This window comes from Artemia franciscana, chromosome 15 (assembly GCF_032884065.1).
Source record: "Artemia franciscana chromosome 15, ASM3288406v1, whole genome shotgun sequence".
NCBI lineage: Eukaryota > Metazoa > Arthropoda > Branchiopoda > Anostraca > Artemiidae > Artemia > Artemia franciscana.
The window spans coordinates 28,381,164-28,441,398 of NC_088877.1; the positions used below are offsets into that span (position 1 = coordinate 28,381,164).

At 35.6% G+C, this 60,235-nt stretch overlaps 2 protein-coding genes across 2 annotated transcripts; both read right to left on the reverse strand.

The window, feature by feature from the left end:
• Nucleotides 1-1,169: 1,169 nt before the first annotated feature.
• Nucleotides 1,170-36,600, reverse strand: LOC136036286 (BTB/POZ domain-containing protein Tiwaz-like). The gene is made up of 4 exons (XM_065718433.1): nt 36,545-36,600; nt 27,920-28,094; nt 7,598-7,803; nt 1,170-2,417 (listed from the first exon to the last, which is right to left on the reverse strand). Exons 2-4 carry the CDS (start codon nt 28,090-28,092, stop codon nt 1,978-1,980), a joined length of 819 nt encoding a protein of 272 aa, XP_065574505.1. The 5' UTR covers nt 28,093-28,094; nt 36,545-36,600; the 3' UTR covers nt 1,170-1,977.
• A 10,319-nt stretch (nt 36,601-46,919) lies between these two features.
• Nucleotides 46,920-59,282, reverse strand: LOC136036304 (uncharacterized). The gene is made up of 4 exons (XM_065718454.1): nt 59,032-59,282; nt 57,491-57,661; nt 53,450-53,608; nt 46,920-47,355 (listed from the first exon to the last, which is right to left on the reverse strand). The coding sequence occupies exons 1-4, from the start codon at nt 59,248-59,250 to the stop codon at nt 47,152-47,154; spliced, it is 753 nt and encodes a 250-aa protein (XP_065574526.1). The 5' UTR covers nt 59,251-59,282; the 3' UTR covers nt 46,920-47,151.
• Nucleotides 59,283-60,235: the final 953 nt, after the last annotated feature.

Genomic DNA, 60,235 nt, shown 5'->3' on the forward strand with positions numbered 1-60,235 from the left:
TTTCAAACTTGAATTTCAAATTAAACAACAGGGGTTATTTACTTACTAATACTTTTATCTTTCCATACTAGCTGGTGTCTGATGTGACAACGGTGCCTCACTGTGGCGATATCTTAATCAAAGATCTGCCAGGGGCAATCTGAACATCGCAGCGGCATCTAAATATACCACTCGAGCTTTTTTTCTGTTATTGGCATCTCCTGATGCCAAAAAGAGATCTAAAATCACATATCACAATGGTCATGTTCCTTGTTTCACCCCTTGTAACTCTAACAACACCATCAACTACTTGCAATGCTATCGCTCACAAACAGATGTTTAGTCTCATCAAGGACGAAGGTATGGGTACTCTAGTCAGACCAATGAATGCTATTCATACTTCTAAGATATTCTCTTCAAGACTCTTCATGCGTTTTCTAACCCATTTAGTTAACGCATAATATTCATAACATTAGGAAGGGTTGGACGCAGCCATTGTAAAATTAGAGGATGGATTTCACTTGGTCAAAGTTTACAATGGCTGGAACCATTATAAAGTTAGAAGACTGCATTATTTCGCACATTTTTTATGAAATACAGCATTTTCGAACAAACAATACTCCAAGATCAATGTTTCCACTTCCTCATTGTAGTCCAGGAAGTGTTTGAAAAAAAGGGCTTAACCCGAAAAAAATTGGAAGAGAAATAATTCTTTGACTACCGGACTAAAAAAATACGCTGATTCCATATATGCTAAGTTTGCTCATCTAGCAGTTTCCCAAATATGCTTTTTTAAGGTTGAGGTTGATTTTGAGGGGAGAGGGGAATTCGTGTTTGCATATATAGGCGTATAAATGTCTAAAATAAGGTAAGAGATCGCGGCAATTATGAAATCACCTTTATTTGAACGTAAAATTATAACTTTCAACTAAATATTCAATCAGTTTCATAACCCTTTCATGACAACCGGGACCTCATAGCCCCAGAATGTAAAAATCCTTCGCACGCTCCCAATTGTGCAAATATATGGATTTGATAGACATACGTAAAAAGTTCATCCAATTAGAGCGTACGGGGAAGTGGGATCTTCACCCTCAGGCAATTGAATATATATATATTTATATATATATATATATATATATATATATATATATATATATATATATGTGTGTGTGTGTATATTTTCTCCCAAATTAAGTGATTTCAGAAAAATACCCAACTCCTTGAAAACTTATTACCTGATCATGATAATATTTCTTGATCTTTTTTTCTGTTTTAGCAATGAATGAGGAGCAGGCTGATGCACTAACTGCTTCACTGTTGCAAGGTGAAGGCTCACGCAACTATGGGTTTCTCTTCAAGATCATCGTATGAAGTGCCAATAGTCAATGCTTAGTTCATCTCTCTCTAGAGTGTAAATGCTATAGTCATAATAAATTGGCCTACTAAGTGAGAAATAAAAGAAGTTCGTAAAATTATTAATCAAGAGCAAAATTTGGCTTTTTACTTTTAATTAACATATTCTTGCTAAAATGACGTCAAAACTTAAAAAAAAACTCTAGCCTACACAGTCATGAATGATTTTTAAGTGAATTGACACAGACTAGTGTTTTAATTTGAACTGTTTCAAAATGAAGTTTGCTCAGTTTATTTTAAGTTTGAGCTTGTCGATGACTAAGTTACACGAACAAATATTTAAGCAAGGTGCGGAAACGAGCCAATTCAGCAAATGAATTTCAAGTCACCTTGTAGAAAATACAATTTTATAGACGAGCGTTCGGTTCACTGATGTCTCAGATCAGAGCGAAAAAAAATTATTTCTTCGGCTGAGACTTTTATTTTAGATAAATAAGACCTTGTTTATGCACTGGTAAGAATGTACTATTTATAGCCTTGAAAGCCGTCATTTTTTTTTTGGAAATTTTCCTCGAAGACTGTGTCTATGGGAAAATATTTCGAAATTGACTTTTTTTCTAAGTTAAGGTTTCCTGTTAGACTTTAATCGCTCATTTTCACAAACAAATATTCAACACAATTTCCGTTCTCAGAATATTCTGGTCTTCCAGTCATACGGAAGCCATCGCTAAGAATACGCCCAATGATACTAATATGATCTAAACAATCAAGAGGCTGTTTCACAAGTAATTTGTGGCCATGGTTTTCTGAGTGATATGAAACTTCTGGGAAAATTTTTCCAAACACAGCCTGTTCCACAGTTACACTGACAGTATTATTTGATTGAAGAAAATGTATAATCAAATATTCAAATCCTGGTGTAGGTTGTTGATGAATCTGGTCAAAGATGCTGAATCGACTGAGTAGTTTCGCCTTTTTCAAATCATCATAAGCGCAGTCAACAGCATTAGTGTCGCTTCTCCATTTGGTTCTTTTATGCGACTGTGTTGAGCTTCGAACACATTCTAATTCTGCTACCATTGCTAAAACAAAAACAAAAATCTTTATATGTTTGTATTTCATTGAATTCATAAAATTGTTAGATCCAGATCTTTTACTGGTGCTTAAGTCGGTTTCAATATTTGCATTCGATGCCCACCAGACCTAAATTTTAAAAAAGGTCAGCCTAAACTATGCCAGATAGCATACACTTGGAGTGGGCAATCTCAATCAAATAGTTTGAGAAATCTAGAGAAACAAAGGAAAAAAGAGAGAGGGAGAAGGGAATAAACGAAAAAGATTTTGCTCCATAAAGAGATTACATCGATCTTTGAGACAAGGAGCTTTGAAATATGTTTCTTTCAATCACTGTTAGCTAAAGACTGACATTCGTATGAACGTAGCCTATAAAGTGTTGAGCACAGGGTAAACAACGGTATAATTCATTTTAAATATTATCTGAAACAGAAGGGGCATATCGTATTGATGACCTTGGCCATCAATTGTTGTTTTTTTACATCTTTAAGGTCATTTGATACCTTTGTGATCCTCAGTGTTGGCTGACCGCCTCAAAGACAGATGGCCCATTAGCAAATTTTCCCCACACCACATGGATATCCTCAAATTTGATAAAAATTGGCAGGGAATCTTGAATTTGTCAACAATTATAAAAGCTAACGAGAGCCTAGCTTAGAATAAAGAACAAGAGCTAAGAGCTCATATGGCACTTGCGACGAGGCGAGAAGAGCTAAGAGCCAAGAGATCACATGGTATGAGCTCTAACAAAATTCTATGAATCAATAGATTGACTTAAAAAGGAGAATAAGAGGCTTAATGCCGGTCAGGATTTAAAATAAGAGCCCTGAGTCACTATGTCCTTCTAAATATCAAAATTCATTAAGATCCGATCACCCACTCGTAAGTTATAAATACCTAATTTTTTTCTAATTTTTCCTCTCCCTTTAGCCCCCCAGATGGTCGAATCTGGGAAACCGACTTTATCAAGTCAAATTGTGCAGCTCCCTGACACGCCTACCAATTTTCATCGTCCTAGCACGTCCAAAAGCATCAAACTCGCCAAATCACTGAACCCCTCCCCCCCAACTCCCCCAAAGAGAACGAATCCAGTATGATTCTGTCAATCACGTATCAAGGACATTTTTTATTCTATCCACCAAGCTTCATCCCAATTCCTCCACTCCAAGTGTTTTTCCAAGATTTCCCCCTCCAACTCCCCCCAATGTCAAAAGATCTGGTCGGGATTTGAAATAAGAGCTCTGAGACATGAATTCCTTCTAAAAATCAAATTTCATTAAGATCCGATCATCTATTCGTAAGATAAAAATACCCCAATTTTCACGTTTTCCAAGAATTCCGGTTTCCCCCTCCAAATCCCCCCAATGTCACAGGATCTGGTCGGAATTTATAATTAGAACTTTAAAGCACAAGATCCTTCTAAATATCAAATTTCGTTAAGATCTGGTCACCCTTTCGTAAGTTACAAATACTTCAATTTTCAAAATTACCCCCCCCCCAATTCCACCAAAGAGAGCGAATCCAGTACGATTCTGTCAATCACATATCAACGACATATGTTTATTCTATCGACCAAGCTGCATCCTAATTCCTCCACTCCAAGTATTTTTCCAAGATTTCCCCCTCCAACTCCCCAAAATGTCAAAAGATCTGGTCGGGATTTGAAATAAGAGCTCTGAGACATGAATTCCTTCTAAAAATCAAATTTCATTAAGATCCGATCATCTATTCGTAAGATTAAAATACCCCAATTTTCAGGTTTTCCAAGAATTCCGGTTTCCCCTTCCAACTCCCCCCAATGTCACAGGATCTGGTTGAAATTTAAAATTAGAACTTTAAAGCACAAGATCCTTCTAAATATCAAATTTCATAAAGATCTGGTCACCCTTTCGTAAGTTAAAAATACCTCAATTTTCAAAATTACCCCCCACCTAATTCCACCAAAGAGAGCAGATCCGGTCCGGTTATGTCAGCAACGTATCTTAGACAGGTTTCTATTCTTCCCATCCAGTTTCATCCTGATCTCACCGCTTTAAGTATTTTCTAAGGTTTCCGGTCCCCCCAACTGCCCCCTCCAATTATGCTTGATCCGGTTGAGATTTAAAATAAGAGATCTGAGTTACGCGGTCCTTCTAAATATGAAGTTTCATGAAGATCCCATCACTCCTTCGTAAGTTAAAAATACGTCATTTTTTCTTATTTTTCAGAATTACCCCCCCCCCCCCCCCCAATAGAGCGGATTTGTTCGAATTATGTAAATCACGTATGTAAGACTTTTGCTTATTTTTACCACCAAGTTTCATCCTGATCTCTCCAAACTAAGCGTTTTCTATGATTTTAGGTTCCCCCACCCCAAACTTCCCCCAATGTCACCAGATCCGGTCAGGATTTAAGATGATAGCTTTGAGACACAATATCCTTCTAAATATCAAATTTCATTGAGATCCGATCACCCGTTCGTAAGTTAAAAATACCTCATTTTTCTAATGTTTCAGAATCAACCCCTCCCCCAACTACCCCAAAGAGAGCGGATCCATTCCGGTTATGTCAATCATGTATCTAGGACTCGTGATTATTTTTCCCACCAAGTTTCATCCCGATCCCTCCACTCTAAGTGTTTTCCAATTTTCAGGTTTCCCCCTCCCAAGTCCCCCCCCCAATGTCACCATATCCGGTCGGGATTTAAAATAAGAGCTCTAAGATACGATATCCTTCTAAACATCAAATTTCATTGAGATCCGATCACCCGTTCGTAAGTTAAAAATACCTCATTTTTTCAAATTTTTCAGATTTACCCTCCCCCCCCATCTACCCCAAAGAGAGCGGATCCGTTCCGATTATGTCAATCATCTATCTGGGACTTGTGCTTATTTTTCCCATCAAGTTTCATCCCGATCCCTCCACTCTAAGTGTTTTCCAAGATTTTAGGTTCCCCCCTCCAACTCCCCCCAATGTCATCAGATCCGGTCAGGATTTAAAATAAGAGCTCTGAGACACAATATCATATCAAACATCAAATTTCTGTTCGTTTTAAATTTTAATGTTGCTTCTTACTTTCAGTTGAAATTTTTTTATTTTATTTTATTTGATTTCTGATGGTTTTTTAAGAAATACCAGGAAATCTGGCTACAACTCTACGGACAAATCCGCACAGATTTATTCTCTTAGACAATTCAAACCCGGTGAAAATTTACCCTGGAGTGAGTCGGCAATGAGAAAGTAATACATAAGAAGAATTTTGGACAGAAATTCTGGCATGCTCCCCTAGTGTAAAATTTCTCCTGAAAAATTTACCCCCTGTAAAATATCCTCCCCATGGAAAATCATCCCCGTGGAAAATCCACCAGCAGACCCCCCCCCCCCGAAAAATGTAGGTATACTTTCCAGCAAAAATGATATGCGTAAATTGGGCAAATTTATCAATTTAGACTTTACCCCACGGGCAGTGGGTGTCATGATATCTCCAAAGATATAGTTGTTTCGGTCTTTCAAGTATGCTGAACAAAATGGCTATCTCAAAATTTCGATCGGACCATTTTGAGAAAAAACAGGCGCAGGAGGCGGTTTAGTTGCCCTCCAATCTTTGGTCATTTAAAAAGGACCCTAGAGCTTTTAATTTCCGTTAAAATGAGCCTTCTCGCGATATTCTAGGACCACTGTGTCGATACAATCACCTCTAAAAAAAACAACAAAAAAATAAAATAAACACGCATCCGTGAACTTTATTCTGGCAAAAAATATAAAATTCCACATTATTTTAGATAGGAGTTAGAAACCACTACAGTAGTGTTCTCTGATACGCTGAATCTGATGCTGCAATTTTCATTAAGATTCTATGACTTTTAGGGTTTTTTTCTTCCTTTATTCGAAAATCAGGCAAATTTTCTCAGGCTCGTAAACTTTGATGGGTAAGACTAAAGTTAATTAAACTCACATATTTAGAATCAGCATAAGAATTCGATGCTTTTTATATATCTACTGGTACCAAAACCCTGTATTTTAGAGTTGTGCTTACTATAGAGCAGTATCGCTCCTGTTAAGAGCGGGAACTAAGCTGGCAGAGGTAGCTTGAATGTGACTGGTATGAAGAGAATTTATTTTTTTTGCAATTTTTTATTTCATTTTTTAAGTATCAATTTTTTAATTATTGTTTAGCAATGCGTGCAGGGACATCTTCATTCGCCATTTCGATCGTATCATTATATTTGTCGGTATAACCGTCACAAAATTTTCCCACCACCACAGTGAACTCCCAAAGTAATTTTGGTAAAAACTATTAGGGGATCTTCAATGTGTAAACAGTTCGAAAACCCATAGAGAGGCTAAATTAAAACAAATAAACTATACAATCTCTTATTGATTGTTAAGCAAAACTTGTGTATTCAAAGTATATACAGCATAATATGCATTTTGCGTCGGCAAATATTTCAATTAAGGCAGCGAGTACAACAGAGAACTTCCAAAGCTGTCAAATTATTCAACTACCAATTCAACTGTTGAAAGTAAAAGCTCTAAGAAACAAAAAAACAAACGGAAATTAAAAGCTCTAGGGCCCTTTTTAAATGACCAAAAATTGGAGGGCAACTAAACCCCTTCCCGCGCCCGTTTTTTCTCAAAATGGTCCGATCGAAATTTTGAGATGGCCATTTTGTCCAATTCAACTCGTTAAATTATTCAACTGTCAAATTATTCAATTATACAAATTATTCGACTTCTTTTGATGTGATCATTAATCTTTTCCAAGCTAGAATAAGCAAGAATATTTTTACGAACTACCCTTTCCTGATGTTTAAAAAGAAAATTCTGCTCCGTTCGATCAAAAAAAAAAGACTTCACACTTTTTAATGATGTTAGTGTCACTAAATCTCAATATATATACCGGCACAAAACAAGAAAAGTTAAATGGTATTTGTAGGATTTCCGGGAAACAGAATATCGGTTTTTAGTTTTCTGTCGTTTACTCAGATCTCTCATCAAAACCATACAAGTTATGGCAAGAACAACCAGACAATTCTGAATAGTTTGGCCAAACAAGCTAAAACAGTTTGTAATGGAAGAGATAAGGTAACTTTTTTAGGTACCGAATCCCGTTAGAAGTTTTCTTCTTCTTCCTTCTTTTTGCAGCACAGACACCGAAATTATACTCTTACATGTGAAGACAGATGTAACTGGGGAATGAAATACTTACGCTGAATATCATAATACTTCGCTTCTTCAATTAACAAATCAATATCTTTTGTATCCAGAGGTAGAAATAGTTTTCTATTTCTCAAGTAGTTGAGAATGTGCCGAAAAGCCTTTCCATCTCTGTCAATAAAATAATGTTGCTTTAGGCTATCTAGCACTATGGGTATGGTACCATTAAACATTTTGGCAAGTTTCGACTCTGGGAACCTAAAATGAAGTTAAAATAAAGTAATAATGAAAAAACAAACAAAAATACATTTGTGCCTACAAACTCATGCACGAAGTTTAAAAAAATCAAATGCTGAGCTCAAAACACCCGGGCTTTAGTGTTGTTTTAATTAAACAGAAACATATGCATAAACTTCCCGTTTCAACGCCTTTTGCTTCCTGATTCAAAGAGAAGAAAAGCTGCTTTCCCAAAAATTTCCATATTTTGTGCAGATTATCCAAATATTTCAAATTCCTTTCTAATCGAACAACTTGAGCAAAATCAACAGTGGACAGGTTTTCCAGCAAAAAAGTTTCCAACGCTTTTCTCTCTGAAGAAATTATAAGTCGTTTCTGTTTTTTGTCCTTAATAATATGGATTAAGGTTTTTAACTGTAGTGTATGGGCAAATTGCGCTTTTTTCCGGGTGTTTAAATGTAATTTATATCTTAAAGACTTGGGAATAAGGTTTTCATTTCTACGGGATTCTACAAATTTTTGTTGATTGATAATATTAGCATGTTTTTTACCTAGACTAATAAAATAAAAGATATCATAGGTCAACTGCTCCTCATAGGCTAGACGAAAATAGCGACGAAGACCACACTGCCTTTCCATAACAAACAAATACAAAGTAGAAACAATAGGGAAAATCTTTTCAAGACAGTGGAAATCAATTCTGTGAATATTTCGGCCCTATGTCCAAGGGCCGTCTTCAGCACAATACGAGAACAAAAGAGAAAATATGTATATATAAATAAACTTACATTAAATTGTGAGAACTAAAACTAAACAATGTAATTTAAAAACTTTTTTAAAAACAGCCCTAGCATCCTAACTTCAACGAAGTTCAACCACGACTGACAAAAAGAATGAAGTGAGAATATAAACTCATTCAAATTAAAGAGAACAAAGTGATTAAATACAATTTCTCAGAGCCAACCTTGCTTTTTTAGCAGCCTGTCTCAAAGGCCTTTTCGTAGCTGGTTCAGTACTATTATAAATCGGTTTAGTAAAATATTTTGTTAGATCGTTTTTAATTAAATTTGAGTATAAAGAATTTAGTGAGTATTCCCCTAAGTCCCCGTTCAAAGAAATATTATTATTTATTTTGAGATTAATTTCGATTGATTCTCGAACTACCTGTTTTATCCCCAAATCATTACTGATGAGTGAAGATTTTTCAAAAAGTATCGTGTCGGACGGATTATCAAATATATGCCAACCTAAAGCAGAATCAAAGCAGTTGTTGGAACTATTTGAAATTAATTCCTTGTCTATGTCTTTTTTATGCTGTTGTAACCGTTTTTCTAGATTCTGATGGGTCCTGCCGACATAGTAATTTCCACAATCACAGGGTATTTGATAGACCCCTCTTTGGTGAGTAACTGGGGTCTTATCTTCACCAGAATTAAAAAAATTAATGATTTTAAAATTATTAGTAAAAACTACGTACAGATTATTTTTTGTGCAAATATTTTTAATTTTGTTGTGATCTTTGGGATATACGGAAGATAGACACTATTTGAGGGCTTATCAGTAGCCTCACATTGTGAAGTATCTTCTTCGATTTTACAAGAATGTATTTTTATTGTACGGTTAATTATTTTATTGACAAAAGGAATGGGGTATCCATTACCAAAAAGAATATCTCTAATAAAGTTTATTTCTGCATTTATTTACGAATCGGAGCAAATATTTAGGGCACGATCAATGAGGGAAGTTACAACTGCTCTTTTAACTTGTGGAGGGTTATTTGAATTAAAGTGAAGTTATCTGTTGTTTTGTGTTGGCTTTTGATAGATAGTAAAATCCAGTTTATCAGCATTACGAATAATTAACACATCTAAAAACGGTAGTTTATTTTCAATTTCAACTTCTAGGGTGAACTGCAAATTTCGGTCATAAGTGTTGAGATGATCTAAGAAGCCCCGAAGTTCAGCTTCCCCATAATTCTAAAGTGAAATTACGTCATCCATATAACGACCCCAATAGACGTGTTTTAAAAAATAAGAATTTAATGCCCAATTTTCAAGGTTCTCGACATAAATATTTGCCAGTAGCCCGGATAAAGGTGCCCCCATGGGTAACCCATTTTTTTTGCTGATAAAAAGAATCGCGAAATTGAAAATACATGGAAAACTTATTACAAATTTTAACCAGAGTCATTAAAACTTCACAATCAATTCCCGTCGCTGAAGCCTCGATTAAGCGGTAATTTTCTTCTATTTTGTTTTTTAATAATTCCTCAGAAATAGTCACATCTATATTTGTATACATGGAAACAATGTCAAAACTACTAACTATTGTGTTTTCTGAAATACTTGTGTTGCTAAGTTTTTCAACCAAATCTACCGAATTACGAATACAGGAATTTTGAGAATACAATAAAGGTTTGAAAGCTGTGCAAAGCCATTTCCCAGTATTGGCAGCGAGGGCTTTAGTACACGCTACGATAGGTCTTAAGGGAATACCCTGTTTATGTATTTTTGGTAAACCGTAGAGTTTAGGACAGAAACTACCACGGGGAAAAAATTTATTGTATAATTGTGGGGTGACTTTACCATTTTGTTTTAGCTTCTTTAATTCATTTATAACATTATTAGCAAACTGATCAGTAGGATCATGAGTTATTGTTTTATATGTAATTGTGTCATTTAAATGCAAAATAATTTTGTTGTCATAGTCTGTCGTATTCAAGACAACAAATGAATCAGTGCTTCCACTTTTTTTTTTCAGAAAATCAGTAACGACTCCAAAAAAGTCGGGAGATTATCGGGAGGTTTTTTTTTTAAGTCGGGGAAAAATTAGGAGGTTTTAAACAGCTGTTTTGTCTCACAAACCAGTTGTATTGGTGGTAAAAATGTCAGTAATAGAGAGACAGAACAAAGTAGAATCGAAAATATGTTTTAGAGTCTTAAGTCCGGTCTTCACCTCCCGGAACTTCCGGAATCTGGGCATCTCGAATCTGGGCTTCTTCTTGCATCTCGAATATGAACCGGTCCAAAAGTATATCAAAATCATCCGGAATTAGGGGCTTTTGAACTTCCAGATTTCCGGAATTTTGAAGTTCAAAAAAAATCTCGGAAAATCTGGGAACCCAGATTCCGGAAGGTGAAGACTTGTTATTACTCCAAAATCAACTATCAACAAGGAACAATGTTTCTTTCATACAAAACTTATGCAAACTAAATGGTTTTATTGAAAGTCATCTAAAACTACTTGTTCACATAATTAGAACTAGAATTACGAATACGAGTAACAGAACTCAGGCAGAATTTTCACTGTATCACACTGCAGCTAAAACTACTTGATCACATAACTTGAACTAGAATTATGAATCCGAATCACAGTCAGAATTTTCACTAGATCACACTGCAGCTAATCCTGATCGTCAACGGTATTGTTTGCTCTTTCTGGGGCCAGACGAGCTCGCGCTAAAGAAGCCGATTTCAAGATAGCGGCACTAGCTTCAGTAGCGGTTGCGGAAGCAACTACGCCTTTCAGTAACTGCCTCATGCTCCCATCTACGACCAGAGACTGAGGTGTCACCTTAAACCTACTCATGCCAAGTTTAGTCTGAAGCGTTAAACTAATCGTAACTGTCGACAGGCAGTTACGTTTGTCTGTTTTGACGTCCTTCAAAGTACTAAACAGTCTCTCCGCTATTACGTTCGAAAACGGCATATAAGTCTTATATACATGACAAAAGTACAAACGTGTCCACTGCAATGCGCTCTGACTATAAATCTCACTATCAACACTCCTGACTTGCAGGGTTCTCTCAAAATATAACATAACAAGACCAAAGGTTTCGATGAGATCCCATAAATGTTATATTTGATCCAGACAATTGCGTCTTGTAGATCCGGTCTTCGTCAGACTCCTTGAATATCTGTACTATTTAATATTTGACCAATGACTGGTCTTCCGAGAAAACAAAGTTCAGGTTTGGATTCAGCATATGGTTTTTACCCTATCTTCGATCAAAGCTTCCTGCCTTGCTTCTACCAAATATCCGTTTTCGGCCAGATTCCCGGTGAACTACTTGTCCAGCAAAAACTAAACCTCAAAATAAATTAGGTACATCCCCCTTATCTTATATCGAAACTCTAATCAACTTCAGATAAACTTTAAACTTAAAAAAAAAAAAAATCAGGTTTTGGCCGATTCCGGGCGAACTATTTGCCTGGCGAGCCCTATTTGCTCTCCTTACCACTATATCGAACCTCTTATTAACTTTATCGGCATATAGTTAATTAGACATATTAGACGATATTAGACATATCGGCACTTTGAAAACAGATTTGTCCCTTTGAAAACAGATTTGGTATGGCTGGCTTTGGCCTACATCATAAAATCCATCCTCCTATCCTCCTATATTGTGAAGCAGAGCAAAATAACACTAGACAGTAGCGCCAAGACCTGGAAAAAGTGAGACACACTCGAACAGCAGCCATACTAGCACCACTAGCGATAGTGAACGTCCCTACTGAAACTCAATCGGTCTTGCACCAGCGCTGGCTCCAATAACTTCATATTTTGAACAAAGCAAAAAAAGATACGACCTCCCCAGTTTCCTCGACGTGTGCAGACCGCATACTACCTTTACTAGAAATTTCTAAGCCCGCATGTTTGTCTCGCTTTAAATGTCGCAAGCGTAGTGGGCGGCGCTATGAGTATGGCCCGTTTGCAAAGCAAGGAAAGCATAGTTCTTGACCCTACTCCCTAGTGTTATTTTGCTCTGTTGTGACTTGTGAAGCCGATTTCGCCGACACTCGAAATCGTTATTTTGATATAGGCTAGGCTAGTAGTCTGGCGAATACCGGATATCTATAAGACCCGTAAGAATAGTGTATTCGAATTTGTACTATAGAATCCTTGAACTGGCAACGGGTTAAGAATTGGTTTCAAGTTAAAACATGTTATTTTGGTAAAGAAACAGATCATAGAAGCAGAAAAGCCGCCTACTCCCTAGGACAGGTCAGTAGCCTACTTCTTGGGTTGCCCACGTGCAGGGATGTATAATTGTCCAGTTCCAGTAAACTTGGTACTTACCCTAAAAAAAATCCTGTCACGTAAGGTAAGCCACGTCCTTATTGTACACAAATTATCCAGTAGAAATGAACTATCTGAGTTGACTGATCAGATCAGATGAAGTTATGAACTGAGAATCAAATCAAATCAACCCATTTTCGAACACAACAATGGTCTCTCACGGGACAAGCTGCCGACTAGGTCATTAATTAGGGTTCGCAGTTGACTTCCGCGAATCAAACGCGGCCGGCGGCTTTGAAATCCCCCTTTTACGGGCAACAAAGACATATTTTGCATTCTGCCAGACAATTACGAAAGATCAGAAACTTCAAGTTGGACAGAGCTCAATTCAACATAAATCGGGAGATTATCGGGAGGAAATTTCAGTCGGGAGATCTCCCGATAAATCGGGAGGAGTGGAAGCACTGAAATGAATTGCTTGTGTCTGCTTTAGTTATTATAATAGAAGGATCTTTTCGGAGATTAGATAGTATTTATGTCGTGTAAATTTTTCGGCTGTTATAAAGGGTATTTATAAGACCAGATCTAATTTCATCAGGGTTAGAAATAGAAGGATAGTATTTATGCAAAGCGGACTCTAGAGAGGAAACTATATCTGCCACAGGAACCTGTTTCGGTAGAAAAGAGAATTTTGGACCTTTTTCCAATGTTTCGATTTCCTGGGGTTCCAATGTTTTAGAAGAGAGGTTAACAATAGCAGGCCCAGGAGTGAATCTTGGAGAATAAATACGGTTTCTCATGGAAGATTCATTTTGCAAGCCTTTCAATTTTTTATAGAGGCGTTCATTCGACAAGCGAAAATCGTGGCTAAACAAATTCCTTTCTAATCTAACAACTTGAGCAAAATCAACAGTGGACAGGTTTTCCAGCAAAAAAGTTTCCAACACTTTTCTCTCTGAAGAAATTATAAGTCGTTTCTGTTTTTTGAGCTTAATAATATGGATTAAGGTTTTTAACTGTAGTGTATGGGCAAATTGCGCTTCTTTCCTGGTAGTTAAGTGTAATTTGTATTTTAAAGCCTTGGGAACAAGATTTTCATTTCTTCAGTATTCTAAGAATTTTTGTTGATTAATAATATTAGCATGTTTTTTACCTAGACTAATAAAATAAAAGATATCATAGGTCCACTGCTCCCCATAGGCTAGACGAAAATAGCGACGAAGACCACACTGCCTTTCCAAAACAAATACAAAGTAGAAACAATAGGGAAAATCTTTTCAAGACAGTGAAAATCAATTCTGTGAATATTTCGGCCCTATGTCCAAGGGCCGTCTTCAGCACAATACGAGAACAAGAGAGAAAATATGTATATATAAATAAACTTACATTAAATTGTGAGAATTAAAACTAAATAATGTTATTTAAAAACATTTTTAAAAACAGCCCTAGCATCCTTACTTCAACGAAGTTCAACCACGACTGACAAAAAGAATGAAGTGAGAATATAAACTCATTCAAACTAAAGAGAACAAAGTATCCAGGAGTGAATCTTGGAGAATAAATACGGTTTCTCATCGAAGATTCATTTCGCAAGCCTTTCAATTTTTTATAGAGGCCTTCATTGGACAAGCGAAAATCGTGGCTAAACAAATTCCTTGAGCATAATCTAACAACTTGAGGAAAATCAACAGTGGGCAGGTTTTCCAGCAAAAAAGACAAAAAGAATGAAGTGAGAATATAAACTCATTCAAACTAAAGAGAACAAAGTGTCCAGGAGTGAATCTTGGAGAATAAATACGGTTTCTCATCGAAGATTCATTTCGCAAGCCTTTCAATTTTTTATAGAGGCCTTCATTGGACAAGCGAAAATCGTGGCTAAACAAATTCCTTGAGCATAATCTAACAACTTGAGGAAAATCAACAGTGGGCAGGTTTTCCAGCAAAAAAGACAAAAAGAATGAAGTGAGAATATAAACTCATTCAAACTAAAGAGAACAAAGTGTCCAGGAGTGAATCTTGGAGAATAAATACGGTTTCTCATCGAAGATTCATTTCGCAAGCCTTTCAATTTTTTATAGAGGCCTTCATTGGACAAGCGAAAATCGTGGCTAAACAAATTCCTTGAGCATAATCTAACAACTTGAGGAAAATCAACAGTGGGCAGGTTTTCCAGCAAAAAAGACAAAAAGAATGAAGTGAGAATATAAACTCATTCAAACTAAAGAGAACAAAGTGTCCAGGAGTGAATCTTGGAGAATAAATACGGTTTCTCATCGAAGATTCATTTCGCAAGCCTTTCAATTTTTTATAGAGGCCTTCATTGGACAAGCGAAAATCGTGGCTAAACAAATTCCTTGAGCATAATCTAACAACTTGAGGAAAATCAACAGTGGGCAGGTTTTCCAGCAAAAAAGACAAAAAGAATGAAGTGAGAATATAAACTCATTCAAACTAAAGAGAACAAAGTGTCCAGGAGTGAATCTTGGAGAATAAATACGGTTTCTCACCGAAGATTCATTTCGCAAGCCTTTCAATTTTTTATAGAGGCCTTCATTGGACAAGCGAAAATCGTGGCTAAATAAATTCCTTGAGCATAATCTAACAACTTGAGGAAAATCAACAGTGGGCAGGTTTTCCAGCAAAAAAGACAAAAAGAATGAAGTGAGAATATAAACTCATTCAAACTAAAGAGAACAAAGTGTCCAGGAGTGAATCTTGGAGAATAAATACGGTTTCTCATCGAAGATTCATTTCGCAAGCCTTTCAATTTTTTATAGAGGCCTTCATCGGACAAGCAAAAATCGTGGCTAAACAAATTCCTTGAGCATAATCTAACAACTTGAGGAAAATCAACAGTGGGCAGGTTTTCCAGCAAAAAAGACAAAAAGAATGAAGTGAGAATATAAACTCATTCAAACTAAAGAGAACAAAGTGTCCAGGAGTGAATCTTGGAGAATAAATACGGTTTCTCATCGAAGATTCATTTCGCAAGCCTTTCAATTTTTTATAGAGGCCTTCATTGGACAAGCGAAAATCGTGGCTAAACAAATTCCTTGAGCATAATCTAACAACTTGAGGAAAATCAACAGTGGGCAGGTTTTCCAGCAAAAAAGACAAAAAGAATGAAGTGAGAATATAAACTCATTCAAACTAAAGAGAACAAAGTGATTAAATGCAATTTCTCGGAGCCAACCTTGCTTTTTTAGCAGCCTGACTCAAAGGCCTTTTCGTAGCTGGTTCGGTACTATTATAAATCGGTTTAGTAAAATATTTTGTTAGATCGTTATATATCAATATAATATAGATAGATATATATATGTTTTTAACTACGTAAAACTTGAGAATATACAACATTCTTCGCTGTCCCATTGTTTGTGCATATAAATAGATTGTCAGGTTTAACGACTCTTGAACATGCAACATATAACTGTCCATGGGAAAAACAATCCGTATTCAGATCTATACCGCATTTTTCTAATGACTTCCCTTGAGCTTTGTTGATGGTGATTGCTAATCGAATATTCCCTGTGTCCCCGTCGTAATTTATATATCCCCCCTGTGTCCCCCCGGCGTCCCTGTTGTAGTTGTTTCCTTGTGTCCCGGTCGTCATTTATATTCGAGGAATAAGAACAGCCTCACCCTCAAAAGGCCCTGTCAAGATTGACAAGATTGTTACGCCTATTTTTAGTTGTAGCACGTGTGGTGGAAACCCTGGGAGATCGAGGGAATTTAAAAATTCAGATGGATAATTAACCGCTTCATTTGGTTCCAGAACTGTGTCAAGTGTTTCGAATTTCCTCGCAAATCTCACAATGATTGCTCCAGAGCCTCGAGCGACTTTTTGTGTGCCACTGTGCACTCGTCCAAAATAATAAGCTTGCATTGCGGCAATACTTTACCCATCCCAGATTGATTTTCGATTTGGGCACCAAACGACGTCATTTGGACACATGAGTTATATTTTCTTATGTTTAATAAAAAAACGCTTAGATTCTGACGTAGTTCCAGTAAGCAAAGTCTTCAATGGCTCTGGTGGTGCAGCCAGTTGAGGAAGTTTAACTTTTTCTGAGGCGCAACACATTCCAATTGTTTCACCATTAAATTTCAAGGCCTTGCAATAGGGACAAATTTTAGACATAGTCCCGATTTGAACACATCTACTCAAGCTATAATCATCGACTGGGCTGTACCTGAATGCCATGCGATAATTTTCACGTTGCTCTTGCGCTTTCTTTTGGCATTATCTCTTTAAGCCGCAAGCCTGTTTTCACGTTGTTCTTGTGATTCCTCAGCATGGTTTTTCGGCAATTTCTTTTTGAGCCGCAAGCCTATTTTCACGTTGCTCTTGTGATTCCTCGGCACGATTTTTTTGGTAATTTCTCTTTGAGCCGCAAGCCTGTTTTCACTTTGCTCTTGCGATTCCTCGGCACGATTTTTTTGGTAATTTCTCTTTGAGCCGCAAGCCTGTTTTCACGTTGTTCTTGTGCTTTTAATTAACTCTTTGAGCAGCTTCCTCGGCTGTTTCTTCTGTCATTGTAGGATTTATACTAAAATTTCTCTTTGAATCGCCCCCTTATATACTTATAACGACGTCATATACAAAGCCTTATATACTTGTAATGACGTGATATGCGTACTAACAAAGAAACATACAACTTATTTTTATATATATACTAGCTGTTGGGGTGGCGCTTCGCGCCACCCCAACACCTAGTTGCTGGGGCGCTTTGCGCCCCCCCCCCAAGCCCCCCCGCGCACGTAAGTCGTTACGCGCCATATTAGTTACGCGCCATTGTAGCTGTGTCCCACCTGTGAATAGAGATAGATATAAATATATATTTTTAACTACGTAAAACATGCGAATGTACAACATTCTGTGCATATAAATAGCATTTATATTCCCTGTATCCCGGTCGTCATTTGTGTCCTGGTGTCCCAGTTTGTATTTTCTCTTTGAGTGTCCCGGTCGTCATTTATATTCCCTCTGTCCCAGTGTCCCGGTCGTCATTTGTATCCCGTCGTCCCGGTCTGTAATTTCTATTCAAACAATCCCTGTGTCTCGGTCGTCAATTATATATCCCGCCTGTGCCCCCGGCGTCCCCGTTGTAGTTGTGTCCCTGCCTCCCGGTCGTCATTTATATTCCCGGTCGTGATTTGTGTCCGGGTGTCCCAGTCTGTAATTTTTCTTTGAGGTTCCTGGTCGTCATTTATATTCCCTCTGTGTCGGTCGTCATTTGTGTCCCGGTCTGTAATTTATCTTTGAGTGTTTTTTCTTTTTAGTTTTTTTTAGTTTTTTACATTTTTTCAGTTTTTTTTCTTCTTTATTTTTCAGCGTCACTATGAAGTACATATCGCCGAACCTTTGTTTTTTAACTTAAATCTGGTAGGCATTGATGACCTTATCCAAGTCAAAATCCCAAACCCAATCATCATCGCTATCATTTTCAGTTTTGATATGTTTTGACTCTCGCTTTACAGGTGGATTTTCATCTAACTGCGCGGTTTTGCGTTCTTTAGCCGCAAGCCTGTTTTCTTGCTGTTCTTGTGATTCCTCGGCACGCTTTCTTTTCTTACTTTCTCTATCAGCTGCAAGCCTGTTTTCTTGCTGTTCTTGTGATTCCTCGGCACGATTTCTTTTCTTACTTTCTCTATCAGCAGCAAGTTTTTTGGCATAGACTCTTTGAACAGCTTCCTCGGCTGTTGCCATTGTAGGTTCTTCAGTCATTTTACAATTAAACATTTTTCCGTGAACGCATGTCTTAAATACCATTAATGACGTCACCGAAATAGCAAAAATGACGACAACTAACTTCATGACGTCAGTCGACACAGAAACATGACGTCACCTGACAGACAGACACACAGACAGACAACTTATTTTTATATATATACTAGCTGTTGGGGTGGCGCTTCGCGCCACCCCAACACCTAGTTGGTGGGGGCGCTTCGCGCCCCCCCAAGCCCCCCCGCGCGCGTAAGTCGTTACGCGCCATATTAGTTACGCGCCATTGTAGTTGTGTCCCTATGTCCCACCTGTGAATATAGACAGATATATATATATATATATATATATATATATACTACTACTACTACTAATAACTCACTGCAGCACCAAACCGCCTGAGGCCAACACAGCTACGCACGCTCCTCCTCCAACCTAATCTATTTAAAGCCTCCCTCTTTACACCCTCCCAGGAAGTTCCCATTTCCTTTAAATCCTTATTTATGACATCCTCCCAACCCAGACAAGGACGACCTGCTTTCCGTGTAGCCCCAGACGGTTGGCCAAAAAGGACAATCTTCGGTAATCTGTCATCCTTCATCCGTAGAACGTGGCCTAGCCATCTCAACCTTTCTTTCATTATAGCCCCAGAAAGCGGGATTGAACCACACTTTTCGTACAACCTACTGTTTGAAATACGGTCAGTCAGCCGGGTACCCAGAACAATCCGTAGGCAATTTCTCTGGAAAACATCTAGTAAATTTTCATCTGCTTTTCGGAGTGTCCATGCTTCAGAGCCATATTTGACCACTGTCATCACTGTAGCTTCCAATATTCTAATCTTGGTTTGTAGGCTTATCTTTCTATTCTTCCAAACTTTTTTTAACTGTGAAAAAACACCCTGAGCTTTAGCTATTCTACTTTTAACATCTTCACTGCTCCCACCATCTTTACTAATAATACTACCAAGGTAACTGAAGCTCCACACCTGATCAATCTTTTCGTTACCTAAGGTCACCTGTTCATCTTCACTTATTCCTAACCTTAGTGACTTAGTCTTCTTAACATTAATTTTCAAGCCTATTTTAGCACCCTGAACTCGTAAAACCTCTAAAAATTCATTCATTTTGCTCACACTTTCATCTAATATGCTTAAATCATCAGCATAATCTAAGTCCAGGAGCGTTCTTCCTCCCCATTTGATTCCATGGTCTCCAATTGCCTTTCCTGTGCTCCTTAAGACGAAGTCCATCAAAATGATCCATATAAAGGGGGATAGAACACAACCCTGCTTAACTCCTGATTTAATACAAAACCAGTTGCTAACTGGTATATATATATATATATATATATATATATATATATATATATATATATATATATATATATATATATATATATATATATATATATATATATATATATATATATATTATATATATTATATTATATATATATTATATTATATATTATATATATATTAGCAATCACCATTCCCTGAGTCACCATCGTCATTTATATATCCCCCTGTGCACCCCGGCGTCCCCTTTGTAGTTTTGTCCCTGTGTCCCGGTCGTCATTTATATTCCCTGTGTCCCGGTCGTCATTTGTGTCCCGGTGTCCCAGTCTGTGATTTCTCTTTGAATGTCCTGGGCGTCATTTATATTCCTTGTGTCCCGGTGTCCCGGTCGTCATTTATATCCCCCTGTGCCCCCCGGCGTCCCCGTTGTAGTTGTGTCATTTATATTCCCTGTGTCCCGGTCGTCATCCCGGTATACATTCGTTTTTGAATTGGTATATGATGAAATAAATTTTTAATTTTGTCCCTTTTTTTCCTTTTAGTTTTTTTTTATTGGTTTTGACCTTTTTTTTAGGTTTTTTAGTTTTTATCTTTTTTCTTTTTAGTTTTTTTTTGAAGTTTTTATCTTTTTAGTTTTTTTATTTTTATTTATATTTTTTTAGTTTTCTTTTTCTCCTTTATTTTTCAGTTTTTTTCCTTTTTTTAGTTTTTTTTTTCTTTTTTAGTTCTTTTAGTTTTTACCTTTTTTTAGTTTTTTAGATGAAAATTTTTTTTAGTTTTTTCCTTTTTTTCTTTTTAGTTCTTTATTGGTTTTTACCTTTTTTTTAGCTTTTTTAGTTTTTTTTCGTTTTTTCTCTTCTATTTTTCAGTTTTTCCCTTTTTTTTAGTTTTTTTTTAGTTTTTAGTTTTTTTAGTTTTTTACCTTTTTTTAGTTTTTTTTAGTTTTTTAGCTTTTTTATTTTTTTTATTAGGTTTTAGTTTTTTTTTTGTAGTTTTTTTGAAGTTTTCATCTTTTTAGTTTTTTTATTTTTATTTATATTTTTTTAGTTTTCTTTTTCTCCTTTATTTTTCAGTTTTTTCCTTTTTTTAGTTTTTTTTCTTTTTTAGTTCTTTTAGTTTTTACCTTTTTTAGTTTTTTTAGTTTTTTAGATGAAAATTTTTTTTAGTTTTTTTCCTTTTTTTCTTTTTAGTTTTTTATTGGTTTTTACCTTTTTTTTTAGCTTTTTTAGTTTTTTTCGTTTTTTCTCTTCTATTTTTCAGTTTTTTCCTTTTTTTAGTTTTTTTTTAGTTTTTAGTTTTTTTTAGTTTTTTACCTTTTTTTAGTTTTTTTAGTTTTTTAGCTTTTTTATTTTTTTTTTTAGTTTTTAGTTTTTTTTGTAGTTTTTGCCTTTTTTTAGTTTTTTCAGTTTTTTTTTAGTTTTTAGTTTTTTACCTTTTTTAGCCACGTCACCTGATCCACAGATCCACAGACAACTTATTTTTATATATATAGATAGTTAACGCCATCTCACCAGACATGCTAGACTTCAGTGCCCCATGGGAAAAACCCCTTTGTCACTGAGGAGTGAACAAACGTGGGAGTTACGTAGTGACGGTGCACATATGGGTGTTATGTAATGGATGCACAAATATGAGACGTCACGTAATGGCAGCGCACAAGTCAGGTGGTACAGAATGACAGAATACACGTGAGATGTGACGCAATCTTATACGTGGGTGTTATGGAAGGATTGGGAACACACGTGGGTGTTACGTACTGGCAGCACTCCTGTGATGTTACATAATGACGATCAACACGTGGGATATTACATAATACTTTAACAGATTTCATTTTCTTCAGGATTTCATTTTCTTTCAAGGCGTTTTTCTCAGGGAGCCTTTCAAGGCGAGAAAGACATTTACCATGCTGACCTTGATTGCTAGGAGTCAACATAAGAAACGGTAATTAGGATTTTTTTTCATTAAGTTTGAACGATCAATTCTTGTGTAAACGAATATTTTTGCATAAAAATGCCCAAAAATGTAATATGTGTGAGCTATGAAATTGCAAGTTTCCGCTGTTCAAATGAAAAACAACGGTCATTTTTTAATTTATTAAACATATTTTTAAGGAAAAGACTTGAGAAACCCTTAGGTGTGATAATGTGTGCCAGAAGGGTATCGTCGAGGCGGGGGGGGGGGCTAGTACATTGTGCCATGCTGGCCTCAATTGCCAGGAGTCAACACAAGAAACGCTAATGGAAATGTTTTCATCAGGTTTAAAAGATCGATTCTAGGTAACCGGATATTTTGCATGAAAATACCCCAAAAAATGCCACATGTCTGAAAAAGACTCTATTAGTAAAAAAAAAATGCGCTAAGAGCAACCCACAATGTTATCAATAATTCTAGTATGCGAGACAGGGATCCCTCGATGCGTTGAATAGGCTATCATGTAGAATGTATTAACCGAATCCAAATACTAGAAAGGATTTCATGGTCCAAAAGTCCAAGGCACAGTTCCATTGGACAGAGATTGCCCTTTCAAATCCTAATGCGGACATAAAATATGGAATATAAAGGTTTCCTGAGAAAAACACATTGGAAGAAAATGAAATCATGAAAAAAAAACGCTTTAAAAAAATCCCGAGGAAAATGACATCTCTTAAAGTATTATGTACCATCCAAGGTGTACATCGTCACTAGGTAGCACCCATGTGTGCGCTGTCATTACGTAGGACACACGTGTGCCACCCCTCATTACGTAACACCCCACGTGCGCGCTGCCATTACGTGACGACTCAAGTGTGCGCCGCCATTACGTAACACTCACGTGTGCATAGTCATTACGTAGCACTCATTTGTACCCCCCTCAGTTACAAGCGGGGATTTCCCCACGGAGCCTTGAAGTATAGAATGTCATACGAGATTGCGTCATTCCCAACAAATCTACTAAGTCACGTAAGATTAAATCACCCCCAATAAACCTAGCAAGGCACATGTAGAAATCCTGAAGTAAATAAACCCCTGAAGGTTTTCCCACACCCCCATAGGTTTTTAAGCGTAAAAACCAAGGAAAACCTGATTTAGCGGGAAATTGTAAAAGAAAAGTGAAAAACTGAGATTTAGCTAATTGTAGTAATCAAATTTTACCGTTTGCAAAGGTTTATAATTAAACTCTCGCTCACTAAACCTTAACAAACTAAAAATCATTAGAACTTGAATTGTAGCTGAACTAGCCCTGAATCTAAAGTTTCATTATAAATAGGCCTGGAACTAGCTAATTTCCAAAATTAGAGTTAGATAAATACATTTATTAGTAAATTCTCATTTTGAAGGTCCATTAATGAACTATATCCGCCTGTTTTAGAAAAAGAAGTCTAATATTTTGTCCACAAGAGGGTGCCGTGTAACCTCAAAGTAAGCTTTGAACTATAGAGGTGAAAATACTCTATACAATATATTCTGCATGTTAAATTGTTTGTTCATTTGTAACATACAGACAACATTAAAAGGTATAGATAGGGTAAGGCTGGTAAATAGGAATTCATTTTGAGGGGGGGGGGGGGGTAAAGCCTAAAAATAGCGAACTTGAGGATTTTTTTTTTTAATGAGAAAAAAGAAATCTTGGATTGCATATGCATTCTTTCAAATTGCTTATGAGAGTAAATGTAACTCAAATTTTGGAATTTTGATGTCCAAGCGCATCATAATAGTTCTGGAACAACATACACACCTCCAAGCCAGATATATAAAAACATTCCATTCTTGCAGTCGACAAAATTTGACAACGGAGGCACGATTTTCGAAGTAGCTGTCTAAGCCAGCTATATAAGCAGCAACTACATTCTTTTCAATTTTATTACATATACTATATTTTGCTGTCCATGCAGAGGGTTATTAGTTTTCCTGTATATGTACACAGAAGCCAAAAACAGCTAAATAAAAATCAGCCTATGTTTTAATGTGTTCAACCGTTAATTATTCGAAATTGGAGTGAAATTCTTGACCACTAATACAATTTAAAAGCAAGGTGAATGCTCTCAAGTGTGTCTTCCCTAGAGAAGAAACTCGGGAATACCTCGTTTTATTATGTCCCGAGGCGAATGTCGCATTTTATCGTCAACTGCCCTGAGGATACAACTAAGGGATAAAAGGAATTCCTCCAGGACGATCATTATCTTGGATGCAATCTCGACCGAGGATTCCCAAGGCAATGCCCGGGTCCTTAATTACTGTTGAAGTAACCCATTTTTAAATGAGCTATCTTTCGAAGCGACAGCACGTTCTAGTAGTTTAAGGAAATTGCCTTTGGCCGTAAGAACTTTTCTTGCTGATGCTTCAACAAGGATTTTCTATCCTATCTCATAAATAGTATCTAGTATTTTAGCATTTTTCCGTAAGAAACAACCTGCTTCTTAATATACATATAATGCATATATATATATATATATATATATATATATATATATATATATATATATATATATATATATATATATATATATATATATATATATGTATATATATATATATATATATATATATATATATACATATATATACATATATATATATATATATATATATATATATATATATATATATATATATATATATATATATATATATATATATAAGCACTAACTAAGAACTACATATAATGCATGTAACTGCATACAATGTATATATATATATATATATATATATATATATATATATATATATATATATATATATATATAAATATATATATATATATATATATCTATATCTATATATATATCTAGCAAAAATTGCTAGAACACCAGGACAAATTTAATTGCTCCAACAATATACAGATACAAACATTTATATTAAACCTTCGCTGATTTAACAGTAAAATGCTTGTATTTTATTGTTAAACGTGAGCGGCTAGCATTCCCCACTAGCTACATTTTCTGTCTTGGATTCAGGCATTTTATTGTTTTTTTATCCATTGGGGAGAGGGAGACTATCTATAGTCAAAATTTATATTCTTTGAAAAAACATACTCTTCTTCTATCTTAAAGTTATCATCTGTTGAAAACCACAGAAGAAAAAAGTAAAAAACTGAGAATGTTTATTTAAATCACATGTAAACATAACTTATATTCTCGGGCTCTTAACAACAGAGAAATGTATAAACTGAATGTCAAAACCAGTATATCTATGAAACGCCAAGCTTTTATTGTACCTAAATTCTGAAATTCCATTGAGAATTATAAAGAGCTTGATCTAGACTAGAAAAGTAATGTTGAGTTCCAATGGTGTGATTTTTGATACAGTTTCTAAAGTATTCACAGTGCGCCAGCACCCCGATAAAAAAATAGTTAAACTGGGAGGCTACTTTGTCAAAATGACAAAGTAGATCATAACAAATGACAAAGTAGATCATCTGATCATAACAAATTAATACCAAGACACATTCATCACCAAAAATGGAATTATGTTCCTATTACGATATCAAGGAGGAAGAAATGAAGATTAATCTGCTTAATTTATAATTTTGGCAGACCAAAACATGACTGAATCAGTTGTTTAAGTGATTATACAGTATTTGGGAAAAATGTGGACATTTTAGACAAAAATGCTTCCTACAACCAAACAAATTTTTTGTTTCTTTATTCCCTCTGTTTTCTCTTAAATAAAGCAGGTCGTTCCTGAATGGCATTAAATTAAAAAAAAAACAAGTTTTTTTAGCTGAAAGTAAGGAGCGACATTTAAAGCTTAAAACGAACAGAAATTACTTCGTATATGAAAGGGGCTGCTTCCTCTTCAACGCCCCGCTCTTTACGTTAAAGTTTGACTCTTTCTCTCAACTCTGCTTTTTAAAACAGTAACAGCTTTTTAAAACAGCAGGGCGTTGACGAGGAAGCAGTCCCTTTCATATACAAAGCAATTTCTGTTCGTTTTAAGTTTTAATGTCGCTCCTTACTTTCAGCTAAAAAAACTTGTTTTTTTTTATTTAATTTTCTGAACGTTTTTGAATCAATGCATGTTTTGATTTTGGCTCTCCGCAGATGAATAGTTAACACGAAATTTACAAGTTAATTTTTTTGGCTAAATGGCTTTCTCATAGTTTTGATTGAATGGTTTTGAGAAAAAAAGGAACGGGGGAGGAAGCCAAGTTGCCCTGTGATTTTTTGGTTACTTAAAAAGGCAACTAGAACCTTTAATTTGTTTCGAATATTTTTATTAGTAAAAGATAAACGTAACTTATAAATTAGCTTACGCAACGAACTTTTGTAATCTCATGTTTTTATTACATATATGACGGGTTCACCCCCTCGTCAGTACCTCGCTCTTTACACTAAAGATTAAATTGTGTCCCAATTCATTAAGAATGACCCCTGAATCACAAAAACCGTAGAATAAATAGTTGAAATCACTAAAAATACGTTAGCGTAAAGAGCGAGGTATTAGGAGGAGGTGAGCCTTTCATATGCGTAATAATTACTGCGTTTTTAGTTTTAATGCAGCTCCTTACTTCCAGTTGAAAAAACTTTTCATATTTATTTTTTCATTGTTTTTTTTTTAAATAATGCTTGAAAATCCTGCGCTCCCTTCATAGAAATTTTCTTCTCCCATGACAAATTCCTCAATGGAAAGTTCCTCCAACATATCCCCCTCTTTTCAACCCCTCCCCAGCCAAAAAATCCCCCTGAAAACGTCTGTACACTTTCCAATAACCATTACTATATGTAAGCACTGGTCAAAATTTGTAACTTGTAGCCCCTCCACGGGGACTGTGGGGGAGTAAGTCGTCTCAAAGACATAGTTATATGGTTTTTCGACTACACTGAATAAAATGGCTATCTCAGAATTTTGATCCGTTGACTTTGGAAAAATAATTAGCGTGGGAGGGGGCGTAAGTGCCCTCCAATTTTTTTGGTTACTTAAAAGGGCACTAGAACTTTTCATTTCCGTTAGAATGAGCCCTCTTGCAACATTATAGGACCACTGGGTCGAAACGATCACCCCTGGGAAAAAAAAACAAAAAAACAAACAAACAATTAAACACGCATCCGTGATCTGCCTTCTGGCAAAAAATTTAAAATTCCGCATTTTTGTAGATAGCAGCTTGAAACTTCTACAATCTAAAATCTATGATACGCTGAATCTGATGGTGCGATTTTCGTTAAGATTCTATGACTTTTAGGGAGTGTTTCCCCCTATTTTCTAAAATAAGGCGAATTTTCTCAGGCTCGTAATATTTGATGGGTATGACTAAACTTGATGAATCTTATATATTTAAAATCAGCATTAAAAGGCAATTGTTTTGATGTAGCTATTGGTATCAAAATTCCATTTTTTAGAGTTTTGGTTACTATTGAGCCAGGTCGCTCCTTCCTACGAACTGTTTGACGGGAGGGATGTAATAATGAAAAATTCAATGGAAATGGAAACCTCTTGGCAAGGTTTAAAGAGGGATGCTTTGAATAAAACGAGATGGAAGGGGAGTGCGCGCAGCTGTGTTGGCTCGGGCTTCTTGGTGCCAAAATGAATTGTTAGTATTAGTAGATCTAACCTCTGAATCAATCATCAGTTCTAATCTAGAGCATAAATGATAAAATACATTCGCAGTGCGAGATATGCATTTGGGATGATTACTGAAAAATGAATACAACATTCCTTTGATACAGCTAACCGTATTAATATGTTTATACCCTTTATATTGGCCTTATCCTTTGAAGATCTCTCCAGAAAACAAATAAATATAAATGACTATTGCCTAATTTAATACCCTCAGACGAATGTTAATGAATGATCGGGCCTACTCTATTTGTTTTCCGTTTCCAATATTACAATATCTAATTAAGAAATGCAAGGGTTTCTTTTTTCGATATTTTGTGTTATAGTTATTTCCATGAAAGCAAATTGATGAAAAAACTTATCTGCTTTTTAATTTTTTGATGGTTAATTACTCAACCTTTTTTTTCATTCCTTATCTTTTTTGTAATATCTTTTTGTTGACTAAACACCTAAAGCGATATTCTTTAATGTAATATAGAATAAATCTGATTGAAAACAAGCTTTATTTCCTTCCTTTGATTCGTTTCCTAGAAAACTTAAAAAAAAACTTCTAAGCAGCTTACTTAGTTAGTGTTTCCAAGGACGAGGTGTAAATTGTTCCTCCTACATCAATATGAACTGGAGCACTTGATTTTGTTGCCACAGCAATACACGGGATTCCGAGGGTTTTCGGTTGAACTGCTGCTGCATACCCCACAGGCGAAGATGGTCTCGGCGGGAAGGAACTTGTTGACATATCTTTGAAAATAAACCGAAAAAGGAAGAAATAACACTTTTCAAGAATAACTGTAAAAAAAAAAAAAAATGGACATTCAAAGAAGCTTTTAAAGATAGAAGAATATCAGAATAAAAACTATTTTTTGCAAAAATGTTGTCTAAACCCTGGCAAATTGACATGCACGCAGACAAATTATTTTGCCGTTTTTAAAACAAAAGGGCGAATTTAATACTTCTTAGTGATCTAGGAAGTGGGAAAGGTTATATTTGCTACACACCGTTTTCCAGGATTAGACTACAAAGCTTCATTATTTCAGTAGTATCTTTCAGCTCAAATGTTACCTGACATAATTGTTTGGCAGCCTTACCCTTTTTTTATTATCATCAGCGGTCTGCTGCTCAAAACGGTAAGGGATGAAAAATGAAAAACGATTTCATTATATGAATCGTGAAACTGGGATGGCAAGTTCTTAGGAAATTTGAGAGGCCTCCAGTAATTTTCCTGTAAAATTGTGAATCATTGTTAAGTAAAACGTAACTATTCCGATACCAAAAGTGAATTGTCACATACAAGTCTAACTTGGTAGGAAGCAAGAGTAAGAGTCGCACTTTTGACTTCGGTAGTTCGGTCAAAAACAAAGGTGTCAGTTTTGTTCGTCGCTTCAACTAAACAAACATGAGAAAGTTAAAATTAAGGTGTTTCTCACTCAAAATTACGATCAGGCGCAGTTTATCCTTAGCAATTATTTATACAGTATAATTTTTTATATATATTTATCAACCGGCAGTTTGGTGTCTGCACGCTACTTATTCTCCCGACTCTGTTTAAACCGGTTACAACTAACTAATAATACACTGAATCAATCCTGAACAATCCGAGTGGTTACTCCCCTGGTCTAATTTATGCATTCTCAGGCGCTCCGATTACAGCTGCATCTAGTCTTTTGAGCAGAATTTTTGACTTCAGAACACAAATATGTAAATTATTTGAAGGGACTGCAGCCAGTAAGTATATATTAAAGAAATAAATTTATGATTGTTGAATAGAATATTTTTGCTCTATTTTTTGATACCCCACAACACAAGTGTAGCAAGCTAAAATGCAAACCCAAAACAGGTTTTATAATTATTTTGGAATTATAAACAAAATAATTGTCAGCTTTAAGGTTTGATTAGATCAAAATATTAACCAGATTTTATTCTATCTTTTAAAACAAAAACCGCGGAAATCATTAATTCAGGAATGTCAAGCAAACTCCAAATGTTTAATATGCGAGGTATAGGAAGATTCCTTGAGAGCCCGCCCTGCATTAAGGATTGCCAGCCAAGGTCATTTCTAAACGTCGGTTATTCGAATGATGCGAGCCTACATCCGTTTCGGATATTATAATATTTTCAATTATCATGTTTTTTAAAACAGTACTTCGCCAGCAAATCTTCAAGATTCTGGCAGGGAAATAAGTTTCTGTTTACTCCTTGTTCAGAGGGCCAGGAAAATTGTATAGCAAATATTTTTTGTTAAACGAGCATTAATTTTATATATATGTATATAAGTATTTTCTCAAAAACGGAACTATATTTTTGTTTCTGAAAATTCGCTTATTAACATTTTACTGTGTGAAAAAAAGATCTAAATAGGTCACAACTTTGGGAAGATTGGTTCTCCCCTCCCAGCACCCCTAATATGATTTTGTTAAATCGTCTGCTAACTGAAATTAGAGACCCAACAGCCAGAATGTTACCCTCAAAGTTGACAGTTGGACAAGGGTGAGTGAATATTAATTCGGTCATTACTGTTCTTAAACATCCCGACCTGGGCTAATTTTGCATTGTACTTGATCTCCTATTCGCATCAAATCTGTATGCAGCCATTGCTTAATAAATTAGCTGCTTTGCAGGTCAATTCAACCTTGCTCTTTAATAGAACGGGTCAATTGAACTTTGAGTGATCTTAGCAAGAAATTCAACTACAAATGTAGTTATTTAAGACTGGATATTTGGTAAAGTAAGTTTGCTTTTTATTTGTGTAGTTCAAGGGCAGCAAATCTCGAATTGACTAGGCAAAAAATTAAATGATTGTCCATACAACTAAATCGACAAGAATTGCACAAAAATGCTTTATCTTTTGTGAAATAGGGTATGGGGGAATTGAATTTTGTGTCAGTATGTGAGACATCCTTGACTGTGAAATCGAAATAGCTTATTGGCTTATTACTTTACGAGTGTTTCTATGTCAAAAATTTGCTGTTTTCCGTTCTTTACATTATAGTTTTGTGTGAGAGGTTTTTTCACTGGGTGACTTGCCAAATCTATAAATCGTATTTATTCTTACATAATTAGCAAAAATCATAAAATAAATCGAACAAAAATCGTCCGAATTTACTTTAATGTCAAAAACTGGCATTCAGTCGAAACACTGTTGAAAGGCAAAGATATACTATTCTTCATGAATATGGGTAGATCAGTAAAATCAGGATCGTCAATACCGTCGTCCTTGAGGATGGACGGTGACTTTCACAACTGGAAAACTGGAATTTTATGTTCTGCCAGCTCTTTCTTCCTTAATCGTACCCAGTTCCTCCCACTGAAGTGGGAACTCATCTCACCAACTCCCTTAATATCCATCACACTGAGAAAGTGTCTGATTATGCCGAAATGAAGGATCAAACAGGTCGTGGTAATGAACTGTAGTAAGGAGCGATCCGGCTCAATAGTAACCGAAACTCTAAAAAGTGGAATTTTGATACCAATAGTTACATCAAAAGAATCGCATTTTAATGCTGATTTTAAATATACAAGTTTCATCAAGATACCCAGCGAAAGTTACAAGCCTGAGAAAATTTGCCTCATTTTAGAAAATAGGGGGAAACACCCCGTAAAAGTCATACAATCTTAACACACCATCAGATTCAGCTCCTAGTTTCAAGCTCCTATACCAAGTTTCAAACTCCTATCTACAAAAATGTGAAATTTCACATTTTTTGCCAGAAGACAGATCACGGATGCGTGTTTATTTGTTTTTTTTTCCCCAGGGGTGATCGTATAGACTGAGTGGTCCTAGAATGTCTCGAGAGGGCTCATTCTAACGGAAATGAAAAGTTCTAGTGCCCTTTTTAAGTGACCAAAAAAATTGGAGGGTACCTAGGCCCCCTCCCACACTCATTTTTTCCCAAAAGTCACCGGATCAAAATTCACCATAGTTGAAAAACCTAATAACTATGTCTTTAGGGACGACTTACTCCCCTGCAGTCCCCGTGGGAGGGGCTGCAAGTTACAAACTTTGACCTGTGTTTACATATAGTAATGGTTACTGGGATGTGTACAGACGTTTTCAGGGGGATTTTTTGGTTTAGGGGGAGAGTTGAGGGGGGGATGCGTGGGAGGATATTTCCATGGGGGAAGAGAGTTTCAATGAAGGGGGTGCGGGATTTTCTAGCATTATTTGAAAAAACAATGAAAAAATAAATATGAACAGTTTTTTTCTACTGAAAGTAAGGAGCAGCATTAAAACTTAAAACGAACAAATTTATTACGCATATGAGGGGTTTACCTCCTCGTTATACCTCACTCTTTACGCTAAAGTATTTTTAGTAATTTCAACTATTTATTCTACGGCCTTTGTGATTCAGAGTGTGATTTAAGTTCTAAAGCTTAAAGCTCACAGTCACTATAGCTTAAATGGAATATTTAAGCTTTAGTGTAAAGAGCGAGGTATCGACGAGGGTTGAACCCCCTCATATACGCAATAAAACATACGAATATAGAAGTTCGTTAAGTAAGTTAATTCGTAAGTTACGTATAATTTTTACCAATGAAAACCTTTGTAAAAGATTAAAAGTTCTACTTGCCTTTTTAAGTAATCAAAAAATTGGAGGGGAACTTGGCCTCCTCCTTCACTCCTTTTTTCTCAAAGTCTTCCGATAATTGCAATTAATTAATATGCAAATTTTGTTTTAATTATTTATGTGCGGAGAGCCAAGATCAAAACATGCATTAATTCAAAAACGTCCAGAAATTAAATAGAAAAAAACAAGTTTTTTTAAATGAAAGTAAGGAGCAACATTAAAACTTAATACGAACAGAAATTACTTCGTATATGACAGGGACTTTTCCTCCTCAACGCCCCGCTCTTTACGCTAAAGTTTCTTACTGTTTTAAAAAGTAGAGTTAAGAGAAAGAGTAAAACTTTAGCGTAAAGAGCGGGGCGTTGAGGAGGAAAAGCCCCTGTCATATACGGAGTAATTTCTGTTCGTTTTAAGTTTTAATATTGCTCCTTACTTTCATTTAAAAAAACTTGTTTTTTTCTATTTATTATAGAATGAACAGAACCAAACAAAGCATTTTACGACGACAGCCAGTGTAGCATCCGAAGCAATGACTCTTCACTGTTCACTCTATTTTACAGCAAAACTAGATATAAAACACAAGGCGAGGTTTCTTTGAAGGAGTCAACTGTTTTGAAGTTTCTTAGGTTTGAGAAATCCAGTTCAAAGACCGGAAACGGAAAGATCGTCTTTGCAATAGTTTTGACTTTTTTTAATTTTGACTGCAATAATTTTGAACTTGACTTTAAGATCAGTCAAAGCTGCAAAAAGAAAAATTGAAGCTGCTTCAATTGCCAATCATCGAGCAGCGAACGGGTATAGAAATACTTGCGCAGCTACTTCACAAAACTTTTTCGATTCACGGAGACTTCTTGCGCTGTTCGAACCCATGTGTAAATGCTATTTTGGGTCGGCAAATTATTTTATTATATGGTGAGTACTCTGACAACTAGCATTTCTTTACTACTAACTTAACCTAAGAATGGGCTACTGTGTCTAACTTTGCTGGACCAAGATTTGCGTATTTGCTGACACTTTCACTACAAGATGTAGTGAAAAGTAAGTGAAAAAAAAATGTAGTGAAAAAAAGGATCAGGGATTTTGCCGGGGGGATGGTTTCAATAATCATTAATTTTTTTGAGCAGGGATTTTACCGGGGGGATCAGGGATTTTGCCGGGGGGATGGTTTCAATAATCATTAATTTTTTTGAGCAGGGATTTTGAGCAGGGGATTTTGCCGGGGGGATGGTTTCAATAATCATTAATTTTTTTGAGCAGGGATCAGGGATTTTGCCGGGGGGATGGTTTCAATAATCATTAATTTTTTCAAATCCCAAAAAAGGATCAGGGATTTTTTTTTGGGGGGGGGATGGTTTCAATAATCATTAATTTTTTTGAGCACTACTGATTCAAACTGTCAAACAAAATCTTTTCTTTATCACTGGCCCCCAGCATTTTTTATTATAATTATTTTATTTTTTTAAAATAAAAAAGTATTTTATTTGATACATTAAAATAAAGTAACTATTATTCGGCTACACACAGTAATTTGTCTCATGGTTGGTTATTTTTGGTTCTCGAATAAAAATTCTTTGCACGAAAACTTGAGAAACTGCTTTTCACTCCCTTGTGAATCAACAACGGTGTAAGATACACCTGTTTTTTTCAAGCAAAATAAAGCACATTTATTTTTTTTGAAATTATTTTTTGGTAAATTATTGATGCCACTACAATGAAGGATTTCCTAAGGACGGTAGGAAATCCCTCCTTATGTAGGAAGTGCAATAAACTTGTTAGTTGTAATATTTTAGGTTTTGTACACTTTCTGAATTTTTTACTATTATAAACATAGTATTCATAATTGGTAAAATTGAAATTTTAAGAATTCTGATAGGGTATTAGAGTAATCGTTAGCTTGAGTGTAGTAGATCAGTAAGTACGACGAAGCATGATTGTGAAGATGGCGGGTCAATGTGAAACTAATCTAGGATTAGTTTTTTTTCTAGGTTGAAGAATCTAAAACAGAAAAAGTATCCTGGAGCATAGAGAAGAACTTCTGGAAGCTCAATTAAATTATACCAACAAACAAACAGCACAATAAAAATTTGATGGCCGTCAGGGTCAAACGTAAAGCTTTGACACTTCAAGTGACTGCAGAAAAGTGATTATTTTAAAATCACTTGTGTGAATAGGCAGCGCGGTGGCGGAGTGCACCTGGCATTTTGACGGTAAATCATATCAGTCCAGTTTTGTCAAGAAAAAAAAATCATTCAATGATAATTTATTGCACCCCCTGGCATTATACGCCCCTAGGCCCGGGCCTATTGGTAAATCCGGGCCTAGTAGCAGTAGTAGTTTTTACCTGGTAAGACAGTCCAAAGTAAGTGTCCGTGGAACTTCAGCATTTGGATCTGAGAAAAAGCTTACAGGGTTCAACAAGGATAAGCCTTATACATACTTACTGATCTTATACTGTTTAGTACTCTTTCTTTAAGTACCTATTTGAAGCATCTCTGATTGTCCCAAGCATCTAAAGTTTTGCCCGAACAAATTGATTTTTTTTAATTTAATGATCATATAGGCCTCTCTGTTCACATGAATATATCGAATCTACAATGTGCCGCAGTTTTTCATTATCATAGTATGTATTACCCCCCCCCCCCTCCATATAAAATTATTTTTCTGCTTTTGCTAATGTTACAGCAAGAAGGGCAAAAAGCCCCCTTGGCTTGGGTATGCTTTAATTTTGCGCATTTTGACTTTCGTTTACGGGAACGTAAGCAGATTTACCAGACAAATCTGTCGGAAAAAAGGAGAAGAAAAAAAAATCATCAAAATTCTCAATGTGACATGTAATTAGAGTTATGTTAGGGTTTCTCAGAGTTTTTGCATGACGTACTCACAAGGTTAACCGTTACTGGTTTAAACTCAATAGCTTCTTTACGAAGAAATACCCAAAAGACGAAGAGGAAGAACCTCGAAAATACACATTGTCCTTAGTCCTTTAACGACTCAATTATTACTCAAGTTTAATATTAGCAATCGAAAGTTACAAGCCTGAAATATTTTCCCCATTAAAAAAAAGTGGAAAAGTACCCCAAAAATATCAAGTGTTCTTGATGAATAATCACACCATCAAATTAAGCACATCAGAGATTCCTAATGTAGTTTTCAAGCTTCTGCGTACAAAAACGTGGAATTTTGCATTTTTTGACAGAAGCAAGATCACGAATGGGTATTTATTTGTTTTGTTTTTTGGTTTGTTTTTCCCAGGGATAATACTATCGGTACAGTGATTCTACAAGCTCGGGAGAGGGCTTTTTTTTATATCAAAAATCAAAAGTTCTAGTGCCCCTTTTAAGTGATCAAAAACATTGAAAGAAACCTACCCCCCTCCCACGCCACTTTTTCCCGAAGTCTAATGACCAAATTTTGATATACGGTAGCCATTTTGTTTAGCGCAACCGAAGGATCTAATAACTATGTCTTTGAGGATGACTTGACCCCCCACAGCCTCCGGTGGAAGAGCTGCAAGCTATGAACTTGGCCCATTGTTTACATACAGTATTGGCTAATAGGAAGTATAAAGATATTTTTCTGACGGGGTTGAGGGGGTACACGGGAGAATCTTTACATAGAAGAATTTTTGTGGGGGAAGAGTATTCTTAACGGAGAGGGAGCTGAATTTCCCGGCGTTATTTAAAATACGACATAAATGAAGTTAGAAAACAAAATAGCGTTGTTATGTTGGACATTGCTCAACATAATGCCGTTCAGCAGACTAGACATAATGTGAACAAAGTTTCTCAGATGAAAGTTAAGAGCAACACTAATCCCGCATATAAGGGGAGAGCTGTCACCCCTTCAACACACCATAATGTACACTAAAGTTGACCCTTTCCAACAAAAGAACAAATAGTTTATTGGTTTCGCGCACGGGAAATGAGACAAAAAGCTAATTTATTTTCTCACAACACCTCGAAAGTGGAAGTGCATGATTCATATTTGCTTTCAACAAAAATATTTTCAGCTTCAGTGTTCTAAAAGTGATCTATAAATAAAATATTTTCAAAAATTACCTGGCTATATATTCTACTTTCTAAAATGCTTCTGTTAAACACTAGCTAAAACTGAGTATAAGGAGTGCGGGGTTGAGCGGACAGCTTTGGGCCTCAGTTTTCTGTTCATTTTGAGCTTTAATATCGGTCTATACTTTCTTTTGAGTTGTTTTACTCTATTTATAATCACGAGGGAGTAATTAGCGTATGTATTAGTGTAAGAATGTTTCAGGTGGATAATCCTCATAAATTGTAAATAATAAGGATATATATAAATTACAGAAAAATATTGCGTTTATCGGTTTCGTTTTTACACAAAGATAAGATTAGCTGTATTTATCCCATTTTGGCTATAAAGCTGATATTTGTCTCCCTAGGCCACTACCACATGTAAAAAAAGGATTTCCATCCCTAGAAAATATACAATCGACTCTTTCAAGAAAATAAACAAGACTCTTTCCATAATTCGACCCGATCCTCAAAAACTGAGTTAGAACCTCTATCGAATAGACGTCTGACCCTGCCATTACCTGTAACAAGTAAATTATCAACTGCTGCCCATCTCTGTTACAATTCCAAATATAGTTACCTAGCCTCGTGATAAATAGCAATGCACTTTTCTCTTTCCTCTAGGAAGAGCTAGATAGAACTGCCATTGAGATCTCCATTTCTACACATCCGTATAGAAAGACCACGCATCTAAGTTAAAGGAAAAAGCTTTTTCCATTACCTCGGAATCTAGCATACGATGTTAAAGCTGAGGTTCAACAATTTATTATGGCTTACCTACAACAAAATTCGGAGATATATAATTGACCATATTACCGTTTATCCTGCCATTCAGATTATTTCCTCTGTTACTCCCAATCATTCCTGGTTAATTGCTGTTATTCAATAATTCAAGAAGCCAGAGACAAATTTCGTATACGATATAGCAAAAAAAAATCATCTTTTCACACTGAAAAGTGTTTTTTTTTTCTTATTTATGATAAATAAAAGCGTAATATAGTATTGACGATGGTTTTGCAAGTGTGGACAATGGTGAGAAAATGAGCAAACTATTCAAAAATAAAGGCAAGCAGTGTTGATTCCGTCAAATTTATTTCCGTAAATTTATGATGGACCTATAAAACATACAGTGATGAAAAAACCTGTATGAACCTCTTGGGAGGTAGCCAAAGTACAAACTTTATTGAGGGTCAACTGGAGAGGTTTTCTTCATACGTCAGGATATTTTGACAGTACGATCACTTCCTATATCAGCCATTATACAAAGCCAGACCCAGTTGAAAGTGCTCCGGAGAACGTAGAAACATAAGCGACATTAGATTTTTTCAAGGGTAGACAAGTCAGATTTCTCATGTATATAATCCATATGCAATATAATCACGGCTCAGTAATGTTTGGTTACTACAATCTTGGTGCGTATAAAAGCTCCACCCATATCCTCGTCCATCGTAAATTCAGTGTATATTACCCTGGAACATGTATTTTGGCAGAATCTTTCCCAAAATGCCTTTCAAACCAACTTAGAGACTTCGAAATCTACTTGTAATTTATAAAAACATCTAATAATAACATCATACTACTAATTACCGATTTTATATATATCTATATATATATATATATATATATATATATATATATATATATATATATATATATATATATATATATATATATAGAGTTGAAAGGTCCGAATATTATGCCTCTGAGGATGACAACCCCCCCCACAACCCTTAGGGCAGGGGTTGTAAGTTACACCCTGGGGCATTTAAGGTTCATATAGAAAGGGTGATCGAATAAACTTCGGGAGCTCATTGGATTGGTGATCAGAAGTGATTGGAGGGTGGATAACCCCCTCCCCCCCTCACATTTTCTCAAAGTACATCTCATAGAAATTTATAGATGGCTATTTGCTGTAATAGAAATTTCGAAAAAGACTAATTCGATTGAAAATTGAAAGGGCTAGTGCCCTTTTTAACAGTCGAAAGTATTTAGAGGGCAACTAACCCCCCTCCCACGCCCACCATTATTCTAAACACATCCAATCAAAATTCTCCGATAGCAATTTTGTTCAAAGTAAATGAAAGGTCCAAACTTATGTCTTTGAGGATGGCAACCGTCCCAGAGCCCTCAGGGCAAGGGTTATAAGTTATACCCTTGGGGCCTATAAGGTGTATATAGAAAGGGTGATCGTATAAACTTCGGAGAGGGCTCATGGCGTTGGTAATCAGAAGTTCTAATGCCCTTTTTAAGATCCAGAGAAATCAGAGGGTGGATCCTCCCCCACAGCTCGTATTTTCCCAAAATACATCTAATACAAATTTTGAGATGGTCATTTGTTGTTGTAGAAACTTCATAGAGATCATTCGATTAAAAAATTGAACCTTCCCAGAGCTCTCAGGGCAAGGGTTGTAAGTTATGCCCTGGAGGCATATAAGGTATACATAGAAAGAGTGATCGTATAAACTTCAAAGAGGGCTCATTGGTTTGGTAATCGGAAGTTCTACTGTCTTTTTTTAAGATTCAGACTGATCAGAAGGTGGATGCCCCCCCCCACCCCTCGTATTTTCCCGAAATACAACTGATAAAGATTATGAGATGACCATTTGTTGTTGTAGGAACTTTTGTTGTTGTAGGAAAAGAAATCATTCAATTGGAAATTCAGAGGGATAGTGCCCTTTTTAATAGTCGAAAGTGATTGGAGGGGAATCAACACCTCCTCCCACGCCTACCATTTCCCCAAAACACATCCAATCAAAATCTTGAGATAGCCCTTTTGTTCAACATAATTGAAAGGTCAAGAAATTTTGTCTTTGAAGATAACAACCCCCCTCCGTAACCCTCAAGGCAAGGGTTGTAAGTAATGCCCTGGGGGCATATAAGGTAGATGTAGAAAGGGTGATCGTATAAAATTCTGAGGGGACTCATTGGGTTGGTAATCAGAAATTCTAGTGCCCTTTTTAAGATTCAGAGTAATCGGAGGGTGGATATCCCCCTCCACACCTCTTATTTTCCCGAAATGCATATGATAGAAATTTTGAAATTGTCATTTTTAGTCGAAGATACTTCAAAAAGAGCTCATTCGATTAGAAATTGAAAGGAGTAGTGCCCTTTTTAATAGTCGAAAGTGATTAGAGGGCAACTAACCTCCTTCCACGCCCACCATTTCCCCAAAAACATTCGATCAAAATTTTGAGATAGCCGTTTTGTTCCACGTGACTGAGAGATCCAGAAATTATGTCTTTAAGGATGAAACCCCCCGCCCTCCACAACCCTCATGGCAAGGGTTGTAAGTTATACCCTGGAGGCATACAAGGTTTATGTAGAAAGGGTGATCGTATAAACTTCGGAGGGGGCTCATTTTTTTTTTTTTTGATGAAGTCAATTATAGTTGACTTTTGACTTTTATTTACATAATAAGCAAAAATATAAAATAGTATACATATAAATTACTCCACTAGGGAAAAATTTAAATTTTGCTAACGCGTAGCGATCAACTACATGAACATTCCTAAAGACTTCCTAAATTAAAAATAATAACCGAAAAAACCTACATAAATGTTCCTAGAAGCATCCTACACTAATTAAAATTATAATGAAAGTAAAAAAAGAAAAAAGACAATTAGCTTCTCTCAATTTACCCAAAGGTAACAACCCTCATCCAAATACAACTCCCTTCACCCCAACCCCTTCAATCCGCTCCTCCCTCCCGCTCTATAACCCACTCCAATCCCCCCAAATAAAAAAAGCTAATTCCCCAACAAATCCTCTTCTAATTTTTTTTTAACTGTGGGAGGTGCTCAGCCTCTCTAACACTCCTAGGAAGTGACTTCCATACAGAAGGGGCAAGATACTTCAAAGTAAAACCAGATCTTACACTATTTTGAATATCCATAACCAACTCATCACATCTTCTTGTATCATGCTCATCAACTTCTAAAACGGTGAACTTCTAAAATATGAACTTCTAAAACGGTAAAACTCATTGAAAGTTTCCAGGACTAGATTATGCACATAATTAAACACAAACACCTCCACTTGATAGTCCTTTATCTGTCCAACATTGAGTAGCCGGAGAGACTTAAAGCATGCACTGGTGTCTTTAACATTTTTTACATACTTCCCAATTATTCTTGCTGCTTTATTTTGTAGAATTTGCACACACTTGTAATTAACATAAAAATTGCTGCTCCAAACTGAACATCCGTATGGTATATACGGGTAGATTATTGCAAAATATATCGTGCAAAGAATACATTCTGGCAGAATATGCTTCAGTCTTCTGAGGATGCCAACTCCGCTTGCAATTTTGGCGGAAATAATGTCGCTATGATGCTTCCACGATAGATTAGAATCAATATCGAAGCCAAGGTACCGCAGTGATTTCACTTGTAAAATAGGTTTTTCCCCTGATAGGACTTTATTACTTACATCAACAGAATCACCCACTCTACAGAATGTCAGTAAAAATGTTTTCTTTACATTCACGCACAGTAAACTTAAAATTGTAAACACATCTAATCTTTTGATAGCATCACTAGTTTTTACTATTTAATCATCGACTGATTTTGCAAATACTGTTCGCACAGTGTCATCCACAAAAGAAGTAATACATGTATTCTGCAGATAAAAGCGCATCATGTCAACGAAAACTAGATAAAGTAAAGAGCCAGCACAGAGCCCTGAGATACACCACACTTCACAGAAAAAAACGATGAGGCTACATCATTTAAAACGAATTTAAGGGACCTACCGTAAAGGTATTTCTCAAACCATCTTAGACAAACTCCATTAATTCCAAGACTTCTCGTTCGATGAAGCCATACTTGGTAGTCAACCGTGTCAAACGCTTTTCTAACGTCAATGAAAATAGACATAGGTACGTTGCCTGATTTTAATGCACAGTTAATACTTTGAACCAGGTGTTGTAATAAGTGCGTTGTGGAGTGACCCTTACGAAACCCAAACTGTGTCTGACTCAAAAGCCTATTCATCTGAAGAAAATTATAGAGCCGTTTATGCACCACTTTCTCCAGTATCTTTGAAAAGATGGGTCTGAAGTTTTTTATATCTGACTTGCGTCCACCTTTGTGAAAAGGAATGACCTTCACCACCTTAAACCGCACTAGAAAACTCCCCTAAATCATTAGATTGGTAACCAGAAGTTCTAGTCTCCTTTTTAAGATTGAGAGTGATCGAAGGGTGGACACCCACCCAAACCTCGTATTTTCTCGAGATAAAATTTTGAGATGGCCATTTGTTGTTGTAGAAACTTCGGAAAAAGCTCATTCGACTGGATCTTGAAGGGATTAGTACCTTCTTTATTAGTCAAAAGTGATTGGAGGACAACAAGCCCCACTCCAAGCTCATCAAATTCCAAAACACAGCAAATCAAAATTTTGAGATAGCCATTTTGTTTGGCGTAGTTGAAAGGTCTGGAACTTTTATCTTTAAAAAACCAAACCAGAACAAAAAACATAATTCTCAAAACAAAATACATTTGCAATGTTTTCACTTTTCTTACTTTCATAAATAAAAAAATATCGAAACTTTTTAGGAATAAATATCATTATATGTCAATTAAATTGTCAATCCACGGTCATTTTTTTGTTATTGTTGTTATTCTGTTTTTTTTTTCAGTAAAGTGCAAATTGTGTGCTGGTCTTGAGAAGGCATGTGAATTGTCAGCCCTACTCGTGTTAATTTTTGCTCGTTTTTTGAGTTTGACTTGGCTATTTATTATAATTTCTGTTCATTCTGAGTTTCATTTATTTATTGATAGTTATTTGTGGTAGTTTTACGCTTGGAAGATTAGTTGACTTTATTTTTGCTCAATCTTGGCTTACTTTACTTTACTTTGAAAAACTTGTTTCGTGGAAAAAGTGTTTTAAATAATTACAATAAATTACTGTGTCAAACTCAAACCGAGCAAAAATTAACATGAGTAGGCCTTATAACCCCCGTATTTTTTCAAGACCAGAGCATAATTTGCGCTTTACTGAAAACAAATTACGTTTTAAATGTTTTCACTTTTCTTACTTTCAATTTTTTTTTTTATCAAAACCTTTAGGAATAAATGTCAATTTATGTCAATTAAACTAACAATCCGGTCTATTTGTGTTTTTTTGTTTTTTTTTTAGCAAAGCGCAAATTATTGAAAAGACATGGGGGTTATCATCTCATATCAACTCATAATAATTCTTGCTCGTTTTGAGTTTCATTTATTTATTGATAGTGATTTGTGGTAGTTTTGCGCTTGCAAGATTATTTGAATTTATTTCTGCTCATTCTTGGCTTAATAAAGTTCTTCACTTTCCTTTGAAAAACTTGTTTTATGGAAAGTTTTTAAATTAATATTAAAAAGCACGCTACCTAATTCCACTGTTGCCACTGACCATTTTGTCACGAAATTTTTCAGAACTCGACAAATCACCATGTTCGTGAAAAATTCAGGCCCATGAAGATAAACTACAAAGAGAATATAAGCAAAAACAAGAGCTAAGAGCTCATATGGCACTTGTGACGATGTCGGAAAACCCAAGAGCCAAGAGCTCATATGGAATGAGCTCTAGCAAAATCCTAAGAATTAATAGATTGCTTTAAAAGGAAAATCAGAGGCTTAATACCGTTCGGGATTTAAAATAAGAGCTCTGAGTCACGAGGTTCTTCCAAATAAAAAATTCATTAAGATCCGATCACCCACTCGTAAGTTAAAAATACCTCAATTTTTCTAATTTTTCTTCTCCCTTCAGTACCTCAGATGTCGAATCAGGGAAAACGACTTTATCAAGTCAATTTGTGCACGCCTACCTGACACCTCCCTGACACGCCTACCAATTTTCATCGTCCTAGCATGTCCAGAAGCACCAAACTCACCAAAGCACTGAACCCCACGCCCTAACTCCTCCAAAGAGAGCAGATCCAGTCCGGTTATGTAAATCACATATCTAAGACATTTATAAGCGTTTTCCAAGATTTCCGGTTCCCCCCTCCAACTCTCCCCAATGTCAACAGATCTGATTGGTATTTGAAATAAGAGCTCTGAGACATGAATATCTTCTAAATATCAAATTTCATTAAGAATCGGTCACCCGTTGTTAAGTTAAAAATACCTCAATGTTTCTAATTTTCCAAATTAACAAACCCCAACTCCCCCAAAGAGATCGGATCCGTTTCAATTATGTCAATTTCGTATCTATAACTTGTGCTTATTCTTCCCATCAAGTTTCATCCCGATCTCTCAACTCTAAGTGTTTTCCAAGATTTCTGGTCCCCCCCCTATCCTCTCTGTCCCCGGATCCAATTTGAATTGAAAATGGAGCATCTGAGACATAATATCCTTCAATATATATCAAGTTTCATTAAGATCCGATCACACATTCGTAAGATACCTCGATTTTCACGTTTTCTGAGAATTCCGGTTTCCCCCTCCAACTCCACGCAATGTCACCAGATCTGGTCGATATTTAAGATGAGAGTTCTAAAGCACAAGATCCTTCTAAATATCAAATGTCACTAAGATCTGATAACCCGTTCGTAAGTTACAAATACCTCATTTTTTCTAATTGTTCCGAATCAGTCCCCCCCCCCAACTCCACCAAAGAGAGCGGATCCGGTACGGTTATGTCAGCCACATATCTTGTGTGCTTATTCTTCCCACCAAGTTTCAGCCTGATCTCTCCGCTTTAAGGCTTTTCCAAGATTTCCACCCCCCTCGCCCCAATGACACTGGCTCCAGTTGGGATTACAAGTTACGAGGTCCTTCTGAATATGAAATTTCATTAAGATACGATCCCTCCTTCGTAAGTTAAAAATACCTAATTTTTTCTATGTTTTTAGAATTAACCCTCCCCCCAACTCCCCCAAAAGAGAGCGGATCCTTTCCGATTATGTCAATCACGTATCTAGGACTTGTGCTTATTTTTCCCACCGAGTTTCATCCCGATCCCTCCCCTCTAAGCGTTTACCAAGATTTTAGGTCCCCCCAACTCCCCCAATGTCACCGGATCCGGTCAGGATTTCAAATAAGAGCTCTGAGATACCATATCTTTCCAAACATTAAATTTCATTAAGATCCGTTCACTCCTTCGTAAGTTAATGCCTCATTTTTTCTAATTTTTCAGAATTAATCCTCCCCCCAACTCCCCCAAAGAGAGCGGATCCGTTCCGCTTATGTCAATCAAGTATCCATGGACTTGTTATTATTTTACCCACCAAGTTTCATCCACTCTAAGCGTTTCCCAAGATTTTAGGTCCCCCGAACACCAAAAACAAGAAAAACAATAGGGAATTTTTTAAGACAGCGGGAAACAAATTAGAATGAATATTTCGGCCCTATGTCCAAGGGCTGTCCTTAGCAATACACATAAGAAAAAAACAACTAACAAGAGGATAAAATCAATAAAACTAAAATGAACAGTTTTTCAAAACAGTCCCGACATCCTTACCTCAGCGAAGTTCAACCAGGTCCTCCAACTCCCCCCAATGTCACCGCATCCGATCGGGATTTCAAATAAGAGCTCTGAGGCACGATATCCTTCAAATATCAAATTTCATTAAGATCCGATCACTCCTCCGTGAGTTAAAAATACCTCATTTTTTCTAATTTTTCAGAATTAAACCTCCCCCAAATTCACCCAAAGAGAGCGTACCCCTTCTGGTTATGTCGATCACGTATCTAGGACTTTTGATTATTTTTCCCACCAAGTTTCATCCCGATCTCTCCACTCTAAGCGTTTTCCAAAATTTTAGGCCCCCCCCCCCAATGTCAACACATCTTTGTCGGGATTTAAAATAAGAGCTCTGAGACACGATATCCTTCCAAACATCAAATTTCATTAAGATCCGATCACCCGTTCGTAGGTTAAAAATACCTCATTTCTTCTATTATTTCCGATTTAATTGTCCCCCCACTCCCGCTCCAGATGGTCGAATCGGGAAAACGACAATTTTTAATTTAATCTGGTCTGGTTCCTGATACGCCTGTCAAATTTCATCGTCCTAGCTTACCTGGAAGTGCCTAAAGTAGCAAAACCAGGGCAGACAGACCGACAGAATTTGCGATCGCTATATGTCACTTGGTAGATACCAAGTAAAGTATTTGGACAGCGTAAAACAATTCTTACTTCATAATATGCAGAATTATTGTAGCTTACACACTTGCTCTGGTTATAATTTGGCTATAATTTGACCCCCCGCTCTTAATATGCAAATCTATAACCCAAATTTGTTTCTAAAGTATGATATTTTCATCATATTTTGGTATATTTAATTAAGATTAACCTAACTTCAGTTCTCAAGTGTGACCATTACATACACAAGTACCAAAAAATAAAATGAGGAACATATTTATGACAACTTATCACAAAGCTATGGAAAGGAACTGGATGATAAAATATGAAGTACATTTATTAAATACGTGTGAGATTTAACGCGCTGTATTCTTAATGTGAATAATGACCTTGATGCTCTTTAGTAATGGCTTCTATGTCTGGACAAATATGAGATATCTGTTTTTATGGTTTAATGCTGGAAAGAGTAGAAAATCAAGCACAGATGAATGAGTTGAATGACGTGAGAACTGTTCCTGAAATATAAAGTCCACAAAATAAAAGGGGGAGATTATCAAAAAAGGGAAAATTTATCCAATTGTTCAGAAAATTCTACCGCATTTTGCGGACTATGTTGCCGTCATTTCTTGTATTCGCCATTTTTCGGTTATCACCTAAGATGTCATTCCAGAGAATAGATCGTTTTTTGTCGTGTTATCAGACAGAACATTATCGTTTTTTGTCTGACATTACGAAAATTGTTTCCATTATTGTCGTTGTTCTACGCATCTCGGTTTTCCTGTGTAATTTCGTTTGTTGTTGTAATATTTTAGTCTATTTACGTTAACGTTCTGCAAGCACAATCTTCCTTTCTTCATTGGCACATTCAGGGGGGCCGGCCCACCTAGATTTTTTTCTGGCATCCTCATTCCTTATTTTTTTTTTCTGTTTTCACTCTTTCTTTAAGTAAATTTGTCAATTTGGTCAATTACTGGCACCGTTGTCACATTACTCCCCGCCCTCCCCGAGGTTTTGCTCTAGAACAGCCTCTGCCGCTATTGCAGAGTGAAATGCATGTGCTTGCCTGTGTACAATCATCTAAGAATATGATTGACCAGATCTAAATCTCCCTGAAAACCATAAAAACAACGTCCTTGGTGGGAATAATTCCTTGTCCTTGGCGAAAAAAAATATTTTGATGGTGGCGGGGGGCCTCGGGGTATGAAGCGATAGCAAATTACATTTATGACACTTTTCACGACGAAATAAAAGAAAATTACTTACAATGGCACATATCAAGAATTATGATCTGCCTGATGACAGTAAAAGATAGTACCACTTTTTTTGACGATAATTTGAGAAGCTTTATATAACTAACTTCTTTAAATATACTAACTTTAACTTTAACTTCTTTATATACTAACTGTACCTTTTGCATTATTACAGCCAGACCAATTATTTTGTCTTTTTTATCTCTTCATCGTATTGTATTCTCCCTTATCCCCTAGACACTTGATTCGTCTTATTTCTTTTCCTATTCATCAGGCTGAGAATAGCGATCATAGTATAAATATATATGAACGGTAGCGAAAAGTCCTATACTCTCCATTGATGATTTTGAAACACGTCTAAACCACAGAAGCTAAACCACTGTTCATGACCTCGCCTTCGTGCACGCGCAATGACAAATATTTAGCGCATCACGATGAGAGACTATTGCTTGACGGTCATTTAATTCAGCAAGCATACTATGTGGGCAATGCAAAAGTAGTTGATTCTTAAGGACAATAGTGACATAGCCATTTCCAAAGAGCCTTTGAAGGACCAGCGTTTGGAGAACCAATAAATCAAATACAAGTCTTTATAATAGAAGCCTAAACATAAAACAATATATGCCATCAAAAGAGATACTTAAAATTCTGTAATGACTTAAAAAAAAATTATAAGTAACGTTCATCTAAAGAAAAATATAAATACAACCTTAAACATACTAGCACACAGAGGACTTTCCTCACTACTAGTTTGAATAAAACCTCCCTTAGAAATTTAGACCGAAAGTTTTGAGGTTTGTGAAACATATGGTCGTCTGCCCCCACCCTTCCCGTTTCCCAAAAAGTCAGACCTGCATTCACCAAGAACCTCAAATATGATTTCCAGTGGAAAATGGCGCATGCAGAACACTCTTCACGAGTACCGATTGATCAGTAACCTCTTCAGCTTCTTCTAAAGACAGAGCATCCAAAGCAAAGGATGTGTTCCCTGAGTTGATAACATTATGAGGAGCAGTGGTACAACTGACTTCTGAGTGATTAGACGAGATTGCCATCTTTAGTGTATCTCGTACCTAGAACACGATTCATGTTGTTCATCTTTGTTCTATCTCTCGTCAAATAGTGACAAAAATTGAAAAAAATACCTTTTTTGTCATTATACTGATCTAAGGAGCTTAAGGAAGGAAGCACTTGAAATAGATACAAGTAGGAAAGACTAGATGATAAAGTAGCTTAGAAGTAATTAATATTAGTAATGTTGATAAATATGTGTAGACTGGCACAGACCATTGTCATGACTATTCTTCCAACCGTCCCCTTTACAACTAACCAGCCAAAGGGAATGTCAGACAACAGGCATAAAAAAACATACAATCTTTTGTGAGGACCTTTGGAAAGATATTTTGCCCCCTCCCCCAAAGACAAAATAACAAATGCCCTTCCCCTATATAGGAAAATCCTGAGAGTTTCAACCTGATCACCCAAGCGTGAGACAATACAGGGTACACTTAACAACTACATATAAAATTCGTTCTCCTTTTAAAGAAAGCCATTGACTACAGGCAATCTCTTTAAACTCCGCACAATACTTGCCTGCTTTCTCCAGCGAAACCACTTGATCTTTGGATTCCGTCACCTGCTGCATTACGCAGTCGTCAGATTAATTACGGACACTTACCAATCATACAGGTGGATAGGTAAACTTAAAATTGCTTCCTTATAGTATAATAAAAGATATAAAGTCGAACTGGCCTATCATGACAAAAGCAAAGAGATAAATCTTAAACACGAAGATTCTCTTAGTAATAGGGAGAAAAACAAACAAACGAAAGTTTCACCAGTATCACAAAAAGGCGTCCTTGGCGCTGAATGAGGGAGAGAATTTAAACAAAACGACGTGAAAAAAGGAAATTAAAAAATAGCAAAAATCAGAAGATAATAAAAATAAATAGTCAAGCTAATATGTACAGTAGCTACTCCGAGCAAAAAATCAAGGAAGAAGAATATAATATATTCGATTCGAGTGCTCAGGTAAATACCCAAAGTCACTGTCCTGTGGTGGCGCAGTGGGTTTGACCTTAGCTTGGTAATACCGGACCCAGAGATCGAATTATGCTGCAGCAATGCACTGCAGGGCCAACGGAGGGACCTTAGTAGTCAAGAACCGTCGTTAATCTGATATTATTATTACCCAAAAGTCACTCATGTACAATCAATAAGCTACTCTTATCACAATGCAAGCAACTGGAACAAATAATCAGAATAAAGGAAAAAATTTGAAAATCCCGTTAAGAATTTTTTTTTTCTTTTTTACTACCATTCAATGCAGTTCTCCGTTTAGGTCTTATTTAGTCTCTTGGTTATTTTGTATGACCAAGCTGAAAATTTGACAAAGGGTTCTGTTTTTAAGATGACATCATAGATGGAATCAATACGTGCTAGAGTACCAGTGTCTCTATTGCATGCCATATCCACGAAAATGTGTTTTTCCTATGGCTTAACTGGTCCATTATGTAAAACCTTTATCATTAAAAATAACTGTTGCTTCTTTAAATTGTACAGAATGGCAAGGGTGAACAAAAATATGCTCTGCCAAAGCAAAAGAACAAGTTCTAGGAATCTTTCTAAATTTCAGAGCTATTCCTACGGCTTTGTGAGGCTCGATAAATTGTTCCCCATTACAGGTAAGTGGTCGGTCAATGTAGAATATACCATAAGAACAGGGAATAAATGTTACACACTGTATTTCCAAGATTACCAGAAGTCTTGTCCGTACCAGAATTGAAGTGATCTACCCACAGGACTGACCGATATGAAGCAATTTTGAACATATTTTGTTAAGTTTCTCGCCAACATCAGTTAAAGAGTTAGTCACAGCAACTGTAAATTTTAGAATCTTCGTTTTTTCCATGCTTCCTTTGTCCCTTCTTAACTATATCATACATGAATTTCATAAAATAAGAATTGCAAAATATGACGTCTCTCAAATACAATAGTTTAGAATAAAGATAATATGATAGAAAAATCCACTTAAGAAGCAGAAAGTAACCCTTAAGCTCTTAAACTAGCGGATATTCAAAATAAACTTATTAAATAGGGCATTAACTTCCTTTCCGAATTCGATATTTTCTATAGTTTCAGCGAGTAAAACAAAGTAGCAGGATTAAAAATTTCCGCTCCAGTCGATCGATTGCTTACTCATCACCACTTTAATTAACTACACTAAGGATTTTACTAATAAATTATTTACACTAGATTTTTGCGTCTACATGGAGCTTGAACAACTACATAACAGTATTTTAGCTTATTTATGGATCATTAGCAGAATAGAATCCTGTGCGAATGCTCAGTTGTTTACAAGGCTATAGTTTCCTTGAGGGGCGCCAATCCTTAAGTGGGAATAGTGATTACGACAAGTTTCCCAGTCTTACAGATACCCCGATAGGGTTGAGTTAGCTCTTTGCATTGGCCGTTGTCCGTAGATATTACACCCTGTCACAGTTGCCGTCCAATAGAAGATTTTCTAATGATGGTGTTCTGCGTCACCATGCAATTTAGCCCATTACTGGGAGAAGGTTTTCAATTCACGGGAGCAAGCGTAGCTGTGTTGGTCTAAGGCTGCTTGGAGCAGCAGTGAGTTGTTAGTAGCAGTAGTAATAGCGGAACATAATCGATTTTCGACGACACAGATTGATAGTGTTTGAATTATTATAGACAAAAAGCGTGGTCAAATACAATTATGAGTTTGGTTATTTACTTTCACGATTCAACACAGACGACAAAGAGGATTTCTGCCCTAATAATTTCATAATTTTGAAAATATATAAAAAAAAATCTAAGAAAATTATGGTTTTCAGGAATTATGTGTTTGTTTCGATATCCTTAGTTCTTCAGCATCCTGTGAATTATCTTCATAAGATAATTCAAGCAGGATTTTAGAAGTCATTGCCCAATAATACATCTTAATGCCCAGCCCCCAGAAAAACAATCTGGCAGCTACTCCCTGAATTTTTTTACAGTCTATATCAATGGGGAGCGGGGAGATACTAAACCTATGAGGGAGAGCAAGAGACAGAAAGAGGATTCGGCAAATGTATTTTCTTTTAGGCAGGAGTTTCGGGTTGGTAGGATTTGATTAAATATTTAAGATATGTCTAGTACGCTATCACTAACACCGTAACTATCTTTATTTTAACGATTAATTTAGCTACATACGCATAAATATGCATGCATACCTTTAAAAATTAGAAAAAATTGGAAACTCAATCTTTTATGAAAAAGGCCTCCACATAGTGATATAGTTTTTGATAGTAGCAGACGTAAAATAAAAAAAGACACGTTGGTAAAAAAAAAGTTAAAACATATGGCGTTCCTTTGAAGGCGCAGTTGTTTTAGGGGATCAAAAGATTGTTAGTCTTTAAACTTTACGAACGAAAAGCGTCGTCAAATTTAAGGATTTAGTTTTAATTATTAAAGTCACGGCTCAACGTTGCAATACAGACAAAAATGACCTTCATCGTTTTGTATAAGCAAGAAGAAAAATGATATAAAGTAGCGGTTACCAGGTATGAATTGGCCTAAAATGGGTAGGGGGAGGGGGAATATTTTTATTTTGATGTCCTTTGTACTTGAAGTCCTAGTATTTACTTCTACTACTACTAACAACACTCTGAGGCACCAAGCAGCCTGAGGTCAACACACCCACTCATGCTTCTCCTCAATTCAAATCTATTCAAAGTTCTTTACACCCTCCCAGTAAGTTCTCATTACCCTTAAATCTTTTCTTACTACATTCTTCAACCCCATTCAGGGACGACCAGCTTTTTGTTTGGCCCTAAAAAAAGCCATTTGACTATTTACCATTTCAAACTACCTAACTGCCTCTTCTAACTAAATTATCATTGTATTGCGCATCAATTCATAGCTTTTAATAATGGTTTAAACATTCTTTCAAAATTATCCGTTCATCACTCATTGAGAGGCTCTTTATCAGCAATCAAGGTTCAAGATTAACTGGAACTAGCTCAAACCGACTATTTTACCCCCATTTTTGAACACGCCAATATTATACTTAATGTTACGCTGTCTGGCATCTTACTATCAATATCTTACTACCTGCTAGATTTTTATATTTTCCTCCCTTAAACATCCACACCAATTTTAGACAACAATTTTCTTAAAATCATTTCACCCATCTTCTGCGCTATACAATTTTAGCATCTACAATGCACAGCCAACTGCTACAACAATGTTGCTCATATATTCTCTTCATGAAGCCTGCCAACGTCATAACCTCATGGTAAATGACTACCCTTCCTAAAAATCATTACCTAAATTACCAAAAAAAACTTGGTAAACCATTAACAGTACTACTTCCCTTCCCTACACCATATTAGCCAAAGCTAGGATATCATCTAACAATATTTCTTGCACAGCCTCACTATATAAATACTATTTTGTTCACCTAGGATCTTGTCTTTTTAACAGTATTTACAACCAACCGAAATTACTGTATCCTACTGTATCCATTATTTTGTTCTGTACCCTTATAATGAGCTTATATCCATATGACTGATACTTTGCCCTTCAAGCTGATATTTTGCATAAGCAAGCATGAAACTAGGATTCTATTGTTAACATCCCACTAGCCTTAACAGGACTTAGAATCTTCTTTATTTATCACTCGTCCTTCATTCTAACTTTACACTCCATCCTTCCTACCAGAATAAATAAAGCCTGTATTATTCAATTCCATCTTTCCTACCCTTTGGCGATGAATCTTCTAAAATCCTAGCAAATCCAGCTCTAGACAACAAAATCCGTCAATACCAACATCTAACATCTGAAATGTCGACACACAAGTTGTTATTTAATGTCGTAACATTCCGTGGCGTATTTTCCACATTAAATCTTACAAATTTCCCTAGCAGCCAAGAAATCCTAGTTAAGACTATACAAAGGGCTTAAGCGGGCTTAGAGCTGATCATCAAGAAGTCCTCGTGACCTTCAGCTCAGTAGAGGCTATGTGCAAACCTGATCCTTTCTTGGTCATTAAATAGTTATCAGCACCCGACAATGCATTACTATCAATAAGAGCTGACGTCCTGCAAAAGTTATTTTAGGCCTTTTGCCCTTCTCCCATCCATGCCTGTATATATTATACTGAGATGGAGAGGCAGCCTATGATAAAGTACAATAGAAATGAGGAGGTAAAACAGCCCAAAAACCCATCAAAACGAACAATCGACCACCTCACAACACGAAAACATCTTTTTTTACTCATCCTTTTATATCCGAGCTATCCTTGTCTATTTATTTCAGTTGGTGAGATACTTCAAAAACTATAAACAAAACAGATTAGAATCTTCTTTTCTTTTTTTATTCTTTGTAAGTTTTATCCATAGATAGAAAAAAGCTAAAAATCTTAGACTTTGGATTTAAAACAAAAACAATGAGGCATTCCTTTTTCTGTCAAATGATGAGCTTACAGCACAGGTGAGATGCATTGTCTTTTTACTCTCTCAAAATGTAAGCCCACAGTTTTAAATAAAACCAATGAGCAATAAGTCCACTTTTTAAAATTCCCTCCTGAAATATATTTACAACCTGCAATGTAATAAAAGAATATAAGAGTGATAGTAAATACATAAATAGCGACAAAGACCACATTGCCTTTCTATTATAAACATCAACAACAACAAGAACAATGGGAAATTCTTTTCGCAAGACAGTCGAATTCTGTATTATAAGCATTATTTCGACCCTATGTCGAGGAGCCGTCCTCAGGAAAACATAAATATATAAAAGAAGAGACTTACAACAAAATTCGACCACAAAAGCTAAAACAATTTTTCTTAAACAGTTTCAGCATCCTTACTTAAGCGAAGTTCAGCCGGAGTGGTCCTGGTTGAACTTCGCTGAAGTAGTATAAAAGAGCCTTGCATAGAAGTGAATTGAATTGTATTAATAAGAAAATGGCATTGTATTTGCATTGAATTGTATAAAAGAAGAGACATAGGGTCGAAACATTCATTCAAATAAAGAATTCCACTGTCTTGTAGAAAGAATTTCTTATTGTTCTTCTTGTTGTTGATGTTTATAGTAAATATAAGTGTGACAGAGGCTGAAAATAATCCTGTTAAACAAATAAAGGGTGCCCGTCCATACCTGTTTGAGCTCCGCCACAGCTACGAAAGCATCATCATCAAGAGGCATGTTTTTTTCCTGCAAGCTATTTTGAAGTATCGCCAAAGAGTTTGACATCTGTTCAATGCAGGCAAGCAAAGAGGTTTGAGATAAACAAGGTGGCTTTGACAAGTCTGGAGCCTGAATGAGACAAATGTATGTTAACGATTTTGTGACTTTAGGCATCTTTAAGCTTGCCTATTTTAGTTCCCACAGAGACTGGAACTTTTTAAGTTCCCACAGAGTCTGATTTTTATTTTTAAGTGAAAAAAATACATCCATATCCACCAAATTCTACTGCACGCACAAAATAGTATTTACAATAGATAGCAATATTTTATCCAAATAATTTTGAAACCACGATTAAAACCACACGATTAAAAAGATATGAAAATACTGAGAAGTTTTAATAAAAGTTTACTTTTAATAAGACAGTGAAACATTAACGGAAAATAGCGAAAGTTGAAATTTTACCTATTTTTAGTATTTTCACTTCGTATTTTTGACTTTAAATAGAAAGACAGTGTGGTCTAAGAAATTATTTGTAATCGCTGCTGGTGAGAGCATGGAGTATTGGCAGAAGAGAAGGCTCCAAAATTAAAATACATCCCCTTTTTTTGAAAATGTGAGTAGGAGCAACTAAACTATCTGATAGCTGTAGAGGTCCCCAGTGGCAGTCCTGGCCTCTCTTGTGGCCAGGACAAAATCTTGATTGCCCCCCCCCTCCGTGTCTACCAGACATAAAGGCCAAATTTTAACAAAATTTTCATTTATAAGCAAAATTTGAACACAAAATATTACCTAAAACAATAAGATTAATTAAGTTGGGTCTAATTACTTTTATTTTCAAGGAATGGTGATAAAGATATGGGAAAAAATGAAAATTTCAGATTTAATTTGCTTTATTAATGCCAATTACGCCCTCTACTTTATTTTTAATAGAGATACAATTTCAAAAATTACAAAATGATTAAATCGGTTAGATTATTTATTTGAAATTTTGCGCCCCTAAAATGTCTACACCCGGTGCAAGTGCCGCCTCTTCCACCCACCCCAAAAACCACCACTGGAAGTCTCAAATTGTAGCATTTTGATTCGGTCACTTTTTCCACAGAATTATTTTGACTAATGACTGAAAAGTCCGCCTAGCCTCCATGGTTCGATACTCCAGGAGCACCCAGGGACAACCAACTGGATTAAAAAAAATTAGTGTCATATTTTGTCACCAAACTCTAATTGTAACATTTTGATTTGATCACTTTTTCCACAGAATTATTTTGGCTTATGACTGAAAAGTCCACCTAATCTCCAAGGTTCAATACTCCAGGAGCGCCCCAGGGACAACCAGGTCCAGGGACAGTGTCATTTTTTGTCACCAAACTACCAGTAATAAGACCTTACTTCCTAAATTGAACATTATATATCAGTTCTTTTTGGATGAGGTCTGGCTACTTCAATAGGAGTGAGAACTACTAGAAAAAAGTGAGCTTAACCTTAAAATTCAACCATTTGCAAAAGAGTCTAAAATAGTCAACCTTTCCAACAGTAAGAAAGGAAAACATGACATTCTTGACAGCATTCTTGACTAATCTCTTACTTATCAAGAGGGGAACGAGTTCAACAAGGTATCCCTCAAGTAAGTATTATGACCATTTTATCTACGACGAAGGAGCATGTTAGCTTTGCAACAAAAATCAACTTATTTATTTATATGTTCATTCTGAAACAAGCGATTTCGCGACAATCCTTCAGCTGTAGCTTGCAACAAAAGGACAAGATGCTTATGCAATCGGATTCATTAGTCTCAGATATATCAATTAGGCGAGCCAAATTATGATACTAATTAGACATTTTCTTACAAAAGCATCTAAACTTGTTTAAAAAATAGAAAAATTGTCGTTTTTTCAACGATTCTCAGTCAATTTTTTAGGTATTTCTAAAGTAAAAACAGTATACAACAAATTTCTAAAATTCAATTTGATAGATGGAGCAATAGCAAATAGTATAGAGCTATAGAGGCAAAATCTTCGTATTTCGTTGATACATTAGAAACATAAGAGACCATAAGAATAGCATACCAAAACTTGCACACGGAGCATAAACCGAGCCACAAATGGAGCCACAGTCCATTTGTTGGAGCCAAAACTCCATAAAAACAGAACAAATATAGCTTTTGTCTTCTTTTTAATATAGCAATCAATTATTTGGCTTTCATATAAGCCTAGAGGGCATACCGTCAATCTCCTGTAAGAATATTGAAGCATCAAAACGTATAAAGGCAAGTGATATATTGCTAATGAATTTTATTCAATAGAGTTGGAGTCTATCAGAATATATGGAGTCTCAGGAGTCTATGGAGATTGATCAGACTTCATATAAGATAAGATAATATTTATTTTCAAAAGACTATCACAAGCTCTATAGAGCCGAATTCGCTTTATATGTGAGTAAAAGCTAAGAAAAAAAAAATTCAAAACCGTACATTAAGTCAAACATTTAAAATTAAAAGGAATTAAAAAAGCAAAATCATCAAAGATAAAGGGCAAATCAGTAAACTTAACACTTAAATTGCAAAAACATTGCAGTAAATCAAAAAAGAATAAAACGGCCATAGAGGAAAAGGGGAATTTGGCAAGTACATAATCACGAATTGTTATTAAGGTGTTCCAGAATAAAGGGTATAAAACTTTTACGAAACCTTTCTGTTTTGTATGATCGGAGAGTAAGTTGGGATTGCTAAGGAGACTGACCGGGGGAGTCGGAGTCTAATGGGATTGTGAAAATCAAAGAGTAAGTCCTCAGTACGGGGATTGGAAATGACTGATTTAACGAAAAGCAGGCACATTTTTTCCCTCCTTTCTTTTTCCCATATTATGGGAGTCTGTGGAATATAAAGACGACAGGCAAAAACAAATATGAAACAGTCAAGCAAATGACAGAAGACATGAAAATCGAGGATAAGAAACAACTGGTGAATGTTATTTCAGCAGGAAATTCAAAACATGACGCGTGACTTCAATCGAAAGTGAAATTTTCAATTTTATACTTACTTTCTGTGACTTTTTCTGTTCAAAGCAACTTTTTAATTATCTTTTGATCATTCTTCGCTATACTTTCATTTCTGAGACTTCCATTTTTAATATATTAGTATATTGTAAACTAGAATCTGAAAAGAAAACTGCGCTGTTATGGCAATCCTTTTCAAAGTTTTCTTTTGTGGGTTTATTTCAATGACTACTGAACACATAAAACTGAATACGTTTCATCATACAACTGAATACAGCTGAACACATGTCATCCTTCTGTTTGTTCAGTTAATCCAAATAAACTAAAAATGAAGACGGCGTTACAGTCATCCTTCTTAATAGCATTTCTTTGGTGGATTTATCCCAAAATAGATTTCATTGAAAATTTGCTTTTATTCTTCTGTCAATTTTGGTAAACTTAAAACGAATTAAAAAAAGATCAAATAAACAAAAAAACAAAAATATGCAAATATTTTAGTCTCTATACTTCTGAAACTATATTGAGATTTAAGAAAAGTTTGCCTATTGAGAGTTGTATATAGCCCCTATGAACCTTTACCGTTAAAGTAATGTAATTTTAACGATCAGCGTGTAATTCTTGGTTCCGGAGCAGTTACTTGATTAAGAAGTACATATTGTTTCATATAATCATTAAAAAAACTAGCTTTTAATTCTCAGAAAAAGACACATTACAAACTTTCAAGTTCCATCACAAATCATAGTTGTAATTTAAATTTGAGTTTTAGTACTGTGTAGCTTTTACGACCTTCGGACACATATCTAGAGGACTCTAAAAGGACAATTTTTATTTATGATTTTTCACATCCTGTATGACTCTCAAACCATTTCAAGTAAAACACCCCCCCCCCTTCATAAAATCTCTTCCGCGCAAAAACCCGATAAATTTATTAGTTATTTCTCCCCTAAATTTTGGCATCGTAGAAGCTTATAAAGAGACTTGTGTTAGTATTAACACTAGAAAAAAGGAGGTACTCACATTGTCTATGCTGTGAGAATGTTCTTGAACGCTTTTACTATGGCTTGAGAATTGTATAGGTCTTAACTCTTTTGTTTTGACCTTGACAGTAGATGCATCTAGTCCAACCTCCACATCTGTAGATTTTTTTGCATTCTTGAAACTAGAACTTGAAAGTATGGAAGACCTAATCTGGAAAAATATAATAATTATTAGCTGAACTTAAAGCGGAGAGAAAGAGAGAGAGGGGGGAGGGAATTTGATAGTTATGGTGCCAAACAATAGTTATGATATAATAGCTTAAAGAGACTAGGAAAACTATCTTACAGAACCCTAAAGCGGAAAAATATGAGAACATAAAGGAAGCTAAAAGATTGCAACTCCTCTGGAGATTAAAGACTTAATGTGAAAAAATATACCAATTATCAGATGGACTTAATGCGGGGAGAGAGGAGGGGGAAGGGGATTTGATAGTTATGCTGTCAAACAATTGTTATGATATAAACAGAACCCTAAAACGGAAAAGTATGAGAACATAGGGGTAGCTAAAAGATTACAACTCCTCTAGAAATTATAGACCTAATCTGAAAAAATATAATAGTTATCAGATGGACTTAATGCGGAGAGAGAGAGGGGAAGGAATTTGATAGTTATGCTGTTAAACAATAGTTATGATAAAATAGCTATCATATTTCTAATGAAAAAAAATACCCCAAACCGCAAATTTACTAGTTTGAAAGATCCTTTTTAGTAATTTTTGTAGCTTATTGTACTTTTTCGACAAAATGATAGACAGATTTATACAGAATGATAGACAGATATATATATTAAAACATATTAGGATTTTTTTTAAACAAGTCCTGAAAGAGGAATTACAATGGCATTTCTTTGAGGATGAGGGGGAGGGGGTGATTTCCTCATCTTGATTTTCAATAGCTCAATTGTTGACTGCTTTACCCTATTCCTTGATTAGATGCTAAAAGACAAGCTCATACGCTTGTCAAGCACCACAGCTTGTTAAAGCAAATTCTCTAAAAAAAGGAATCCCTTTGAAAGGAAAAAAAAGTATGAAAAGTTTGTTAAGTGGGAATGTTTTATTTCAATTGTTAATACTAATACTAAATAATATTAATACTGGTTATTATCAATATATATATATATATATATATATATATATATATATATATATATATATATATATATATATATATATATATATATATATATATATATATATATATATATATATATATATATATATATATATATATACATATATATATATATATATATATATATATATATATATATATATATATATATATATATATATATATATATATATATATATATATATATATATATATTCGTTAATGCGATATTTTCATTATCGTCTTAACTTTAAAATGTAATTTGGTTATACTTTCCAAATTTTTTGACTCCACCTAAGATAAATTCCGGCATGATTCTCAAATTTAACAGTCTTGTCTGACATAGTAATCTCAAGGGTAGACAATTTTTACGACTAAATAATCCTATTCTAAGAGATAGAACAATCTTACTTTATCCGAATTTTGTAGGATTATTTTGATTTTTGACTGATCCACAGAATGTCTATGATTAACGCGATGAACTGCTTGAGTTAACTCTGAGGAGTGATCAACTGATTTGGATAAAACCATATATAAAGGCATCTCTGGCTTCCTATGCTTTGTAGGATTTTGAATATGGCTTGCTAAACGAATCACGTACCGAATGTCAATCATAGGAGGGTATTTCATAAGCAACTGAAGGCAACCCGTGTAGTCGGAAGACAGTACTAAAATGAAAGAAAAGTAGTAAAGAGACTAACGAGACTTACATCAACGAAACAAAAAGACACATTTACATTAAAATGAAATAAAAGTACTAAAAAGACTAACGAGACTTACTTAAACGAAATAAAAAGACTTGCATTTACACTAAAATAAAAGAAAAGTACTAAAAAGACTTAAAGTTTAATAAAACATTGAAACAATATAATATTAAGACAAAAAATTGACAGACAAATGATTAGAGAAAGACATTTTCTTGCATTATTTTCATAAAGATGACGCTAGTTTCACTTCGTCGTTTTTTTGTTGTTTGTGTTTTTCTATTTAAACTTTGACCTTATGTTTTTCAAATTAATAGTCTACTGCTAATAGTAAAAGCGGTTCATCATAGCACAAAGCCACCCAAGTGCAATACAGCAGCACAAGCTTTTCCTCCAGTCTAGTCTATCCAGATTTTGATTTTTTTATTCCCTTGTGAAGCTCTTACTTCCTTTAAAGCAATATCAATATCATCTTTCAATCCATTTTAAAACATCCTGATTTTTGCTGCCCCTGGATTGCCAAGAACCAACATTTTTGGTGAGCGTTCGAACAACGCTCTAGCCATTCCAACTTTTCTTTGGTTACAGGTATTGACAAAGAGATCAGAATCAGCTATTTTTGTACAACATAGATTTTGTACAATTAAAGCTTAAAACTGTATTTTGTTTACAGGCATGATCAAAATACGAAAAAATTTAGAAAATTAATTCCAGATTTACGTTCCATGTTGCATTAATACTTAAAATTGTGCAAATTAAAGTTGTGTTTTTTTTGTCCTTCGGCATAATAAAATAGCAATGGAATTTAGAAAATGAATTCCAGGGGTACGTTCTCTGTTGCATTAAAGCTTAATATTGTGCAACATAAAATTGTTTTCGTGTGTGTATTTTTGGGCATGATCAAAATAGCA

Bases quoted from the DNA above. Each gene is read 5' to 3' on its own strand.
- LOC136036304 (XM_065718454.1), bottom strand. From the start codon at position 59,250: ATGAAATACCCTCCTATGATTGACATTCGGTACGTGATTCGTTTAGCA. The intron at 57,662-59,031 runs GTAAGATTGTTC...ATATTTTTCCAG, and splicing joins TCCTACAAAATTCGGATAAA to ATTAGGTCTTCCATACTTTC. The intron at 53,609-57,490 runs GTGAGTACCTCC...TGTCTCATTCAG, and splicing joins ATTCTCACAGCATAGACAAT to GCTCCAGACTTGTCAAAGCC.
- LOC136036286 (XM_065718433.1), bottom strand. From the start codon at position 28,092: ATGTCAACAAGTTCCTTCCCGCCGAGACCATCTTCGCCTGTGGGGTAT. The intron at 7,804-27,919 runs GTAAGCTGCTTA...ACTTCATTTTAG, and splicing joins TCCTTGGAAACACTAACTAA to GTTCCCAGAGTCGAAACTTG. The intron at 2,418-7,597 runs GTAAGTATTTCA...TTTTTGTTTTAG, and splicing joins GAAGTATTATGATATTCAGC to CAATGGTAGCAGAATTAGAA.